The sequence below is a fragment of the Oncorhynchus masou genome, chromosome 6 (assembly GCF_036934945.1).
Source record: "Oncorhynchus masou masou isolate Uvic2021 chromosome 6, UVic_Omas_1.1, whole genome shotgun sequence".
Taxonomy (NCBI): Eukaryota; Metazoa; Chordata; class Actinopteri; order Salmoniformes; family Salmonidae; genus Oncorhynchus; species Oncorhynchus masou.
Window position 1 is genome coordinate 79,912,084 of NC_088217.1, and position 72,089 is coordinate 79,984,172.

General features: G+C 43.1%; 2 protein-coding genes across 3 annotated transcripts; both read right to left on the reverse strand.

The window, feature by feature from the left end:
• Window positions 1-19,843: 19,843 nt before the first annotated feature.
• On the reverse strand, window positions 19,844-33,813 carry LOC135542750 (sodium/potassium-transporting ATPase subunit alpha-1). The gene is made up of 22 exons (XM_064969925.1): window positions 33,649-33,813; window positions 27,901-28,017; window positions 27,635-27,694; window positions 26,506-26,709; window positions 26,253-26,366; window positions 26,021-26,155; window positions 25,807-25,924; window positions 25,241-25,509; window positions 24,808-25,116; window positions 24,239-24,373; window positions 23,885-24,077; window positions 23,559-23,734; window positions 23,331-23,467; window positions 22,961-23,111; window positions 22,629-22,797; window positions 22,384-22,538; window positions 22,166-22,289; window positions 21,320-21,465; window positions 21,073-21,203; window positions 20,871-20,972; window positions 20,580-20,671; window positions 19,844-20,100 (listed from the first exon to the last, which is right to left on the reverse strand). Exons 1-22 carry the CDS (start codon window positions 33,658-33,660, stop codon window positions 20,072-20,074), a joined length of 3,078 nt encoding a protein of 1,025 aa, XP_064825997.1. The 5' UTR covers window positions 33,661-33,813; the 3' UTR covers window positions 19,844-20,071.
• Window positions 33,814-38,521: 4,708 nt separating this feature from the next.
• On the reverse strand, window positions 38,522-52,321 carry LOC135542748 (sodium/potassium-transporting ATPase subunit alpha-1). Of its 2 annotated transcripts, none has more exons than XM_064969924.1 (21): window positions 52,209-52,321; window positions 48,071-48,196; window positions 47,297-47,356; window positions 46,158-46,361; window positions 45,915-46,028; window positions 45,691-45,825; window positions 45,008-45,125; window positions 44,632-44,900; window positions 44,092-44,535; window positions 43,635-43,827; window positions 42,750-42,925; window positions 42,522-42,658; window positions 42,216-42,366; window positions 41,942-42,110; window positions 41,687-41,841; window positions 41,399-41,522; window positions 41,101-41,246; window positions 40,358-40,488; window positions 39,330-39,431; window positions 38,946-39,037; window positions 38,522-38,740 (listed from the first exon to the last, which is right to left on the reverse strand). In XM_064969924.1, exons 2-21 carry the CDS (start codon window positions 48,098-48,100, stop codon window positions 38,712-38,714), a joined length of 2,979 nt encoding a protein of 992 aa, XP_064825996.1. In that variant the 5' UTR covers window positions 48,101-48,196; window positions 52,209-52,321; the 3' UTR covers window positions 38,522-38,711. The 2 variants fall into 2 exon arrangements, with proteins under 2 accessions (XP_064825996.1, XP_064825995.1); XM_064969923.1 differs by lacking the exon at window positions 52,209-52,321 and adding an exon at window positions 48,447-50,470.
• Window positions 52,322-72,089: the final 19,768 nt, after the last annotated feature.

The window sequence follows — 72,089 nt, forward strand, 5'->3', positions numbered from 1 at the left end:
GGTGCCCCAGTGTTGTGGATCAGCGTAGCAGACATGTTGTTGCCTACCATTACCATCTGGGGGCGGCCTGTCTGCAAGCCCAGGATCCAGTTGAAGAGGGAGGTGTTTAGTCCAATGGTCCTTAGCTTAGTGATGAGCTTTAGTCAGAGCCCTTCTACCACCAATAATGTATTATTCATGACTCTGGCACACATAGAAATGAATACACATCTCTATGGAAGTAGAGCATGGAGTCTAGGGTGGATCAGACAGGGATTCAGAGCTGTTGTGGCTCTGTTGTATCCTGCTGCTATGTGGGCGGTGCTTACAGGCGCTCAGCTCCACAGGAGGTCCTTGTGTGTCGGTAGGAAATCAATTTGGTAGCACTTTACTTAAAGTCAGCATGGATTATGCAGTATTACTGTGTATATGGCCCATTATAATGTTTTTAGTATCAATGCAAATGCTGCATTTATATCTGGCAATGGTTCAAAATACTAAAAATGGCCTTGCATACTATATCATTAAACATGTTACAACTTTAATAGCAAAATACGAAATGAATTCTCAATTCGTAAATGGCTGCCAGACTCAACAAAGTAACATAATATGAGAAATGGGAGGCACATTTCTTTGTTTATTTTCTCATTTAATTTTAAAACAGATTCAGTCTGCCAGTTGGGTATAGGCCACACACAGTCCCAGCTTCTGCCGTGCTGGCATGTCGTTAACTAGCGACCCTGTCCAAAACTATACCTCCCATCACCACACTGGGCACACAACAACACACACACATCAGATGGCCTAGTATAAACAAAGGTCTATATAGTAGCTTCAACAGTATGTGGAGGATGGATGTGATGATACTATTGATAAACTCTTCTTATGGTCCCTGAGGAGATTGATCTATGGTATTCTATTTTATTGTCTTGTATTGTCTCATGAGTGTGTGAGCTGAGACATCAATACAGAATATCAGTTATTTTATGTGTCCTTGTATTTCCCTGTTATTCCTCATCTATACACCCAGCCAGATAAGGTGAGACTCTGTGACCTCCCTGGGCAGGTCATACAGAGATAAAAATAACTATATTTCTTTCTCTCCCTACTAGCTCTCTCTCCTACACATTCACAACACCCCAAGCACAAATGCGCGCACGCTCACACACACACACGCACTCACAGACACTCCCCTCTCCCCCTTCCCCCTCACAAATACACACACACTCCCCACTCACTCTCTGTAGAACATAAAACAGTTCCACTGCCACAATCTCTCAGCTATGGCCCAGATTCTCTCTCTCTCTCCACCTTATCATATGCTTGATGGTAACAGATGGTGGACGTGATAATTACCAAACAAAGACCAAAAGGGAAAGTCTCTGCGGGACCCGTTCTCTAAAATAGCACTGCATTCAACACCTTGTCTGCTTCTAGGCTCTAAGAAGCATAAAGCGAGGTCTCTTAAACCAACCTGATTTATGCCTGCAAGATCACTGGCTGGTGACGGGCACTACTGCTCGGGGAGGGTTATTAAGGCAATGGAAACATGCACGTGCACACACACACACAGCTACACACATTCGCAGACACACGCGCGCAAAGAAATAGAGTGTAAAAGCTGGCCCTCCTCCTCGAGATTCAGCTGCCCTCTTCACAAACACAGAAATGTATCCGCATCCCTATACAACCATCCTTTAGCTGGTGGAGGATCGGGATTTTGATTTCAGAACACTCTTAAGAAGCACCTACTAGCACACAGGTCAGAGGCTCCAGAGGGGCTTCTCTAAATCAACTAAAATATGGCCCTTGAGAAAACACTGATTACTTAAAGCCTCTACAACAACACGGTTAAAACCCATTCACCTGGAATACGTAACATGATGTCTTGTGTTGAATCAGCAGAGTGCAACATCGTGACTGATACATGTGGAGTTGCCTCACTGACAGTGTAAGGGCTATATATATCATCACCATAGCATAACTAATAGGAACATGGCTGTATAATACAAACGAGGTGAGAATTCCTCCTCCCATCCCCCGAGCAGTAGCCACTACGCTATCAACGTTTCCTTAATCTATGAGAAATGAGCACCAGTGTGTGTGTGGTGTCTACGTGTGAGTAGAGTGTGTAGTGTGAGTGGACTCCGGGGGCTGGTTTACCTGCCTGCTGCCTGCGCCTCTGGCTCAGTGCCATTTTGAGCCTCCATTTGAATACAGTGATCCAGCCCATCTTGCTACTCCCTCACACAGTCATACATAGAGGGTGTGTGTCACTCCCGTGTTTCTGTGGGTGTGTGTGTGTCGATTTGTATTGTGTGTTTTCCATTTACTGGGGCAAGGAAGGAACACATCCAAATAAATGACCTGTTTGACTCCACGCAATCCTTATTTTGACAACGTAGCATCAATGACATAGCGACTTGCTTTAGCTAGAAGCACATTGCGGTCTTTTCAAACGTCTAAAGTAAAGTTATCCATTATCATTGTGGTGACACTTTGCCTAGGGAACTTTTTGCTTTCTAATGGCCCTTGTAGATTGCAGTTTTCTGGTTCTTGTATCATATTTATCCTCAGGTAGGCCTACTATACAGCCTATAATGAACAATTAGTAGGCGAAGCAATACAATGAGCTAGCAATAAATTGTGATTATTTTTATGATGTGGGATTACTTGTCTTTATGTCAAGCCTACTTGTGAGATGATATGATAGGCAATTTTCCATAGAAAAGGCTATATTCTATTCTATCCATGTGATGTTGTTATTACTTAGGCCTACTTGAATTTCTGTTTTTATTCTCCATTCTCTGTATGTGGTCAGCTGCTTCCATGACTTGCGTTCTGTCCAGCTGTTGATTACATTAGCTATCCATCTCTCTTTCCCTCTCTTCACAGGTTCGGTCCTTAGTAAACCCAGCTGCAGGCCTCAGAGGATTCCTGCCAAAGCGAGTGGGGGAGCTTGGGCGATTCAGGTGACACAGGTGACTCACATCGAGTTGTAAATACAACAAAAACATCCTCACTACAACGGTAGTGCTATTACTACGTAGTGAGGATGTTAGTGCTATTACATCCTCACTGCTATTACTACGAAAATGTAATGGATTTGTGGAAATGGCAGTTGGTTGCGAAAGTAGAGCGTTTTAAGTTAGGGTTAGGGTTAAGGTTAGCGAGTGCGATGATTTACCGCCATTATCCCATCAACAGCGGCTGTGAGTGAGACAATTAAGTGTAGCCTTGAACGGTCAAATCAGCGTACGCACAATTATATAGTAATGAAACAAGCAGGGAGCAGGTCTCGAACCCTCGACCTTCTAGCCCGAAGTTTAGCTAGCTAGATACTTTCCCAGAATAGCTAGGTGGCTAGACAGAGCTAATCTATTTAATTTGACACCCTTGTTTTATAAATGGTCAAAACAATAGTTAAACAACAATTTCTCAACTTTTCCTAATAATACTAGTAAGCCGGCCAGTCTAATTCCATTTGATAATTTATCCAAATTGTTCTGCTTATCAAAACGTTGGAAATGTGTGTTTTGTATTCATTGACTTTAAAAGTCTGCCAAAAATAATGGCAGTATCTCACACAGAATTACACCCCTTTTCTTTGAAACCCATTTCTATCAAATCAGTTGCTACCTTTCAGATGGGTCCCTTGCCAATAGACCTGTTATCCCCTGGCAAAATCCAGAAATCTAATTTCATCTCCCCTCATACAATCTAATGAAGGTTACTACCAGGAAACCACAGTGATAGTTCCAAGAAACCCAGGAAGCAAAAGATGATAATGTGAACAGAAGACCCACTTTCAAAAGTGTCTAATCCTTTGATAGGTTTGTGCTGCTAACAATCACAAGCCTGGTCAAATCAGTTATAATGGCTGTAATAACATATTGCATGTCTATTACCATATCAATTACATGAAATACGTCAGACATATTTGTTAATAGCCACCCAGGGTGAATACATTGTCCGTGATGATCCACAATGGTGCACAATCTTCTGAGCAACTACAGAAGATTTCCTTGTTGTTTGCTCAGCTCATTGCTAGTCACAGAGAGAAGCCCCGCTCGCATGCAAGGCCTCTTGGTGGGAGAACGAGACCAGCACTGCAATAATGAACAGTTCCAGAAAGACAAACACCTCCAGTCCGGGAGAAGTGAACGCTGTTCGCCCTACTGCCGCTGGTCAGAGCTCCACAAGAGCTCCATTGTTTTGGTGCAGCTCCCCTTTGCCATGGTTCCGCTGCCATTGCCAGTCGGCTAAAGCTACGTTTAGCCAGGAAACAACCAAAAGAAGCTCGCCTGCCACCTTTGGAAGCAGAGCTGTGCTGTGGCTCAATTTTTTCAATGAAAGGCCTGCTTGACCAAGAGCTTTGGCGAGCACATTGGAAAATGTTTGGGCCAGCAAGGATGACGTCTGTGTAGTTAAGATGAACAACTCGTACCGATATCCTATTCATTGCTCCCACCAGTGTCTCTCCAGATAGACACTACACGCTATCTGAAATTAGAAATTCAAATGGACTGTGCAGGCCAGGTAATTAGCTGCAGTGGGTGAAAAAACAAGCTATCGTTAATTTAATCATTTCTCCAAACCTCTCAGCTGCAGGAAATGTAAGACCCTCCAGCCTTTTGGGCTGGCATCCTCCTCTCCTTTCCATCTCCCCTTCGTTCTTCTGGGCCTATTTCTTTCCTTCCTGACATTTTTCACATCCTATTTAATACGGTCTGGAGGACCGATCATCTACTTATTAGTTCCTGTGCTACATCATTGACTGGTTCTGTTTCTCTAGGGAGGAACACCTGCTGTATTGCAGTGGGATGGATGTGGATTAATTCTGTCTCTCTGTCTTACAGTCTGATCCAGGCAAAATCCTGCTCTGATAAAGGCTATGCCCGAGGCAGGACAGTCCAGAGCCTGACAGGGATTGTGTTGATTCAGTGAGGCATACCATAGCAAGAAATCTGGTCGCCCCAGTTTACATACTGTAAACATGTCCCATTGGAATAGGCCTACTTTAAAATGCATCCTTCCTTCCCCCTTCTTTGAATGAATGATTGATCTGACATGACTGGATGGATGAAAGCTATGTAGTGGAACCCTTACTTTCACCTGTCCAATTAGTGATAACTTCAAGGAAGGAAGTTGGGAACGAAGGATGAGTTTTTAAAGTATTCAAACAGGGCCCTTGAACACTTTCTATGTTGGAGCTTATTTGGGGCACAACAACATTTACCATCCACCTCCTTTTGTACTGTGTACTTAAAACACCCTTAGAGAGATTGTCAATGGCGCTCGTTTGGCACAGAAACTGTGTCAGTTTCTCTTTAAGGTTTCAACTCCATTTTCATTTACGAGTGTAGAGATGAGAGCAGTAAGCCCAATCTCCTCCCTGAAGGCACACCACAGCCCATTAGCACCACTGTCTCCACAGTAAAGAAAGCTCTGAAGAGTTGAGGGAGAAAGAGAGAGAAACACATCCAAGAGAGAGAAACACATCCACAAACGCACTGCCTGTAAGATTAAGATCTCTTTATTGGTCAGTTGCACACATGGTCTAATCGAAATTTGGCTTCCGCTTTTATCCCAATCCCGTCGAAAGACACACGTACTCATACAGGTTTTGGAGATAGCCCCCTGGGTAACCACAGAACAGGGACCAGTGCTCATCAGAGCTCCCTCATCATTTTCTGCCTCATTTGAGCCTTTTAGAAAAAACAATGGACACTGAGTCTGTAGGTCGACTGCAACAGGAGACAGTGTTGTTAGCTACAGCCACTTCTTGTCTCACTACACTTTCATCTATAGTTACCTTATGGCTCAGAGCTGTGTTACACCTAAAAACACGAGGGCTGGCTTCTTGCACGTCAAATAAAAAGCTTTGTACGTGACAGGAGGCTGCTGAGGGGAGAACGGCTCATAATAATGTCCAGAACAGAGCAAATGGAATGGTGTCAAACACCTGAAAACCATGTGTTTGGGGTATTTGATACCATTCCACTGATTCTGGTCCATTTACTACCACGAGCCGGTACTCCCCAATGATTGTGCCACCGAACTCCTATGTTGTACATTATACAGTGGGGCAAAAAAGTATTTAGTCAGCCACCAATTGTGCAAGTTCTCCCATTTAAAAAGATGAGAGAGGCCTGTAATTTTCATCATAGGTACACTTCAACTATGACAGACAAAATGAGAAAAAAAATCCAGAAAATCACATTGTAGGATTTTTTATGAATTTATTTGCAAATTATGGTGGAAAATAGGAATTTGGTCAATAACAAAAGTTTATCTCAATACTTTGTTATATACCCTTTGTTGGCAATGACAGAGGTCAAACGTTTTCTGTAAGTCTTCACAAGGTTTTCACACACTGTTGCTGGTATTTTGGCCGATTCCTCCATGCAGATCTCCTCTAGAGCAGTGATGTTTTGGGGCTGTTGCTGGGTAACACAGACTTTCAACTCTCTCCAAAGATTTTTTATGGGGTTGAGATCTGGAGACTGGCTAGGCCACTCCAGGACCTTGAAATGCTTCTTACGAAGCCACTCCGTTGCCCGGGCAGTGTGTTTGGGATCATTGTCCTGCTAAAAGACCTAGCCACGTTTCATCTTCAATGCCCTTGCTGATGGAAGGAGGTTTTCACTCAAAATCTCACAATACATGGCCCCATTCATTCTTTCCTTTACACGGATCAGTCGTCCTGGTCCCTTTGCAGAAAAATAGCCCCAAAGCATGATGTTTCCACCCCCATGCTCCACAGTAGGTATGGTGTTCTTTGGATGCAACTCAACATTCTTTGTCCTCCAAACACGACGAGTTGAGTTTTTACCAAAAAGTTCTATTTTGGTTTCATCTGACCATATGACATGCTCCCAATCTTCTTCTGGATCATCCAAATGCTCTCTAGCAAACTTCAGACGGGCCTGGACATGTACTGGCTTAAGCAGGGGGACACGTCTGGTACTGCAGGATTTGGCGGCGTAGTGTGGCGGCGTAGTGTGTTGCTGATGGCGGCGTAGTGTGTGGCTGATGGTAGGCTTTGTTACTTTGGTCCCAGCTCTCTGCAGGTTATTCACTAGGTCCCCCCGTGTGGTGCTGGGATTTTTGCTCACCGTTCTTGTGATCAATTTGACCCCACGGGGTGAGATCTTGCATGGAGCTCCAGATCGAGGGAGATTATCAGTGGTCTTGTATGTCTTCCATTTCCTAATAAATGCTCCCACAGTTGATTTCTTCAAACCACGCACCTTACCTATTGCAGATCCAGTCTTCCCAGCCTGGTGCAGGTCTACTATTGTGTTTCTGGTGTCCTTTCAGAGCTCTTTGGTCTTGGCCATAGTGGAGTTTGGGGTGTGACTGTTTGAGGTTGTGGACAGGTGTCTTTTATACTGATAACAAGTTCAAACAGGTGCCATTAATACAGGTAACGCGTGCAGGACAGAGGAGCCTCTTAAAGAAGAAGTTACAGGTCTGTGAGAGACAGAAATCTTGCTTGTTTGTAGGTGACCAAATACTTATTTTCCACCATAATTTGCAAAATATTCTATAAAAATCCTACAATGTGATTTTCTGGATTTTTTTCTCTCGTTTTGTACGTCACAGTTGACGTGTACCTATGATGAAAATTACAGGCCTCTCTCGTCTTTTTAAGTGGGAGAACTTGCACAATTGGTGGCTGACTAAAACCTTTTTTGCCCCACTGTATGTAGCCACGTAGGATCTGTTAGAAGACCACTTACAGCTGTAACAATAACAAACAATTAACGCAACACTGCAACCGCAAAACCGTAAAGAAAATCTACTAGCGTGTCCCAGGAAACAAATGGGTATTGAACTTCAGATTGTTGACTCAAGACTGCATTAGCCCATTGAGTTAAAGCCTAGGCATTAGCTTTGGGAGCCATGACTAATCTTAATTTTCCAAGCAAGGCGACTAATCACGCAAACTGAACCTGCTCCACTATACATGGAATAAGGGTGGCTGTCTGTGCAGCATGGCAGCGGGCTATATAAGGACATTAGACAGTTATTCTAATCCACAGCGATGGCCAGCACCAGACAGAGCTGTTTAACAGAGCCAGCTGAGGGGTCTGGATGAACATAATCAGATGGGCCAGGCTACAGAGGGACAGCCAGACCATGCAGTTATTGGATTGGGTTCTAACAGATTTCAGTAACACTTTTAGTCTGGATTGACTTCATATCAATCATATCATAGTCCTAATCATCTCATAGTCATATCATAGTCATAATCATATCATAGTCATATCATAGTCAATCATGTCATAATCATATCATAGTCATAATCATATCATAGTCAATCATGTCATAATCATATCATAATCATGCCATAATCATATCATAGTCAATCATGTCATAATCATATCATAGTCATATCATAGTCATAATCATATCATAGTCAATCATGTCATAATCATATCATAGTCATAACCATATCATAGTCATAATCATATCATAGTCATAGTCAATCATGTCTTAATCATATCAAAGACCTAATCATCTCATAGTCATATCAAAGTCATAATCATATCATAATCATGCCATAATCATATCATAGTCATAATCATATCGTAATAATATCATCAAATCCAAATCAGATTGGATTTGATGATAATCATGTCATAGTATTAATCATATCATAGTCAATCATGTCATAATCATATAATAGTATAATCATATCATCATAATAGTCATAATAGTATCATATCATAGTCATAATAGTAGCATAATCATATCATAGTCATAATAGTATCATAATTATATCATAGTCATAATAGTATCATAGTCATAACAGTATCATAATCATAATAGTATCATAATTATATCATAGTCATAATAGTATCATAGTCATAACAGTACCATAATCATAATAGTATCATAATCATATCATAGTCATAATAGTAGCATAATCATATCATAGTCATAATAGTATCATAATTATATCATAGTCATAATAGTATCATAGTCATAACAGTATCATAATCATAATAGTATCATAATCTTGTGATAGTCATGGTGGTATTAGTGGTATTCAATAAGCATTTTTCTACGGCTGGCCAAGCTTTCCACCTGGCTACCCCTACCCCAGTCAACAGCACTGCACACCCCACAGCAACTCGCCCAAGCCTTCCCCATTTCTCCTTCTCCCAAATCCAGTCAGCTGATGTTCTGAAAGAGCTGCAAAATCTGTACCCCTACAAATCAGCCGGGCTAGACAATCTGGACCCTTTCTTTCTAAAATGATCTGCCGAAATTGTTGCCAACCCTATTAGTAGCCTGTTCAACCTCTCTTTCGTATCGTCTGAGATTCCCAAAGATTGGAAAGCAGCTGCGGTCCTCCCCCTCTTCAAAGTTTGACCCAAACTGCTACAGACCTATATCTATCCTACCCTGCCTTTCTAAGGTCTTCGAAAGCCAAGTCAAAAAACAGATTGCTGACCATTTCGAATTCCACCATACCTTTTCCGCTATGCAATCTGGTTTCAGAGCTGATCATGGGTGCACCTCAGCCACGCTCAAGGTCCTAAACGATATCTTAACCGCCATCGATAAGAAACAATACTGTGCAGCTGTATTCATTGACCTGGCCAAGGCTTTCGATTCTGTCAATCACCACATCCTCATCGGCAGACTCGATGGCCTTGGTTTCTCAAATGATTGCCTCGCATGGTTCACCAACTACTTATCTGATAGAGTTCAGTGTGTCAAATTGGAGGGCCTGTTGTCCGGGCCTTTGGCAGTCTCTATGGGGGTGCCACAGGGTTCAATTCATGGACCGACTCTCTTCTCTGTATACATCAATGATGTCGCTCTTGCTGCTGGTGAGTCTCTGATCCACCTCTACTCAGACAACACCATTCTGTATACTTCTGGCCCTTCTTTGGACACTGTGTTACCAATCCTCCAGACGAGCTTCAATGCCATACAACTCTCCTTCTGTGGCCTCCAATTGCTCTTAAACACAAGTAAAACTAAATGAATGCTCTTCAACCGATCGCTGCCTGCACCTGCCCGCCTGTCCAACATCACTACTCTGGACAGTTCTGACTTAGAATATGTGGACAACTACAAATACCTAGGTGTCTGGTTAGACTGTAAACTCTACTTCCACTCACATCAAACATTTCCAATCCAAAGTTAAATCTAGAAATGGCTTCCTATTTCGCAACAAAGCATCCTTCGCTCATGCTGCCAAACATACCCCTGTAAAACTGACCATTCTACCGATCCTCAAGTTTGGCAATGTAATTTACAAAATAGCCTCCAATACCCTACTCAATAAACTGGATGCAGTCTATCACAGTGGCATCTGTTTTGTCACCAAAGCCCCATATACTACCCACCACTGACACCTGTACGCCCTCGTTGGCTGGCCCTCGCTTCATACTCGTCGCCAAACCCACTGGCTCCAGGTCATCTACAAGACCTTGTAAGGTAAAGTCCTCCCTTATCTCAGCTCGCTGGTCACCATAGCAGCACCCACCTGTAGCACGCGCTCCAGCAGGTAGATCTCTCTGGTCACCCCCAAAATCAATTATTCCTTCGGCCGCCTCTCCTTCCAGTTCTCTGCTGCCAATGACTGGAACGAACTACAAAAATCTCTGAAACTGGAAACACTTATCTCCCTCACAAGCTTTAAGCACCAGCTGTCAGAGCAGCTCACAGATAACTGCGCCTGTACATAGTCTATCTATAATTTTGCCCAAACAACTACCTCTCCCCCTACTGTATTTATTTATTTTGCACCTTTGCACCCCATTATTTCTATCTCTACTTTGCACATTCTTCCACTGCAAATCTACCATTCCAGTGTTTTACTTGCTATTGTCATGCCCTGACCTTAGAGAGCCTTTTTATGTCTCTATTTGGTTTGGTCAAGGTGTGATTTGGCGTGGGCATTCTATGTTTTTGTTTTCTATGATTTTGCATTTCTATGTTTTGGCCGGGTATGGTTCTCAATCAGGGACAGCTGTCTATCGTTGTCTCTGATTGGGAACCATACTTAGGTAGCCCTTTTCCCTCCTTTCAGTGTGGAAAGTTAACTTTGTTTGTGGCACTTAGCCCTGTAAGCGTCACAGTTGCTTCTTGTTTTGTTGGCGACATTTTAAAAATAAAATGTACGTTCACCTCGTTGCGCTTTGGTCTAATTCCAGCAACGGCCGTGACAGCTATATTGTATTTACTTCATTACCTCTGCCTTTTTTGCCTTTACCTCCCTTATCTCACCTCATTTGCTCACGTTGTATATAGACTTATTTTTCTACTGTACTATTGACTGTATGATTGTTTTACTCCACGTGTAACTCTGTGTTGTTGTATGTGTCAACTGCTTTGCTTTATCTTGGCCAGTTCGCAATTGTAAATGAGAACTTGTTCTCAACTTGCCTACATGGTTAAATAAAGGTTAAATAAAAATAAATAAATAAAATTAGTCAGGCAGACTAGAGATAGAGGCATGTAAAGGATATTTATATCAGAAGAGGTTTATTTTAACCCTCTTTCTGCTGCCCAGAAGTCTAACAGTGATTAGAGAGGCTAAAGCCGCCTTTCCCCTCCAATAGCCAAGTATTGATTATCACCTGCTGCCTCGACACGCAAACTCCAGGATACGGCTGCATATTTCAAAGGGCATCGATGGAATCTCTTTGGGGGGTTCTGGAGACCCGGAACCCCTGTAGATGATGGTAGAGCAGGCAGGCAGGCAGGGTTGTGATTTAGAATTTGATGCAGAAGGGTCAGAAAGAGATTAGGCCCATTACTCATGGGAAGCCAACTGTTCCAACTGTACCAATGTGCAGTTCCATTGACTGACTGAGTTCCATTTGGCTGTACAGTCTAAGGAGAAATGTAGGCCTAACACAGAGCAGGAAGTAGCAGTCCCTCTCCAGACTGAGTGTCTATTGCTATTTTTAAAAGCCTAAATTGTAACGGTTTTCATGCGGTGAAAGAGAGTCGGACCAAAATGCAGCGTGTAGATTGTGATCCATGTTTAATGAACAAAACGTAACACGAATCTAAATACAAACACTACAAAACAAAGAACGTAACGAAAACCGAAACAGCCTAAACTAGTGTAAACTAACACAGATACAGGAACAAGGACACTAAGGACAATCACCCACGAAACACACAAAGAATATGGCTGCCTAAATATGGGTCCCAATCAGAGACAACGATAATCACCTGACTCTGATTGAGAACCGCCTCAGGCAGCCATAGACTAACGCTAGACATCCCACAAAACCCCAAGACAAAAACACACCACAATAACCCATGTCACACCCTGGCCTGACCGAATAAATTAAGAATAAACATAATATATTTCGACCAGGGCGTGACAGAACCCCCCTAAGGTGCGGACTCCCGGACGCACATCAAAACAATAGGGAGGGTCCGGGTAGGCGTCTGTCAAATGGTGGCGGCTCCGGCACGGGACGTGGAACCCACTCTATAAATGTCTTAGTCCCCCCTCCTCGCGTCCTAGGATAGTCCACCTTCGCCGCCGACCATGGCCTAGTAGTCCTCACCCAGAACCCCACTGGACTGAGGGTCAGCTCGGGACAGAGGGGCAGCTCGGGACAGAGGGGCAGCTCGGGACAGAGGGGCAGCTCAGGACAGGGGCAGCTCAGGACAGGGGCAGCTCAGGACAGGGGCAGCTCAGCACTGAGGGGAAGCTCGGGACTGAGAGGAAGCCCAGCACTGAGAGGAAGCCCAGCACTGAGAGGAAGCTCAGGCAGGTAGTTGGCTCCGGCAGATCCTGGCTGGCTGGCGGATCTGGAAGAGTCTGGTTGACTGGCGGATCTGGAAGAGTCTGGTTGACTGGCAGATCTGGAAGAGTCTGGTTGACTAGCAGATCTGGAAGAGTCTGGCTGACTGGCGGATCTGGAAGAGTCTGGCTGACTGGCGGATCTGGAAGAGTCTGGCTGACTGGCGGATCTGGAAGAGTCTGACTGACTGGCGGATCCTGGCAGACTGATGGATCTGGCTGCTCCATGCTGACTGGCGGCTCTGGCTGCTCCACACTGACTGGCGGCTCTGGCTGCTCCATGTAGGCTGACAGCTCTGGCGGCTTCTTACAAACTGGCAGCCCTGGCAACTCCGTGCAGACTGGCAGCTTCGTGCAGACTGGCAGCTCCTTGCAGACTGGCAGCTCCTTGCAGACTGGCAGCTCTGGCTGCTTCATGCAGACTGGCAGCTCCTTGCAGACTGACAGCTCCTTGTAGACTGGCAGCTCCTTGCAGACTGACAGCTCCATGCAGACTGGCATCTCCGGCTGCTCCATGCAGACTGACAGCTCTGGCTGCTCCTTGTAGACTGACAGCTCTGGCTGCTCCATGTATACTGACAGTCCGGGCTGCTCCATGTAGACGGACAGCTCTGGCTGCGCCATGTAGACTGACAGCTCTGGCTGCTCCATGTAGACTGACAGCTCTGGCTGCTCCATGCAGACTGACAGCTCAGGCTTCGCTAAACAGGCGGGAGACTCCAGCAGCGCAGGAGAGGAGGAAGGCTCTGGCTGCGCTAAACAGGCGGGAGACTCCAGCAGCGAAGGATAGGAGAAAGGCTCTGACAGCGCTGAACAGGCGGGAGGCTCCGGCAGCGCAGGAGAGGAGGAAGGCTCTGGCTGCGCTAAACAGATGGGAGACTCCAGCAGCGCAGGAGAGGAGAAAGGCTCCGGTAGCGCTGGAGAGGTGAGGTACACTGTAGGCCTGATGCGTGGAGCTGGCACTGGTGGTACTGGGCCGAGGACACGCACAGGAAGCCTGGTGCGGGGAGCTGCCACCGGAGGGCTGGTGTGTGGAGGTGGCACAGGATGGGCTAGACCGTGAAGGCGTACTGGAGATTTTGAGAGCAGTGTTGGCACAGGACGTGCAAGGCTAGGGATGTGCACAGGAGGCCTGGTGCGTGAGGCTGGTACCAACTTCATCAGCCGACTAACACTCACCTCAGGACGAGAATGGAGCGCTGACCCAGGTGCCATCATATCCCTGACACGTTCTGTCGGGCGAATTCCATGCAAAAAGCACCAACACAGCAACTCCCTCATTTCTCTCTCCTCCAATTTCCCCATTAACTCCTTCACAGTCTCTGCTTCGCTCACCTCCAACACCGGTTCTGGTTCTGGTCTCCTCCTTGGCTCCTCATGATAAACAGGGAGAGTGGGCTCAGGTCTGACTCCTGACTCTGCCACACTCTGCCTGAGCTCCCCCCAATAAATTTTTGGGGCTGACTCTAGGCTTCCATCCGCATCGCCGCGCTGCCTCCTCATACCAGCGCCTCTCAGCTGTCGCCGCCTCCAGTTCTTCTTCGGGGCGGCGATATTCTCCAGGCTGATCCCAAGGTCCTTCTCCGAATAATTCCACCTCCCATGTCGATACCTCCTTTTGTTGCTCCTTGGGGCGGCTACACTCCCCTGGTTTAGCCCAGGGACCTCTCCCGTCGAGGATTTCCTCCCAAGTCCAAAAGTCCTTTTTACGCTGCTCCTGCTGCTGCCTTTGCTGTTTCTCCTGTGGCTCGTGCCTGTTGACACGCTGCTTGGTCCGTTTGTGGTGGGTGATTCTGTAACGGTTTTCATGTGGTGAAAGAGAGTCGGACCAAAATGCAGCGTGTAGATTGCGATCCATGTTTAATGAACAAAACGTAACACAAATCTAAATACAAACACTACAAAACAAAGAACGTAACGAAAACCGAAACAGCCTATACTAGTGTAAACTAACACAGATACAGGAACAAGGACACTAAGGACAATCACCCACGAAACACACAAAGAATATGGCTGCCTAAATATGGATCCCAATCAGAGACAACGATAATCACCTGACTCTGATTGAGAACCGCCTCAGGCAGCCATAGACTAACGCTAGACATCCCACAAAACCCCAAGACAAAAACACACCACAATAACCCATGTCACACCCTGGCCTGACCGAATAAATGAACATAATATATTTTGACCAGGGCGTGACATAAATGAGGCAGAACATACTGAGGGAGCTCTGATGAGCACTGGTCCCTTTTCTGTGGTTGCCCAGGGTGCTACATCATGTTTGTGAATGTGTTTCACTCGTTCGCCCGCCACTCTCCAGAGGTCTTTACTGTGGAGCCAGCGTCGTTAATGGGCTGTACGGAGGAGATATGGCCCACTGCTCCGATCTGCACTCATTAAAATGAAGCTGAAACGTTAAGAGAGAACCAGACAGACACCATTTTTTAACAGCACACACCTTAGTGCAGTAAACTAAGCACACCGCATAGTGAGGTGTTGGTGCTTGGATCAAAGCGATACCAAAAGATATACCATACGATTGCTTATGACCTTATGACCTGACCTGACCTGTCTAGTCGATATGTAAGTTGGTGCTTGAATGTAATAGGTGCTCCTATCTGGCCTTTCCTGACCTTAAAAGTTTTCAAACACAAGATGTCATCAAGCAGCATACGCTCTGTTCCCGATAGAGGTGAAGTTATAGACTCTGAATCCCTTGAGTGTTATGGAACGCTGAGTGCCTTAAAATGTACACATGAAGTTCCAATTTGTATTTTTCTTCTCTTTTTTCACCTTTATTTAACCTGGTAGGCTAGTTAAGAACTAGTTTTCATTTACAACTGCGACCTGGCCAAGATAAAGCAAAGCAGTGTGACACAGACAACAACACAGAGTTGCACATGGAGTAAACAATAAACAAGCCAATAACACAATAAAAAAGTCAATGACACAGTAGAAAAAAATAAAGTCTATATACAGTGTGTGCAAAAGGAATGAGGAGGTAGGCAATAGATAGGCCATAGGTGTGAAAAATTACAATTTTGCAGATTAACACTGGAGTGATAAATGATCAGATGATGATGTGCAAGTAGAGATACTGGTGTGGAAAAGAGCAGAAAAGCAAAGTAAATAAAAACAGTATGGGGATGAGGTACATAGATTGGGTGGACTATTTACAGATGGACAATATACAGCTGCAGCGATCGGTTAGCTGCTCAGATAGTTGATGTTTAAAGTTGGTGAGGGAAATCAAAGTGTCCAACTTCAGCGATTTTTTGCAATTCGTTCCAGTCACTGGCAGCAGAGAACTGGAAGGAAAGGCGGCCAAATGAGGTGTTGGCTTTGGGGATGATCAGTGAGATACACCTGCTGGAACGTGTGCTACGGGTGCGTGTTGTTATCGTGACCAGTGAACTGAGATAAGGCGGAGCCTTACCTAGCATAGACTTATAGATGATCTGGAGCCAGTGGGTCTGACGAATATGTAGCAAGGGCCAGCCGACTAGAGCATACAGGTCTCAGTGGTGGGTGGTATAAGGTGATTTGGTAACAAAACGGTTGGCACTGTGATAGACTGCATCCAGTTTGCTGAGTAGAGTATTGGAAGCTATTTTGTAGATGACATCGCCGAAGTCGAGGATCGGTAGGATAGTCAGTTTTACTAGGGTAAGTTTGGCGGCGTGAGTGAAGGAGGCTTTGTTGCAAAATAGAAAGCAGATTCTAGATTTGATTTTGGATTGGAGATGTTTAATATGAGTCTGGAAGGAGAGTTTATGGTGTCGTCTGCGTAGAGGTGGATTAGGGAATCGCCCGCAGCAAGAGCAACATCATTGATATATACAGAGAAAAGAGTCGGCCCAAGAATTGGACCCTGTGGTACCCCCATAGAGACTGCCAGAGGTCCGGATTTGACACATGCCCTCCGATTTGACAGACTGAACTCTGTCTGCAAAGTAGTTGGTGAACCAGGCGAGGCAGTCATTTGAAAAACCAAGGCTTTTGAGTCTGCCGATAAGAATACGGTGATTGACAGAGTCGAAAGCCTTGGCCAGGTCGATGAAGACGGCTGCACAGTACGGTCTTTTATTGATGGCGGTTATGATATCGTTTAGTACCTTGAGCGTGGCTGAGGTGCACCCGTGACCGGCTCCGAAACCGGATTGCACAGCGGAGAAGGTACGGTGGGATTCGAAATGGTCAGTGATCTGTTTATTAACTTGGCTTTCAAAGATTTTAGATAGGCAGGGCAGGATGGACATAGGTCTGTAACAGTTTGGGTCTAGGGTGTCACCCCCTTTGAAGAGGGAGATGACCGCAGCAGCTTTCCAATCTTTAGGGATCTCGGACAATACGAAATAGGGGTAATAATAGGGGTTGTAACAATGGCGGCAGATCATTTTAGAAAGAGAGGGTCCAGATTGTCTAGCCCAGCTGATTTGTACGGGTCCAGGTTTTGCAGCTCTTTCAGAACATCTGCTGTCTGGATTTGGGTGAAGGAGAAGCTGGGGAGGCTTGGGTAGCCAGGAGGAAGGCATGGCCAGCCATTGAGAAATGCTTATTGAAATTTAGGATTATCATGGATTTATCAGTGGTGACCGTGTTACCTAGCCTCAGTGCAGTGGGCAGTTGGGAGGAGGTGCTCTTGTTCTCCATGGACTTTACAGTGTCCCAAAACTTTTTAGAGTTAGAGCTACACGATGCAAATTTCTGCTTGAAAAAGCTAGCCTTTGCTTTCCTGACTGACTGCGTGTATTGGTTCCTGACAATGAAAATCAGCAAACGATAGGAACTACCAACGACATGCTATTGATAACAGAAAAGTTTCAGAAAATTCCAACTATGACCTTCAGTGACTATGTAACCACTAGACTACACTATTTAACAATATATATATTTTTAACTATTGTACTCATTCTAATATTTTTCATGATGATATTTGCAGATGAAGATATGAATGAAACCACATTCCTTCTCTCACAGTTGTTGTTTAAACATTCTACCCTTCGATAGGCCTACACCATGAATGGAAATAATCTTGAATAGGGCTGTATTCGGCCAAATCACTATAGAAACCTCAAATTCCACACGGTGCAGGAAGTCGGTTTGTTTCCATGCCTACTGTACATACGAGCCTTAACTACCATAGAACTGAAATGGGGCTGATCTAGAATGGTCATTCTCATTCATTGAATGCAGAGTTCCGTGTGGAAGTTTAGAATTCAGTATGTTTTTCAGTGCAAGAATGTAGTTGGCTGACATTTTGGTAGGTCTGTGTTAAATCAAGTGGAATTTCTAGCCATGTCTGTTTTACCTATTTCTAGCCTCACTCTTCTCACCCCTCTCATTTTTGGCCTCTTTCCAGACCTGCTAAAGACCTGCCAGAAGCACCCCTGGGAGATAGAACTTCTTTCCGTAAGAATAACGTTTTTTTTCACTTTACATTAAAGGATAGTTCACCTCAGTGGTGCCAATCTTTCCTATTCATTTGAATCCTGAGACATTTACACAACAGATGCCGTGGGATATGGAGCTCGACTATAGGCCACATTTGAGGCATGACAAACTTTGGCTTTGGAGCATGAACTATCCCTTTAACTGGAAGCCACATAGGCCGTCCTATGGGAGTAAGGGAGGTATGGGGATGACACAGCACTGTCAACCCACAGGTTGTCACGCAGCCTGACCAGAGACGGAAGAGACATCCCACTCCCTAATTGTTTCGAGTTCATAAACAGTCAATGAACTAAGCAGACCCAGATGCTATCATATTGGTGTCTATGGGAGAGTCACCCCTTAAGACTGGACTGTGACCAACAAAAATCTATGGTAAAGCCTGAGTAAGACATCTTCATTTATCCACCATCTTTTCCCAGACATGAAGTCCGGTTGGGACTGACAAAACTGGACTGTGCACGGACACCCCAAGCTTGGGGATTGTGAGCTTGTGACAGATTTCTTTCCTTGTGGATGGGATGTTGTGTGCACTGTCGTCTCAAGCGTCTTCCACTCCACAGACAGACAGGATGTGAAGTGCCTACTTTAGCAAGCTAGGTTCAATTGTTGTGTGCTCAGTCTGAGTGGGGAGTTATCAATGAGAAGTTTTCTGAACAGTAGGTAGCTTAGCTTCTTATTTCGATAAGTCTGGTTGCAGCTGTCGACAATGTAGCCTGCAGTAAGTAGATCTACATGTTCTTAGTTGACAATGCTGCAGAAGTGGTTGTTCCTTTCACAATTTCTATGGCAGGAACTTGAACTAGCGGTTAATTCTTATTTAAACTAGGCAAGTCAGCAAAGAACAGATTCTTATTTTCAATGACGGCCTTGTTCAGGGGCAGAATGACAGATTCTTAACTTGTCAGCTCGGGGATTCGATCTTGCAACCTTCTGATTACTAGTCCAACGCTCTAACCATTAGGCTACCTGCAGTGTGTTTACATAGGAGGGATGTTCAAAGAAATCAGGAGTTCTCCTTCTTTTGGACATGCCGTCAGTGTTACTAGGGGTTCACCACTATTTTTTTTATTTTCATGTTTAGCTTCATTCCCAAACTTCAAGGGTAGGATATTGATTAGGCATTCCATAGCTACTTTATTTTAGAACACCCACCCACAGGAGAGCATTGCTACTGTAAGCATTATACAGTGGGTTTGAATTAAATATACATATTAAGCCACAATGTTGTCAGGTTTTTATACTCAAGTGCTTCCTGTTGATAAGTCTTGCCTTGTGCTTCTGATAGAAGGTTGCTCTGACACAGGCTTGCTAGGGTGTGGAGAATGTGTTTAATGTTGGGCAGTAGATGGATAGTGTGATGTGAATGGGTCAAAAGGTGAGATGAAATACAGTCTACATTCTGTACTACAATGACAGTGAACAACTAGCTGGTGTTCATTGACTGCACACTGAAAGCAGTGCTCATGGTTAAAACAGAGAGAGAGTAGAGACTCTCCAGGAAGGATAGGAAAAGAAGGACCTGAAGATCTGTTGATGCTGTGTTTATTCTGGAAAGTCTCCAAGTTGCAATGAGGAAACGTGCAAGCACACATGCACAAACCATACACACCAAAGTGGGAGCTGACTGAAAGTTTATTTATATTACTGTTAAAAACATGTATAAAATTGGTCCTGTTCCAGAAACAAGGCACACAATGTCAATGTCTTGGTTCATCATCTTGATCTCAGTGTTTTAGTATCAAGCATTCCCTATATAAAAACACATCCACATTTTACAGAACTTAAAATTCCGAGCAGCAAGACAACCATGCAAGAACTTGAGCGATGCAAACGGGATGCTTTCTAGTAGTACGTCTCCCTCTCCACCCAACCTAAAACAGAGAAGATGGAAAACAGGATTTAGAGAACAATTACCTCTGGTAGAACAGGTGGACTGAGGAAGGCTGTAGCACATAAACAATGATCATGTTAACTATCCGTGTGTAGTTCAGACGATCACTGGGGAAGACAGTCAAGTGACCGACGTCTTTAACATGGTCTCTGACAGCATACCGGTTTACTCACATCAAATGCATTTTATAAAGCCCTTTTTACATTAGCAGTTGTCAATGGAGTGGACTAGACTCCCAAACATGTCTGTCCACTGTCTTGCACATCTGAAAAATTTGCTGCTGCTTAAAGATTTACAGACTTTGCTTGTTTGCTAGATAGTAAGGCTGCATATTTAGGTAGCCTTTACTATCCTCCTGAGAACGAGGGAAAATCGTGTGGTTTTGAGAGCCAAACTGAGAACTTGTATGAACAAGTACAGCAGATAGTCACAGTAATAACTAAAGGGATTTAGCCTCACCTCCTGGGCTGCGTCGGATGATCAGTTTTCGGATTTCATCATAAATAAAGATGAGGAGAGAGTATGGGAAGGCGCAGAACCACCAGCTGGGTCTAAGGAGAAAACAAAAACAAAACATAAAACAACAGATCTGAAATGACTCCAGACCAGAATACACCAAGAACAGATCTTAACATTTTAAGCAACACATAGCTAAGCTTAATAGAAGTCCTCCAAGTGCTAAGTATTTTTGGTACTACAAATTATTTTATTAAGAGATGAAGTGTACCTAACTGAAGGGTCTTTACTTACTTGAGTGGGTACATTCTGAGGGCGATGCCCATCCCAGGACAGTAGGACAAGAAGGCGGCCAGGGCAGTCTCCTCAAACAGGCCGAAGATGAGAATCTTGTTCCTGAGGAGGATAGAAGCAGCATTTAAAATAAAGTAATTTCTTTGACAACAAAAACAAACTAACAACAGCCGATGCTCGTCAAAATGGCCACTGAACTCACCTCATTCCTTGTTGGAAGACTGAGTTCCTCCTGGTCTTACAGATGATCAAATCAGCCCACTGTACAACCACGATACTGGCGAAGAATGCTGTGTGGCAGGTGAACTCCACAATCTTTCTCTGTTCATAAGTCTGAGGGAAACAGTCAGCAACAGAGGGAGAAACCATCAAAACACAGTCAGCTAATCATCTAGAATCAGACCAATCAACAAGGCTTGTGAAAAGCACATTGGTGTCTGCATACTAACCCACTGCTGGCCATAGCTATCCTCCAGGTCGTTGCAAAATTTGTTGTCCCAGTCCACACGAATACCTAGCAGTCTGGAGGGTAAGAACCCGTTCTCAGCAAGGATCACAAAGTATGTGAAGAACCCAGCCAAAGCCTGGATCATACCTATGGAGAGATGGGGAGACAGGATCAGATGGGTGCATTTGTATCAGATTCTATCCATGTCATTCTGTCTGCTGGTTTTTCTATGTTGCATCAATCTCCATTAAAAACTTTTTCAAGTTTGATTGTCACATCACCGGACAGGTGCAGGAGAATGTGTTGTTTTACAGGGTCAGCCATAGTAGTAGGGTGCATCTGGAGCTTATTAAGGTTAACTGCCTTGCTCAAGGCACGGAGCAAAGATTTTCACCCTGTCGGCTCGGGTATTCGAACCAGCGAACTTTCAGTTACTGGGCCAACACTAACCGCTAGGCTACCTGCCGCCCTACAGTGATTCCCAAGGAGTATCACGTTGGTGGGAGAGGTTCTCGACCCAATATATGATGCAACCGCAGTATGTGACTCCTGTCCATATCAGTGTTTCCTCTTAAGGAAAGTCCCGCTCACGTGGAAACCTCTGGTTTAAACCTATTTTTGGCTCCATCACCAAAGTGTGAAACATCCCATAATCACTCAGAGACCCCTTCTTTTATCACCAGGGAGGCTATTTCTGGCGCATACCCCACTTCCAGCTGATCCCAAATCCACCCAGTCAACTTAAGAGTCTAGAATCCAGTTTGAGGTGTATGAGATGTTAATCTTTCATCTAAGAATGAAAATACTTTGTTTTGCACAAGTCAGGCTTTGTGAAAAGCAGTCTTACCGATTTGACCGTAGGCTATGCTGATAAGTCTTTCATTCACCAGTTTGTCTGTTTTGGAGTTTCTGGGCTGTCTCTTCATGATGTCACTCTCAGCAGCTTCGTAGGCCAGGGAGATGGCGGGGACCTGCAAAGTTGAGGACAATTTCAACAATTAGAATAATACTGAACAGTTACCAGAGATTTAGAAAAGAAAAATCTTAAATATACAAATTCCTCACCATGTCAGTTCCCAAGTCGATACAGAGGATGGTGACGGTACCTAGGGGCAGTGGAATGTTGGCGATGATGAAGAAGAGGAAGGGTGTGATTTCTGGAATGTTACTTGTCAGGGTGTAGGCGATGGACTTCTTCAAGTTGTCAAAGATCAGACGGCCTAGGAAAGGTACATGCATAACGTTAGTGAAAATAATGCAGAATGGAAGGAACCCCAAACATTCTAAATCCACTGAAATGTTGCTTCTACCTTCTTCAACACCAGTCACGATGGAGGCAAAGTTGTCATCCAGGAGGATCATGTCTGCAGCCTGCTTGGAGACGTCAGATCCAGAGATCCCCATAGCAACACCGATGTCAGCCTTCTTCAGAGCAGGAGAATCGTTCACACCATCACCTGTCACAGCTACAATAGCACCCTGTGGATAAGGAGGAGAGGTGTTTGAGTCTATGGAGAGAGAAGTCTAGAGAGAGAACTGGTAAACACATTTTTAATTTTAAAAGGAATTTATCTATGCTACAGTCACTCTGTTTACCTCTCGTGAGATAGGCCGAGTGTCTTTAAGTTGAGCTGAATATTACCTGGCGCTGGCAGCCCTCCACGATAATCAGCTTCTGCTGAGGAGAGGTTCTGGCAAACACAATCTCAGTGTGATATTTCAGGATGTCGTCCAACTGTTCAGCGCTCAGGTCCTTGAGGTCACCGCCATGGACCACACAGGCCTTGGCATCCCTGGGAAAAATGTACCCTTTATTTATGGGAAATCCCATTGATATGAAGACATTACTATAATGTCTATAAGCGCTCATGAGAAGGACCTGACATTCAAGCTTGAATAAAATCTTTGAAAAAGGACTTCAAAAATGAAAAATGTAGAATCTGCAAGGGTTTTACTGTTGTTTCCAATAACATCACTTTTTTATTTATTTTTTATTTTAAATTGCAACATACCTAGGGTCAACTTCATTAACTGGAATGTTCAGACGAGCAGCGATGTCCTCAACAGTCTCGTTTCCTTCAGATATGATTCCCACACCCTTGGCAATGGCCTTAGCAGTGATGGGATGATCACCAGTGACCATGATAACCTAAGGCAAGGAAGGGAAGAGGAGTGGTCTGATCACAGTGGCTGCTATGTGGATCGACTGAAGAGTCGTGTCAAGTATGACATTGCCATACCTTGATTCCAGCACTCCTGCACTTGCCCACAGCGTCAGGCACAGCAGCACGGGGAGGGTCAATCATGGACATTAGGCCAACGAAGCACAGATTCTCAGTTGGGAAGTTCACCTCTTCACAATCAAACTGGAAGCCCTCAGCGAACTGGTCATCAGGGAGCTGGAAATGACAGAACCCTAGACGGATACAAAATTGTGAAAATGTGAATTGAAAAAAGGAGCAAAAGCACAATTTTACACCTCACATTGGATCATTTGACAACACCGAGTGGAATAACAAAAAAACAGTAGTATTGGCTAGTGATGACTGAAATAAATGACTATTACCCAGCACTCGCTCTCCCAGACCACCCAGTTCCATGTAGGCGTTCTGGAAAGAGTCCTTCATCTCGTCATCCAGAGGCTGTTCTTTGCCCTGGATCAAAATGGTGGAGCAGCGGTCCAGGATCCTCTCAGGGGCTCCCTTCATCACCAGCAGATGCTTGGACTCACCCTCATTCTTGTTTAGGTGAACGGAGAGCTAAGGGATAAAATTATAGGAGCAGCCATTTTGAAAACAGATTACCAGAATAGGCATAACCATATTGATCTCTGTGCCAAAGGGAAGGGTTTTCAAAGACTTATTGAAAACTTATTTGCCCTTATTTCATGTGGCAGGGTGCTACCGTGCCATTGCCCTACCTGGTATTTGTTGGTGGAGTTGAATGGGATTTCAGCAACCTTGGTGTACTGGTCTCTCATGCCTTGAACAGACCCACAGCACAGCTCAATACACTTCAGCAGGGCAGACTCTGAGGCGTCACCAGCCACATCTCTCTGAGAGGGAAATGAGTACCGTAGGCAGATGAAGTGGACGTGGTATTGCCACTGGTGCACATTCTCTTTCACACACTAGCACTTCCAAGTGGCCCAAGACATTCATTTAAACAGACTGAATGAAAAGGAAATCTTTGTAGATTGAGCTTGGTAGAAGACAAAGACCGTGACAAAGAGAAACTGAAAATAAGGGGTGAAATTAAGTGTGGTAATCACAGCTAGTCCAAGGTGAGATGATTAACGGAGGGAGAGGTTAAATTCCAGGGGATTGCGAGGGTTGAGGCAATAGGAGGCATTCGGGTGACAGGGGAGGAATTACATAAGGTGAAAGACAACCCTGTTGAGCCTTTTCAGAGGCATTACATGCTGAACTCCTGTCGATAGCTCCATGTGTATACGGTTGTCAATTCACTCTGGGGAAATGAGACACTTACTTTAAGGATAGGAATACCGCTCTGTTCTGCCAGGAAGACGGCGCGGTTACACAGGCCAGCGACTCTAGCCAGGGCAGCCCAGGTGGCAGAGCTCCTGTCGAAGGAGGTACCACTCTGGTTCTCTGTGGTGTCAGCCTCATGGATCTGGTTGTCGAACCACATGTGAGCAACGGTCATTCTGTTCTGAGTCAGGGTTCCGGTCTTGTCAGAGCAAATGGTGGAAGTGGAGCCCAAGGTCTCAACAGCTTCGAGATTCTTCACCAGGCAGTTCTTCTTGGCCATACGCTTGGCAGTCAGAGTTAAACACACCTACGGAGAAAGACAAAAGTCACTCAACATGTCTGTTGAACAAAATTGGCAATGTACTGGTTTTTGGAGCCATATCTGAAGTGTTTTTTTTTGGGGGGGGGCACTCCCAAAAGACCGTACTCACAGTTACAGTGGCCAGGAGGCCCTCAGGCACGTTAGCGACAATGATTCCGATGAGGAAGATGACAGCTTCCAGCCATGAGTATCCGAGGATGAGGGACAGGACAAAGAAAGACATGCCCAGGAAGACGGCCACACCGGTGATGATGTGGATGAAGTGCTCAATTTCAATAGAGATTGGGGTACGGCCGACTTCCAGGCCAGAGGCGAGGGTAGCAATACGACCCATAACAGTGCGGTCACCAGTGTTGATGACAATACCTCTGGCAGTTCCTGCAGGAAATAACATGCAGATTTAATTTAAAAATCATGCCATCATATTGACTACTGTTTAACAGCACAGTTGACAGTGATTCAACCTCAGAAATGGTGGACATATGTTATACAGCAACAGGACTTCATCGAAGCTATCCCAGTCATGGTTTGTTTTCTTTTATTTATTTGCCAGGGACCATGTACAACACACCCTTGTACCAGATTTAGCTAGATTCCAAATTTTTAATCTGTGGTCCCTGGGCAGAATTTATTTGGTTTGTTTCTCATCTGAGCAACTCTGCTCTGGTAAAGTACCTTCAACACAGTTGGTAGAGAAGAAGGCAATGTTCCTCGTCTCCAGGGGGTTGTCATTGGAGTAGTCCGGAGTACGGGTCTGGGGCTCAGATTCACCAGTGAGGGAGGAGTTGTCCACCTGAGTGGGGAGGGAATTAGATTAATACAATAATGAATGGCACGGACATGGGTGGAACGTGACGTATTTGGAGCCAGGGGATTTTAAAGTACCCACTTTGCAACCGCTGGCGGAGATGATTCTCAAATCGGCAGGAATCCTATCCCCACCTTTCACCTCCACCAGATCTCCAACCACCACTTGTTGAGCGTTGATGTTCATCTTCTCACCATCACGGACAACCAGGGCTTGCTACAAGGTAGAGGACACAACCAGATTCATCTTTAAATGTAACAATAAAAGGGGGAAAAAACACCTTCACAAGAAGTGTTTCTAAAACAGCCAGTACCTGTGGGACCAGGTTCTTGAAGGAGTCCATGATCTTTGAGCTCTTGGCCTCTTGGTAGTAGGAGAAACAGCCAGTAACAATGACAACAGCAGAGAGTACAACACCCAGGTACAACTGTGTGGGACAAAGATGCAGAACGTGTTAGAATTAAGTTAACTCCCCCGCACAAACAAACTACAAAACCCAAGCATCATCTGCTTTCAATTCCATCATAATGTCAATAAAACCAACATTCTTCATCTTGGAATCTTACGTTATCATTGGCCGGCTCATCCTCCATGGCTGCCTGGATTCCGTAGGCCAGGAAGCAGAGGAGAGCGCCAGTCCACAGCAGCATGGAGAACCCGCCAAACATCTGCTTGCAGAACTTCACCCACTCAGGGGTAGTGGGAGGAGGGGTCAGGGAATTTGGGCCATCACGGGCAAGGTTCTCAGCAGCCTTAGCACTGGATAACCCCTAAGGAAATACAAAATTGGTTGTGTTACTTTACATGTCGAGACCTCAAATTAAGATGCTGTAGGAGGATACTTAATTTTAAAAGAATTGGTGCTTCCCTCCCACCCAATCTTTTAAGGGTATACCATTATCGACCCTTGCTTTTTAAAATCAAGTATATTGCTATAGTCGGGCATATCTAGGTCCCCCCCATTCTTGAGATTCTCTTTCACGGCACGTGATAAGGAGAGAGGAAGCAAATTGTCAACACAATAATATCTCTCTGCGAGGTCTGTCAGTGGCAGAGACACTGCAGGGCCAAGTCATAACTCTAATTTCACATAAGACAGAGAACAGAGAAACAAGTCAATGGGGCTCTGGAGAGAGTCGAGGTGCTGACAGTTGCCAGGCAACTCGCTGCAAACAATGAAAACAGTGCCATCTCCTCTGCGGGGATTGAGTGCATCCTAAATCTGGGCTGAGGTGCTGATGAGCCTGCTGCTTGTGAATTATTCAAAAGGACCACTCGGCTGCGCTGCTAGGTTTGGAGGTGGTAATCTACTATTCCCCTTGATCTCCAAATCATGATCATGATCAAGAGTCCATTTGCATGGATGTAAAAGAGGGATAAAGCATCTCTCGTATTGCTTCCTCCAATTGCCTTGGATATTTGTCACATCCAAGTCAATGATAACCCCCTTCTTCCACAGTTCAATAATTGGAAGAGATCCCAAGAGTCCGAAACCCATAACTTGAGCAGAACTTTGAAGTCCATCACTTGACTTAATTTTTCTATTCAATAACTGAAACTATTCGAATTGAGGAGAACCGAACTGAATTGCCTTCCAGCTGTGGTTGATAAGTAACTAGTTTGTTAACAGAAAACAGTGCAGAGGAGATGAACGAATTGCCAACTGTAATGAAAATCAGTGAAGCTCAGACTTACCCTACTAAGGTCGGTGCCGTATTTGCGGTTGAGCTCATCCAGGGTCAGTTTATGGTCATCCTATGGGACAGAGATTAGGAACATGTCACTGACAATCGTATTGAACTGCACTTCCGCACCATCGAGATAAACCTACAGTACAGTACATGCAGCGCCAAGCTTGACACCAAGTCAATGACATCAACACACGAGTGAGCAAGACTTGTGATTTAAAGATGAACGTCCCAGGTCCTGAAAGAGAATGAAAGTGAGAGAAGCCAACTCACCAGATCAACTTCCTTTTTCAACTCATCCATGTCCCTCTCCTTCTTCATGGCCTTGGCATTCTTCTTCTTGCCTCCCTGCTCAGAGGTCGCCGCCAGCTCATACTGTTCCCGTCCTTCCTACAGAGAGGGCAAGAAAAGATAGTTAGTAGCAATAAGAAAAATTTATATACAAACACATAATAGAATAGGTAGAAAGAGGCCCTTTAGAGCTCTGCCCGAAAAAATAAAATCGTCACCCAACTCAAGCCCCTGATACAGAATCTGCTTATAGTATAGTTTCCCATAGTGTTTCTGAGGCATTAATAAAACCCAAGTCTGGGGGCCCAACTCTTGAAAAGGTCATTCATTGAGTCAATTAGAGAAGCACTCATTTGAACAAAGGATAAAAATGCTCATTTTTCAGTTACAAATGACTTACCAGAAGTCACCCAACAACTTGTGGGTTATTGATGTAGCATTGTTCTACTGAACATAAGCCCAGTTATCATTTACAAAACAAACGTGACCTGGACAGGTATGGTGCAACAAGTACAAAGATAGTTGTGGCTGTCCCTTTTGGACTATCACCCAGTAGGCTTTCACCTTTTAGAGTCTACGACCTGTGCTAGATAGCATAATTACTTTCACTACTCAGCAGAAGAAACTCAGATGTTTGAAAATGGCATCTGTCTGAAGTTCATGAGGAATGCTTAACGAACAATCATGTCACAGACCGTCACTTTGTACAACTGCGTCAATAAGGAGAGCAGTGGGAGGGGTGGCGCTGAGGGTCATTTAAACATACTCCACTGCAATCCAGGAATGTCAGACTATTAGGCCCTATGTCACAATACTTTGTCCAGAATAGGGGCAAAATTAACTCTCCAGAGGGGAAAGATGCACCCCGTTGGCTCGGTTGTCTTGAATACACACAGAACGTTCCTCTGGAGTCCTCTCATTGTGAAAGTCCAAAATAACCCTGGCACCTCACCTTCTGCAAACACATTGTTCATTCACTCTTCCCTTTCTCAAAACGGTCACTTTTGGGAAGAGGACAAAGACCTGTTGAAGAATGCGGCAGCTAGACGGCTGAAAAGGGGAGGGTGTTGGGACACTGTGGTAACAGGATAACGCACAGTACCAGATAAACATCGGTAAGGCAGTCAGCGATCAGAAATGATTCAGGTTCTACTGGTGTTCAGAAGTGTTTTGGCTGTGGGGGAGAGAGCGCTACATGCTTCTCTTGATTTGACCCTATGGGGTTACACAAAAGCTGCTTGACTCTAAGCAAGACAGTTCCTGGTTCAGAATGTGATCCCCAAGTCACAGGGGCTTGACTGATAATTAAACTTTGTTGTTTGGTTACAACTGAATCCAACATAAGGGGTCCAACCAGTTTTTGTTGTTGCTGTTGGAACAGTAAAAGGGTAGAGGTAGAACGACAAGTCCTGCTGGAGTCTTCCGGGCCCTCAAGGAATCTGTTGTCGCAGGCCCCTGTGGTCTTTTTATTAGTTGACAGGCACACAAATTTGCCCTTGTTGGAAATCACCCCCCCCCTCCAAATACTATTTAGAAATCTCCCTTTTACTTTCCCAATAGTCTACACATCCGTTATTACCACAATGAAGGGAGGATGCTGTTTTGGAAGTATTACTCAGCTGTCTCTCAAACGTAACAGGAAGCTACTGCACTGAAAACAGGAAAAAAAGTGTGGATGTCAGCAATTGTGTGGAATCTCTCACAAGACCAATCATGCAAAAACAACAGTTGTCCCACTACAAGCCTGAGAACAATGAGGCTTTGTACCTCCATAGAGAACCATGTAAAAACAAGAATATAAAAAAATGGGACAGAGAAAGATCTTTTGAGTGACTTTATTTTGGACAAACTGTACAGTCATGGAATTTATTCAGACCCTCTTAGCAAAACACTTAAGATACCAGGCTTACCGCATTCTTATATGGGATTTACTGTAATGGTTTGATCTGGGAGTGGGAGCAACACCACTGTGGTAAACATGGCTTGGGTCTGCATACCATTTCTCCCATAGTTCAGAGTACTATATTCAACTGCGTAATCCTTGTTCTCATCAACGTTGCATATGGGAGTGAGTGTAATTAGTCAGGGACAGAAAGAGAAACAACTATGTGTGAAATAGAGTGCAAGAACATAGGGTGGGTGGAGAAGGGGGTGAAGCTGGCAAGACATCCCTTTCCAAGAGGACAGAAAGTTTGAAAGAACAACTGTCCTCATAAAAACAACAGCGATAGACAGAACAGAGCCTCAGTGAGATGAGGGGCCTCTCACTTTTACGCTAAAACACCACCACCACCAGATCAACAAAAGTTCATAAGAGACGGTTGAGCGGGTGCATATTTTACAGCCAGGATCGAATTCCTGTGAACACCATTCCTGGTTCTGTACATGTGCCAAATACAAAAGCTGCTCACTCAAGCATATTGGCTCCTCCTCGCCCTGGGACTTTGCCCCGTTGCTACAGGCGACCTAACCACACCTCTCAGATATCTGAATGGACCGAGTCACGTATTACTCTCCTCCCCCTTTTCTCTCCAGTTCAGAAAAAAGTTAATTTATTCACAAAAACGCATTTAAAACTCCCACCACGTCCACTGGAAGAGTCGGTTTTCCCACAGAACAAAAGATGGTGAATGCCTGTGTTTCTCCTTAAGACCCCAGGAACCACAGTTAAAAGCAGAATACGAATCAATGGGATGCAACTTCCTTTATTGCGCTAGTCTGAAATGTAGGTTAGAACAGAATGCACGTGGCTTTTGCGAAATGCCGATTGTGAATAGGCCTATGGGACAAACGTTTTTTTTTACAATTCCCTCCGCAGTTGGAACAAATCGAAATTACAGTGGAGGAAACAGAAGGTGTAATAATGTGTGGAACTCTCCATAAATGTTTAGGCAGCTAAGCCAAACGAGCAGAGAGGGAGATCGAGCAGGAGAGAGAAAGAGGCAGTGGGTGTGAGATGTGTCCTCTGTCACAGAGATGGGGTGGCGTGTGACAAAAGGGATGCCTAATACATAGTGACTCTCGATCGGAAAGAATGTGAAATCCTCAGGAGAGCAAAACATTTTTTTAAAGAGCGCTAGAGAGCAGGTCTCTTGGTTCCACAGTGGACCCCTGGGGGGAAAGAATGGTCAGCTGAGGCCACAACCTGATAGTAGCTCAGAGATGGAACACTGGAGAGAAATAAAATAATTCCCAAATTACTTCGCCATATAAAAAGGCCTTGTTTTGGACATATTCTAGGCCTCATTTGTTTACAGTGGAGACTTTCCACAAGCCACTTTCCATCACACTCAGTGGTGTAATCTTTCAAACAATGACCCCCCTTGATGAAAGATGGCGAGAAAAGAAGTGGAAAAAGGAAGAAAGAATGCACCCTAATAACATTACAGGAAGACAGCCTTGTTTTCAGATCATTACGGTTTATTTTGAGAGATGGAAACAATAGCCATAGTATTCCATTTCGGGAAGGAACTTTTGGGCGTTTCAATTGGTTGACAGTGAGCAGTTGTATACGATCATACCTCTTGATTTTCCATTTCATTACAGAAAAACTGATTTTTTTCCTCCATCGGCCATTCAACCAGTTCAGAAAAATTCTGCCAGCTCCCTCTGTACAGGAGCCTATGAACAATAATGACAATGCAGCAACTGGTGCCTCACCTTCAGAGCGGTCTCATATACCTCACCACTCTAACCAACCCTTTGCTCCCGCCAGCCCTATGTCACCCTCATTCTCTCCCTGTACCTCTCACTCCCCCCTCTCATCCCTCTCTGCAGGTCTCCTGGAAATCATTAGTCCGGCTGTCCAAGCATCTGTGCCTATTGCGCGTGTACTGGACCGGAGCGCGGAGAAGAGGACAGAAGGGGTGGGGGCAGAGCAGAGTGTTCACCACAATACAGGGAAAGAATCCAAAACATGGAGGTTTACTGCTCTGCATTCACATCATACAACCAATCTGTCTCTCTAATAACCCCTCTCTTACTGTAGCTGTGAATGCATCATTTATCACTGTGCCCGTGTGATCTGTTGCCCAGCAGGGAGTGGCGAGCCTTTTATATGATGCTATTAACCTCCCTGATATCCCACCAGTCTGCCATACAGTACCCAAATACAGGAGTCACAGGTAGGTAGCTGTAAAATATATATAAAACATCAAATAAAAATCGCCCCAATAATTGATACATTTTCCATCACCATAAAATTGCAGGTAGTTATTTAGACAGGCGTGATGACAAAAACCCTATTGACTAAGGATTGCCCATAAAACAAAACACTCAATTCTACAAGTCTAGAACAATATGCCTCGATATGAGACGAATATACAACAAATCTAGTGTATTGAACAGCATTGGAGCAACTAGGAGATTTCATTTGCCTTGGATCAACTTGTAACAAATTTAATAAAAACGATAGTTTTTTGGAAAAGCGATTACTTTCATCAATACATGAGGGGGCTGTAGTTGATGTAGGTCTTCTCAAAGACACACTGTAGGCCTATCTGAACATTCGCAGAATGTGGGGTACACAAGAAATGTCATACACAACCATATGCCAAATCCATATACAACAATTAAGCCTTATGTGGAATACATTTATTTTTAAAGAGATTTTGCAGTAAATCAAATGCTATCAAGGAACAGTTCTGTATTTTCCCCAGAGTCAGATGACCTCGTGGACACCATTGTTGGGTCTCTGCGTCCAGTATTACGAAAGTTAAAGGTATTTTCGTGAGCCAATGCTAACTAGTGTTAGCGTGTTCCCATATACTTCAAGTCATTGCGCTAACGCTAGTTAGCAATTTCCTTCAAACTGAACGCAGATATAAAAATGGTATCCACGAGTTCGTCTAACTCTGGGGAAGTAGATAAGGGCATCCTGCTCAAATCCAGAACTATCATCTTAAGCAACCAAAGTGCATTATTCCAAATTAGGCCATCTACATAAAAACTACATTCAACGAGCATGAATGTATGGTTGATATTGTGAATGGGGTGGACTAGGGTTATTAGTCAATTTATGAAGAACAGCCTACAGTCGCAACTACATTTAAACAATTGATTACGAATCTGAATATTACCTATATTTCTCATTGGGGAACTAAATTCAGTCAAGCGGGTTACAAGTCACCATGAAAGACTCATTGAAACAAAGACCATCACTTATATTCAGAAGTGGGCTACAGGCTCTGTATGGCCGTGTATCTCAAAGTAACACAAGTCACAATATCGCATGTCTGCCTCCACTTCCCGCAACTCGAATTTAAACAGACCACGCTTTGTTTGTAGCCACCTTCCCGGCAGTTTACTTGGATGAAAATAAACATTGTATCAATCTTCAAACTTGTCTTACACCGCCAATTATATCATCGTAGCGCTTATACGCTTTTCTCATTGGCGACTAGATCCAAGCTAACCAACCTGTGGATCTTCAGTATCAATGTAAAAACACATTTTTAACCCTAATTGACACTCGATCAAGACACGTTATGAAAGCAACTTTTGTTCAGCCTACAAAATGCGGAAGTCACTTTCCCATCGCAGGCATTTTGAAAGAAAAATGCGGCCATCTACGTACATGTGATCATTTGAAAACAACTTCGACCGTATTATCTTTTTTTTAATTGATATCACTTGACAAGTAGCCTACCATTAAGAATTGCGTAAATTAGGCTACAGTAGCATTTCATGGAGGAGCTGGAATGTGAAGATGGAAAGAAAAAGCGCACTTACTCCACGTCCCATGTTTGCAGTTTTGTGGAGGAAAAATAAACTTATTGAACAATCAAATCCCAATTTACTTAAAAACTAATTGAAAAATGTATTGCCCCTGGATGTGCCCTTATCCACACGTGTCACTCCTACCGGACACGCATCCGAGCTCCCCGTTTCATTAAAAGGTCCAATATTTATATACAGTGTTTCTTTCGATCGTGACGTCTGCACTTTTTGCCATGGTAACATAGAATGGAGGGGCGGAGTCCCCATTATTGAATGTTTTACGATTATCGGCCTTCATAAAGTAGATTGAATCCAATGGACTTTAGTCTCTGTAACTTCAAATATTTATGAAGGAAAGTCACTTGGTCTCTTCTGTGCAGGCTTATTCATATTAGAATGATATCTCTCACCACTCATGTTCATAATGGCTACTAACCCATCCTCAATTCTCTTTAAACCTATCCTCAATCGTCTTTAAGAATACTCTGCGTGTTTTGTTTGTCCCTTTTCTCTTAATTTCCACATAGATTTAAGAATGAACATAATTTAAACACACACAAACACATACTCTATTTCTGTCTCTCTCTCAATCACTCTCTCTCTTCATTCCTTATTTTAACCTCATTTATGGAAAGGGATAATTTTCATGTAAACTCCATCACTGGTCTTTAGGAAGTTGAAACTTGAACGAACCAGGCCGTTAAACCCTGTAGGATGTAAACTTCCCCTCCTGACCCTGTCATGAACACTTTGTGGACAATGTGACCTTCTCAGAATTAACGGAAGCCTGGCAGCTTGTTGCATCTACAAATGATTAACTCTTTAACTTAGGGATCCTAACCATTAACCCCGTCTCAAGGTTCTGTTTTATGTCTTAACTTCACCCTTCAGTTTGGACTCCAGTAGGAGTGCTGATCTAGGATCAGTTTGTCTTTTAGATCATAGTGAATAATATTATATGGACAGATCCTAGATCAGCACTCCTACTCTGAGGTGCTTTGTGGATATGGGACCAGGTATTTCACTGCAGAACCAGACAGAGGCAGATTCAACCACATGTCTAGGATTCAACCACATGTCTATAGGTCACTGTAATTAGTGTAGCATTCTACCTGTGTGAGGTAGAATAGAATAGTATAGAACAACACATCTTTATTGTCCACCCACATATCAACTTTTCCCTTTGGCTTCACCCTACAATAAGACAATCGAAAATTGTGTTAATACTGAGCATTACATACAAACTCTAATGAAAACACATTCACTCAGACACGGACTTTTCCCCCACCACCGACAGGTCAACTAAAGTCAAAGAAAACTATTTGAAATGCTAGTTATATTGAATTTAATATTTTTATACACAAGACTTTGCTTAATGATTCATGCCGATATACAGTATCATCTAGGACTTGCTGTACCCAAGAAGCTGCTTGAATGCGTTTGCATTAATTTTACTTGGAGAGACTTGGTGGACAGATGGACAGACAGCGGAACACTTAGGCACAGTGTGTGTGTGTGTGTGTGTGTGTGTGTGTGTGTGTGTGTGTGTGTGTGTGTGTGTGTGTGTGTGTGCATGTTCAAAGACGGAACTAAAAATATCTCAAATTGTATATACAAGCTGTGAGCCCGATCCTATAAATGAGTTACCATGGAAACTATCACGTTCCTGTCCCCACAGAGCGAGCGGGAGGAAGCGCCTCTCTCTTTATCTGCATAATGCCCCCTAGTGGGGAAGAAAAAACATTCAACAAGTTGGTCTCAGAGTAGGATGAAGCTGTCCCTAGTAGGCCTATAGACTGATCTAAGGTCAGCTTTGCATTTGACCCATACGCAAACACAGGCCAAAAAATACAGGCTCTCTTTCATATAACAGCACCATTGTTTTGGTTGAAGTTGCTCCCTTTTAACTGTATACATCAAACAGCAGGTGATAATAAGTTCTTTTTCAGTCGGTACCTTCGGTAAAACAACTATGGGGAGTAAAACAACTATGGGGAGTAGCACTTTCACGACTTCGATTGAAGAATTAAAATCATGGCTAACAAGGCCAATGAAATCCGCGCCTCGCTGGAAGCCTCGGCTTCCACAGATGATAAGCCCGAAGCTCGGATTCATTCCTTCAATTCTTCCGCACTTTACCTCGATGTGAGCAGGAACGATTCAAGCTACTAAAAACAAAATGTTTTGGAACACAAGACTATCTGACTTTGCGCCAACTAAACTGGCAGCTCACTGTGTGCGCAATAGATGTGGTAGAGAGGTCAATGGAACTCGACCAAAACAATGGAAAGTCATGGAAACGCATGGGGGAAAGATGCCATGAGGAAAAGATCCTGAATCTCCTCATTGCCACCTGGAAAATGTGGCCTACATTTGGGCTATTGTTTATATTTTTATTTCACACTATGTTGAGGTATAAATCGGAGGCCAATGCTGTACTGTACTGTATATTTTGAGTCCTACAAAAAATGTAACAAAGCGCCTCTGCAAAGCCCTCACTCTGTCACTCAAACTTATTCCAGTGTCTGTGTGTGTGTGTGTGTGTGTGTGTGTGTGTGTGTGTGTGTGTGTGTGTGTGTGTGTGTGTGTGTGTGTGTGTGTGTGTGTGTGTGTGTGTGTGTGTGTGTGTGTGTGTGTGTGTGTGTGTGTGTGTGTGTAGGATACCTTCCCCTCCCCCTCCGAAGCATAGGCCATTGTAGCCTACTGACATTACATAATTAGAGAAGAATGGATTCACTTTTTCAATGCTAGTTAAGGATACTATAGTTATCAGCTTTCACGTGTTTTTATTTGAATTCTGGTTCCACTCTGCACACACAAGCTTGTTGGCTAGCTAGCTAGCTCTGGTCCAACGTTAAGCTAACTCTCGGAAGTTCAACGACATTCAACGTTCCTTCACAGAAGCTGCTCCTCCGTAGGTATAAACGATTCAAGCTAAGCTTCCTCCTCCACCCTCTCTCGCTCTCTCCCAAACCGCAAAATTTCAGTCACATCTTGCACCCTACACTTGTCTGTCCAATGCATGTAAATAACTATAGCTTGCCCCCTCCATAGCAAGCTCCTCTATCCGCACTGATTGGTGAAGTAATTTAATGTTTTTTTTTTAAATCAATTGTAAACCGTTACTTTTTTGGGGTTTGAACCGGTTCAGAACTTTATTTTGCTGGTCAGAACAGTGGAAGGGATTCTTTTTTTTTTTTCAGAATCAAACGATTGCAAAATAATTTTCGGTTCCAACCACTATTTTTAATCCTACACTGTGATGTCACAGAGTATTTTCCATGACCTTTCTTCTTATCTTTTTAACCGCAGATCATATAAATGTACCGTTTTCACATACAGTATGTAGACTCTGGTATGGTGCTTGAGATAATGAATATGAAGTTGAAAAGGGGCGGAATTGCCCTTTAAGAAAGCACTAAACGTTCCATGAACCCATGTCTCAGTCATAACTGGATAATAAAGCCTGTATCCAGCTTGGAGTTTTTAGTGAATACCATTCAGTCAGACAGGCCCTTAAGATAATTGAGGATAGGGGTTCAAACAGAGGAGAGAGGGTAATCAAATACGGCCAGATGGAATCCTTGACAAATAGCTTTGGCATACCAATACCTTTTCACCATTGTGTGCATGTGTTCCGTATGACTCATTGTTTTGAAGCCATATTTGGCTTGACTTCAATAGATTTCACACGTTTGTTTGCAAGTGTTTTCATAATTCCATTCTCTCATTGTTTGTCTGGCCTAGTAATCATATATAATCATAAACCTACCTCACATACCCTCCCTCAACCTTGCTGTTGTCAGCATCAAAACAAAACAACTGATCCATCTGTGTCACAAGCCTTGTGTTTTCTATCTATAACCATAGGGAGGGAGTTTTAGAATGTTATTTTAGGTGTTCTATTTTGGAATCCTACAGTTCAATAAGGATAACAGTGTTCAGAATTTCAACAGAGTATAAAATGCAATCCTAAATTATCAAGTGCTTAAAGGTCCAGTGCAGTCAAAAACTAGATATTCCTTAGTTTTACTCCTTTGTTTTAGGTTGGAATAATACTGTGAATTTATGAAAATTATGATAATGCCATTTAAGTCTAAGAGCTGTTTGAAAAGACTACCTGAAATGTCAGCCTGTTTTGGTGGTATGGAGTTTTGGCCTGCTTGGTGACACCATGTGGTAAATAATAATAATAATAATAATATTTCACCTTTATTTAACCAGGTAGCCAAGTTGAGTTCTCATTTGCAACTGCGACCTGGCCAAGATAAAGCATAGCAATTCGACACATACAACAACACAGAGTTAATAATAAACAAAACATAGTCAATAATACAGTAGAACTAAAGAAAACAAAAAGTCTATATACAGTGAGTGCAAATGAGGTAAGATAAGGGAGTTAAGGCAATAAATAGGCCATGGTGGTGAAGTAATTACAATATAGCAATTAAACACTGGAATGGTAGATGTGCAGAAGATGAATGTGCAAGTAGAGATACTGGGGTGCAAAGGAGCAATATAAATAAATAAATACTGTATGGGGATGAGGTAGGTAGATAGATGGCCTGTTTACAGATGGGCTATGTACAGGTGCAGTGATCTGTGAGCTGCTCTGACAGCTAGTGCTTAAAGCTAGTGAGGGAGATATGAGTCTCCAGCTTCAGAGATTTTTGCAGTTCGTTCCAGTCATTGGCAGCAGAGAACTGGAAGGAAAGACAACCAAAGGAGGAATTGGCTTTGGGGGTGACCAGTGAGATATACCTGCTGGAGTACTAGGTTACTTCTCCCATAGATGCAACACAGTTTAAGCCTACATGTCTTACATTAAATCCAAACCAATAAATCAAAATAATTCAGACAACAAAAAATGTATACAGTCTAAGCATTAGTGTTGAAGTGATGTTTATTTCAATTTGCATTATCACAATCAAGAACTCCTCAATGCAGCTGATTGCACCATCACAGTGTTCATTGGATGTAATGGTAATGTAGCAGATTGAAATGTAGTGTAATGTTGTTGGTTGAGATGTAGCAGCAGAGTGATGTTGAGTGATCCTGGGGATAGCCTCTTTTTGTCAGTAGTAGGTCTCCTGTTCCACCCAACCTTAAAGAAGAGAAAATTCAGAGAAAAGAACACAATTAGTTAGATTTCATCTCGTCACTGAAAATCTCCATGAGTCAAATTAAATAATTTGTCCTTCCCAATACTGCATGCCATTGTCATGTTATAACACAATAATTAACTTTGATGTACAATTATCAACTCTATCTTAACAGCTTGTTTTCGTCCATAGTCCCTGAGAACTTACCTCCTGGGTTTCGTCGCAGGATGTATCTCCTACCCTCATCATAGAGGAAGATGAGCAGAGAGTAGGGTAAGGCACAGAACCACCAGCAAGGCCTGAGGAAAGAGAGAAGGAAAGAGAGAAGAAAAGAATAAAGAGATTAAGTTGAGCGTAAAACAGCGAGGTAATGCGCTTACAGGGCCCCGAAATGTCAAATGTCATTTTCTCTCTTGGTTGGGCAGTAAATGCCATTACACTTCAGCTAACTAGTCAACCCCAACTGTTCCTGAGGCTACAGTAGTCTCCTCTACCCATTGTAATATCCATCCATTTTACCACTCATCTTTTAAAACGGCTGAGCTTTGTTCCAAGCTGATATACAGAAGAGAATCAGAAGGGTCTACTCACTTGAGGGGGTACATTCTGAGGGCGACATCCATTCCAGGACAGTAGGACAGGAAGACAGCCAGGGCAGTTTCCTCAAACAGTCCGAAGATCAGAATACGGTTCCTGAGATGGGAGAAGAAAAAGGGGAAAAAATCATGGATTTGATACCAACAGGGTGGATATTGATTTAGAAGTCAGTTGCAAGGCTGTATGCACATTAACTCCCCTCTGGCGAACAGTTCAGCTTCATCATGACCAAAACCACCCACCACCTGAACAGTTTCTTTTCCCGTGCTGTGGCCCTCACCAACTGGCCAGTAGTGATCTAGGCACTATGCAATCTGTTATGCACACTGCATCAAGTATCCAACACTTAGTGACCTTGTCTAGAGGTTCTGGCCTCTTGGTGTAATGGTATAGGTGTTGGCTTGACAGTCACTGGACCTGGTTTCGAGTCCCAGTTGGGGCTACCCACTGAGTTTGCTACATTGGTGTCAGAAATGGGATGGTGGCCATGAGGTCACCGGAGAGGTGTGTACATGTCAGGGACATGGTATAGAGAAACGTGGGGACACACTCTCCCAAAGGAAGGGGGTAATGTAGCGACCTTAACCCAACACCTAGCAACCTCATCGAGGGGTTTGGTGTAATTATTAAGGTGTTGGCTTGACAGTTACTGGACCTGGGTTCAAGTCCTGGTTGGGGCTACCCCTGAATTCTCTACAATATATTTATATTGTAAATGTGTATATCCTCTCTTCCCTCTTACTCTTCAGTTCTATGCACATTTGATCAATTTTGTATATAATGTATTTACACTTTGTGTAAATTGCTCGGTCTGTATTCTGGCCTTTAATGTTGTTTATTGCTAGCAGCACCATATGACTAAGTACAATTGTGAGTATGTGTAAATGTACTTGGTGAATAAAGGTGATTCTGATTCTGGTGATGTGTCAGTCAAGACCAGAGCAGTGAAGATCAAGTTTCAGAAAAAAACTCTTAGGACCCAGACCTAGACCAAGACCACACAGATCAATGTGTGTACTCACTTCATTCCCTGCTGAAGGATGGAGTTCCTCCTGGTCTTACAGATGATCAAATCAGCCCACTGTACAACCACGATACTGGCGAAGAATGCTGTGTGGCAGGTGAACTCCACAATCTTTCTGCGCTCATATGTCTGAAGGATGCATCATAGATCATAGAAAGAGAGAGAGTTTGTAGAGAGACATATGGAAAAAAGAAGAGTGAGAGGACATATGTTTATTACATTGGTACATTACAGTAGTGAAGATTACTGACTACTCTGTTACCAAATGTGTGGTGAACCTGTGTGCCTGGCGGCAGCAGTGGTATTCGCAAATGGTAGTTCTGGAGGAATAGAAGCAAGCTATTGACGAAGCCCAAAATAACGGAGAGGACTGTTGAGGCTACGGACCTATATGTCTGAATCCCTGGCTATGACTGAGATGCTCCTTCTTTCTCAAGACCATCGATATTTCCTCTGCTGACTACCCAAAATGCAAGCTGTGTAACAACCCTGATCCGTGATCCTATCCATGACTCCTCAACTTTCTTGATACTGTATCAGATTTATTGATTTATTTTGTTATCTTGAATTTCCAGATATATACGCAATTCAGCTTTCAGCTGCCACGTATGCTGGAATAAACTAAACAGAAAAATTGGGAAAGAGATTGAAAAAGCTCTTCTCGAGAATTTATCAGATCAAAACAAGGCCAATGCTAATCCGTTAGTACAACAAAAAGCAGAGCGGTGTTTGTGTACTTACCCACTGCTGGCCGTAGCTGTCCTCCATGTCGTTCATTATCTTGTTGTCCCAGTCCACACGCATACCCAGCAAATCCATGGGCAAGAACCCGTTCTCAGCCAGGATAACGAAGTATGTGAAGAAACCGGCTGTGGCCTGCATCATACCTGTGAAGAGTAACAATGAGGAGAGTATTTTTGTCAGTGAAGAGACATTGATCAGATTGTTAATTTGCTATGAAACTGACTGGCCAACATACAACGCAACAAGACCCGGTAAAGGCAGGCAAAACAGAAGAAGGGACAAATTAACTCCTTACCAATTTGACCGTAGGCTATGCTAATGAGCCTCTCGTTCACCAGTTTGTCAGTTTTGGGGTTTCTGGGCTGTCGCTTCATGATGTCATTCTCAGCTTCTTCATAGGCCAGGGAGATAGCTGGGACCTTGAAGGTAATGATGGGAAAGATCATCATTGGTAACTTTGAAGTTAGTTCAAAGACCTTCCACACAAACTCTAAAATGAGCATGTACATTGTTCTTCATAACGCAGCAGAACACATGATCAGATTGATCACAAAGGAGGAGTATCCACATCTGACAGACCCACCATATCAGTTCCCAGGTCGATACAGAGGATGGTGACGGTTCCTAGGGGCAGTGGAATGTTGGCGATGATGAAGAGGAGGAAGGGTGAGATTTCTGGAATATTACTGGTCAGGGTGTAGGCAATGGACTTCTTCAAGTTGTCAAAGATCAGACGGCCTGAGGGGAAATAGAGGATGGGGGGAAGGAATAGTCAGGGTGATGAGAGAAGGATGGAAAAACCCAGCAGATTGATGGTCGTTGCCAGAGCTTCTCTTACCCTCTTCAACACCAGTCACGATGGAGGCAAAGTTGTCATCCAGGAGGATCATGTCTGCAGCCTGCTTGGAGACATCAGATCCAGAGATCCCCATAGCAACACCGATGTCAGCCTTCTTCAGAGCAGGAGAATCATTCACACCATCACCTGTCACAGCTACAATAGCACCCTGTGGATAAGGAGGAGAGGTGTTTACAGATGTTAGAATCTCCAAAAGTGAGATGCAATCATCCTGACTGACTCATGAGCATGAATTAATTCAATAAAATAGTACCTGACGCTGGCAACCCTCCACAATGATCAGCTTCTGCTGAGGAGATGTTCTGGCAAACACAATCTCAGTGTGATGGGCCAAAATGTCATCCAACTGTTCAGCTGACAGGTCCTTCAGCTCTCCACCGTGGACAACACAGGCCTTGGCATCTCTGGAGGGTACAAATAGAAGCTAAATATAGGGGCTTGTATTGGTCTGTTCTGATGATGCCCTAAAAAGGCTAAATAAATGTTTCTGTCACTCCTCTTTAAGTGTAGAAGGTGTGATGACGTACACTTAAATGATCCCAAGCAAATTGCAACATACCTTGGATTGACCTCAGAAACGGGGATTTTCAGACGAGCAGCGATGTCCTCAACAGTCTCGTTTCCTTCAGATATGATTCCCACACCCTTGGCAATGGCCTTAGCAGTGATGGGATGATCACCAGTGACCATGATAACCTAAGGCAAGGAAGGGAAGAGGAGTGGTCTGATCACAGTGGCTGCTATGTGGATTGACTGAAGAGTCGTGTCAAGTATTACATTGCCATACCTTGATTCCAGCACTCCTGCACTTGCCCACAGCGTCAGGCACAGCAGCACGGGGAGGGTCAATCATGGACATTAGGCCAACGAAGCACAGATTCTCAGTTGGGAAGTTCACCTCTTCACAATCAAACTGGAAGCCCTCAGCGAACTGGTCATCAGGGAGCTGGAAATGACAGAAACCTGAAAAAGACACAGAGTCAGACACGCCACAACAAATTCTTCATGTTCTAGACCAGTCAGGGTCAAACTGGATTGCGGTCACAAAGAAATAAATTAAGAGTACAGATTTTGATGGGACAATATACAAAATATTTTAAGAAAGATAATAATTTTATTGGTTTCTTTTCATTTTGAAAATGTAATGAATTGAAGGTTATTTGTTGATGTTAAAATTTAAAGCGGCAATCAGCAGTTGAAACAATAACAAAGCGGGCTCCCCACAGCTGGTTTGGTAAAAAGCTGAGGGATGGGGCTGGAGAAATGATACCCCTCATAGACAGAGCTATGGATGCAAGGATTGACCATCCATGATATCAAAATTATAGTTTAACCATGTTTTGAGGCTATTCAGTGTTGTTTTACGTTTACTTTGTTAACAAACATTGGAGTAAAAAAAAGCATATATTTTGGGTTATGATGGTTTACGACAGTTGAACTAATTAGGCATTTATTCAGTTATATTCTTCAAGAATCAATATGTACTTATCAATAAGTCCAAAAATTGAGGATAAAAGATGTAGCAAATCCAGATTGCCTCATTAAGGTTATGTCATTAGATTTGGGGTGGGGTCGCAAGAAATTCTGGTTGAAGAAATGGGGTCCCCACTGAAAAAGTCTGAATACCACTTTTCTAGACTTTTCATTCAGTCCAATATTGGTGTCCTCTTACCCAGCACTCTCTCCCCCAGCCCTCCCAGCTCTTCATAAGCGTTCTGGAAGGCTTCCTTCAACTCGTCATTGAGAGTCTGTTCTTTGCCCTGGATCAAAATGGTGGAACAGCGGTCCAGAATCCTCTCAGGGGCTCCCTTCATCACCAGCAGGTGATTGGACTCTCCGGCCACGATGTTCTTATGAATGGAGAGCTAGGGGCAAAATGAATTGGGTTTTGATCAGACGACACCATCAAGAGAGTTTAAATTTAAATTAGCAGGCAATGACCAGTCAGTAGCCTACAGTGGCTGGAAAACGAAAGTTCTGGCAACTTATTGGATGTCGATACAAAGTGGCATTTCCAAGCTGATTGAGAAAAGCCATCCATCCTGATTTTGAGTCTATCACACCACCTTCTACAACTCAGTTTAACCCATTGTTAACCCACAGATACCACAGAGAGTGCATGTGGTTACCTGATATTTGTTGGTGGAGTTGAAGGGAATCTCAGCGATCTTGCTGTACTTTTCTCTCATGTCTTTGACAGACCCGCAGCACAACTCGATACACTTCAGCAGGGCAGACTCTGAAGCATCACCAGCCACATCTCTCTTGAGGATAGGTACGTTGTTCTGTTCTGCCAGGAAGACGGCGCGGTTGCACAGGCCAGCGACTCTAGCCAGGGAAGCCCAGGTGGCAGAGCTTTTGTCGAAGCAGGTACCACTCTGATTCTCTGTGGTGTCAGCCTCATGGATCTGGTTGTCGAACCACATGTGAGCAACGGTCATTCTGTTCTGAGTCAGGGTTCCGGTCTTGTCAGAGCAAATGGTGGAGGTGGAGCCAAGGGTCTCAACAGCTTCAAGATTCTTCACCAGGCAGTTCTTCTTGGCCATACGCTTGGCAGTCAGAGTTAAACACACCTGTGATAGAAAGACATATTATACAGTTACATAATCAACAAGTTTTGTTGTTAGGACTGAAGTTTTTGTTAAACATGACTTTTCATCAGTACTCACAGTTACAGTAGCCAGGAGACCCTCTGGCACATTAGCAACGATGATTCCAATGAGGAAGATGACAGCTTCCAGCCAACCATATCCCAGAATGAGGGAGAGGACGAAGAAAGACACGCCCAGGAAGACGGCCACACCGGTGATGATATGGATAAAGTGCTCAATCTCTTTGGCTATAGGCGTCTTCCCACCCTCCAGACTCGTGGCCAAGGTGGCGATACGACCCATGACAGTGTGGTCACCAGTGTTGATGACGATACCTCTGGCAGTTCCTGACAAAACATGGGGAATATGGTTTAGAATCACAAAATGGCTAAGTGATACATTTCAAGTTATTTGAACTATTCAGTCACTACGGCTAGTTACAGAAGTTATTTACCTTCAACACAGTTGGTAGAGAAGAAGGCAATGTTCCTTGTCTCCAGGGGGTTGTCATTGGAGAAATCCGGGGTACGTGTCTGGGGCTCAGATTCACCAGTGAGGGAGGAGTTGTCCACCTGAGTGGGAAAAGAGAATTGCATTAATACAACATTGAATGACACTAAAGGCGTCCGCATGCATCCTATCCGAAACAGTTCAGAACAGTTTGTCATAAAATATGACAGTTTGTGCCGTTTGTATTCGTTTTGGTCTCCGGCAAGTTTTTGGGGGCTGTTGGCGCACACACAAAAAACTTCTCGAGGCCAGCCGAAGTTCAGGAGCCAAAGTCTTTGCCCCTTCGTCTATCATTGGTCAACAGTAGTGATCAATTAAGTGTTTGTTGTCATTCAACGATAGCCGATTTGTTTTCATTCACATTTTTCACTCGAGAAATACTGCACCAAACATCTTACTTAGATTGCGCAACTAAGATCTCCTTAGCAAAAACATCAACATTTATGACATATTTCTTGAATTATCTTAGATTCATTCTGACTATTTTGAGAAAGTGTATACTGGCTGTGGCATCTCAAAATGGACAAACAGTACTCTTGTCACTTTTTCAAGCAAAGGTTACATATCTGACCATATCTGACAAAGGCTCCATATCTGACCCATGATCTTGGATTGTAAAGTACTCACCTTGCAGCCGCTGGCAGAAACAATACGCAAATCAGCTGGGATCCTATCTCCTCCTTTCACCTCCACCAGATCTCCAACCACCACTTCTTCAGCGTTGATGTTCTTCTTCTCACCGTCACGGACAACCAGGGCTTGCTACAAGGCAGGTGACAGGATTACAATCCGTAGACATGACAATACAATCAAGTTCTTCTCAGAGGTGTTTGAACAGGCAGAAGTCTAACCTGTGGGACCAGGTTCTTGAAGGAGTCCATGATCTTTGAGCTCTTGGCCTCTTGGTAGTAGGAGAAACAGCCAGTGACAATGACGACAACAGAGAGCACAACACCCAGGTACAACTGTGAGGGACAGAAACGAAGAGGGAGAAAGACTATGAGACTATTACGTTACAGAAAACCCTTTCATGCACTAGAGGCATTGTAGTTTTTGTTAAGTCTCAAATTATCTCAGAATTCTATCATTCTCACATTATCATTGGCCGGCTCATCCTCGGAGGCGGCCTGGATTCCGTAGGCCAGGAAGCAGAGCATAGCACCAATCCATAGGAGCATAGAGAACCCACCAAAGAGCTGCCTGCAGAACTTCACCCACTCAGGGGTAGTGGGAGGAGGGGTCAGGGTGTTGGGGCCATCACGAAGGAGGATCTCCTTAGCCCGAGCTGAGGTTAGACCCTGGGGGGGGGGGTGAGAGAAAAGGAGAGAGGGAAAGGGAGAGTGAAGAGAAAGGAGGAGGGAGGAAAGCAGGAAGAGGGAAGAGCAAGAGGCAGAGTAAAAGGCATTGGAGTGGTTACCTATGAAACTCAAAACCTTCCCCTCCCCTTTTGTCAGCGAGAAAATCTGTCAAACCACCCCCCCCCCACCACCATATCTCGCCCCGCCCCTCATTACTACATAGTCCTTTCAATGTTCCCGTGTGAATGTGGCCCTTGTTGTGGAAATTCTGCTTAATCCCTGGATCAAATATCAACAGATCATTATCTGTGCGCCTTCACCAAAATAGTGTTTAACTGTTATCCTTTCCACACAAGACAATGTTTAGGCCTGTCCTAATTGTACTCCACACAAAGCTGAAGATATTGCAGCTCTTGTGTTCCCTGCATTAGACCTACCCTATGGTTTGTTAAAAATTGTTCATGTGTATCTGACTTACTGTCACACAAATGGAGAAAGTCTCATCCATGTGTTCTATGCAGAGTTTTAACTTCCACTCACTGTCTTGTATAATGTTGTGTTTTTATGCTGTGTCTACTATGTATGCTACTTTTCTGGCCACAGCTCACTTGTAAAAGAGATCTCAATGTGCAACTCAATGTGACCACTCTGGTTAAATAAAGGATTCAAAAAATAAAATGAAAAGAATGTAATGGGAGTCACACAATAGGAAAATATATATTTGACTCCAAACTCTGTGTAAACTTGAGGAAGATATAGATGTGTTTCATGTTCAAAGATTCAGTGGTAGATAGTGATCTGCCTTGGAAGGCAGATGAAGTTCTACCTACGATATGACCTGGTGCCGTAACCTCCACGACCTCAATGCGCTTCAAATTACAGTCAGAAATAATCTGTTGGATTAAAAAAACCGAGGCACACACATATTCACTCACCCTGGCTAGGTCTGTGCCATATTTCCTATGAAGTTCATCCAAGGTCAACTTGTGGTCATCCTAAATCAGAGAGAGGGAGAGAGAGATTGAGGCAGAGAGATTGAGAAAGAAAGAAACAGTTGCTAGTTGAACTAGGGAGTTCTCTCAACATTTCCCCATGGCAAAAGTATATGCAGCACATGCATAGTTATGAAACACATTCCTCTCACTATTTGAAATGATCCTAGGTATGATGAGGTTATGCTGCATCGATTTCAATATCAACCAAAGATAAGTCATGTGTTTCTTTATGATGGATGGAATTGTCTGGTTCACATTTCTGCCCTGAAAAAGTTCTGCACAGAGCACACACGTTTTTATTCTGCTCCATGCAAAAAAAAGCAGTTTCCAAAGATATGCTACTGTTCCTCTGAAGTTTAAACGCAGGATATTGGGGTTTTGAAACTGCTCCCAAGGCTCACTGCAGAGTAATAGTAAGTCAATTAAAATGCTAATGAGCTTGATGCACATTTGAAACGTTGTGTGTTGTACCTTTTCTGATCCACAGAGATTAATAGGCTTACTGTTTACCTTAGTCTTTTCTTGCTGAAAATACTGACAGTTTTGATGCTATATCACACTATTTAAATCATCTCTGGGGCTACGGATGAACATTTTTGCAGCCAATTCCAGTGCTTTGATGTGTAAATTGCATATTGATAAATGTGCATTGTTCATGTCAACTACATTAGATGAATATATTTAGTAAATGAATAAATAATCAGTTTTCCTCACCAGGTCAACTTCCTTTTTCAGATCGTCCATGTCCTTCTTCTCCTTTGCTTTCTTCACCTCCTTTTTGCTCTTTTTATTTCCATTGTCCTCGGAGGTTGCCGCCAGCTTATAATCATCTTTCCCCTTCTGTATATCAGAAGGTACGTTAATGGTGAGAAAGTGTGAACTATCGATGTGCCTCTTTCCTAATGAGGGCTTAGATAAGGAGTGCATTCAGAACCTTATCAAATATAGAACTTTATTTTAACAACTAAGAAGCAGCCATGAACCGAAGGCTAAACTTTTAATATGAACTGCAAAAAAAAGACAGATTTTTTAAGTTGAAAGAACACAATATAAGTAAATCCTGAAACTTAAAAGTGAAATCCAGACTTACTCCAAGCCCCATCCTTGCACTGCTGTTCTAGGACTCTCAATCCCAGTGGTTTGTAAAGAGAATATACTTGCTCCTTATCCTGAGAAACTCCACCTGTTACACGTTTACACTTCTCTCTCTCACTTCTCGACGTCTGGAGTCACCCCAGAGCTCCCTGGATAGCTAACTAAGGTTTGAATATATTTATATACCCGACTGGGTTACCTGCCCAAGGGGAGGTACACAGGAGGAATGAGGCAGGTGAGTGGAGAGGGGGCTGAGGATGGGAGGGGTCGGGGAGAAGGAGGGGGATCTGTGAAATGTCATTTATTTATTTATTTATTCAACCTTCACCTATACAGCTTGGTGATTTTGACGACAAGGCCCCTGAAAGAAAGAATCCGTCTGACGTTGACGGTAATAACAGTGTGTAGTGGAATGGAAAAGAAGTTGACAGTAATAACAGTGTGGAGTGGAATGGAAAAGAACGAGGACAATGAATGAATAAAGATCATTTTCTTTCTCTCTGCTGCACTTACTTTCTCACTTGTTGGTTGATTTGAAGGAAATCCTGCACCTTTGAAGCTAAATAATATCACGAAAAGCTGTTGAAGCGAGCATAAACAACTGTGTTTGTACAAATATTCTCACATTTGAAACATAAGTTGCCAGTATAGAAACCAAGGGCATGAGCCTTTGTTCGGTGGCATGTTGGTTGTTGCAATTATAACAAATAATACTGACTTTGACCCAGAGGCCATCTTATTCTGCCTTCCAACTGGGCAACGTCACAGCGCATTCATTCCTTGACTTTTGCTGTCACATGTAAATCCACAGGTTAAGATGGAGTTCGTGGGGAAGAGTGCGTAACCTTGACACACTGAAGGAGAGGTTGTACTTCAGGAGGTAGGGTGGAGTGCCGTGGGTGTCTGTTTAGTAAATGTCTGGCTGTTTGTGGTTGTCAGTCTGTGGGGAGGCGGGCGGTAAGAGAGATAAGGGGGAGGGGGGGGGTGTGGATGTGTAACACCAGTTTATTTAAATAATAGCAACATCAAAACTTTCATACTTTATTAAAAACCCAACATAATCAAATAAACTTGATTCATTTTACAAAAAAGTGTAAACCTTTAAAGTTGGTAAGCCATACTCTCTCCTAGCTATACATTAAATCGGCGATATGTGAATTCTTCCATAGTAGCTGTTATACCCTGTGGAGTGTAGATGGAGATTTAGAGAGGGAAATAATGACATGATAGATGGATAGATAGAAAAGAGAGATGGGTAGACAGAAAAGAGAGATGGGTAGACAGAAAAGAGAGATGGGTAGACAGAAAAGAGAGATGGGTAGACAGAAAAGAGAGATGGGTAGACAGAAAATAGAGATGGGTAGACAGAAAAGAGAGATGGGTAGACAGAAAAGAGAGATGTGTAGACAGAAAAGAGAGATGTGTAGACAGAAAAGAGAGATGTGTAGACAGAAAAGAGAGATGTGTAGACAGAAAAGAGAGATGGGTAGACAGAAAAGAGAGATGTGTAGACAGAAAAGAGAGATGGGTAGACAGAAAAGGTGAGAGAGTTTCTGAAAGATAAGTGTGTTTTTAGAGATATGTAAACGGTACTGCGCCACCTTTATGTATACACGATGGGAGGTCCTCGGGACAAGTTAAGCACAGGTCTGTCAAATGATTGAGATGAACAATAGTTAACCAAAGTGCCAAGGTTTATTAACATAGAGGGCACAAACAATGGATTGACAGCAGGGCAAGAAATACTACCAAATCTCCAAGACTCAAACCTTGCATGTAAAACACTTCAAGGAGAATATCATGCAAACTTAGATAGGGAATATTCACAATCATTGTAAGATAATATACTTGTGATTAAAAAATATTTGTAAGATGGCATACCTGAACATTCTATGTTAGATATCATACTCAATATGAAACATTCTTTGTTAGATATCATACTCAATATGAAACATTCTTTGGTAGATATCATACTCAATATGAAACATTCTTTGTTAGATATCATACTCAATATGAAACATTATTTGTTAGATATCATACTCAATATGAAACATTCTTTGTTAGATATCATACTCAATATGAAACATTATTTGTTAGATATCATACTCAATATGAAACATTATTTGTTAGATATCATACTCAATATGAAACATTCTTTGTTAGATATCATACTCAATATGAAACATTCTTTGTTAGATATCATACTCAATATGAAACATTCTTTGTTAGATATCATACTCAATATGAAACATTCTTTGTTAGATATCATACTCAATATGAAACATTCTTTGAAAGATATCATACTCAATATGAAACATTCTTTGTTAGATATCATACTCAATATGAAACATTCTTTGAAAGATATCATACTCAATATGAAACATTCTTTGAAAGATAACACACTTGTGATAATTAGCATGCTAAAGCACACACATTAATTCTTAAGACTTGCCACTGCTCTCTAACCAAAATAACCCCCAAAAAGACAACAAGCCCTGGAAGGCTCTGGGGAAGTGGTAACAAAAGACAAATGTACAAACAAAACAAATAACAAAGAAAATTCAACTAGTTCGACACCAAATCTTTTGCCTGAATACCAGCTCATTCGCTTAGGGCAGACTCAACTGTATATTTTTTGTCCTACCTACCTAATATAAGGGACACAAACTAACAATAAGTAACGTTTTGCTAATACTTTCTTCATTCTTGATTCTGAAGTAAAGTTTCTCTTATAAATATCTGTGTTCAGTTGCACGTGGTTCTCCCAAAACCAGAGAATATTTTAAAAGGTTTGTAGAATCCACATTTTGCACCAAGTGAGGAGTTCCCTCGTCATATTTGCTGCCAGACATCTAACATTTCCCAACATCTTTACAGGAACTAGTCATTTCTATGCGACGCGTCCATGGCCACGTGTACAAATAGATGACAGCGCATCACACAGTGCGACCAAAACAAAGATCCAAACACATGCATGAGGCATTTCTCTCTCGATACGAAACTTAGATTTTTACCATCTTTCTGAATCTTCTCTGGTTCTTGGAGAACCACCTGCAACTGAACATGGACATTGATAAGATACACCTTTCTTCCGAACGAAGAAAGTATGGTGCAAGAACAGGTCCTCGTTTCCCAGTTGCGATGTAACCAGATGCATCTTTATTTACGTTATTTATGAGCCAACTTTTGAAGTGTTTCCCCAAACAAGCACGTAGCGAACGTTCACTAAGTGCGTCGTTAGACCATGTGTCATTACTGATAGGATCAAAAGAAAGGCAGCGCTGCTCTAGGGTCAGCTTTGTCCATTCAAATCTTACCTTAACATTAGAATTATTCCACAATAGTGACGACGGATCAGCTCCTAGAGAGAAATTACCACCTATGGCTGCAAAAAGGTTCTTGAGGTGGTTTATTATGTTTCCCTCATAATAATGCACAGTAGCCTAGTCGCAAAATAGAACTCCATTGATTGAACATGAAATAGATTTCAGTAAAACTGAACTAGCCTATAGAGGCCCGTGCAGCCTATATATCTTTCAATGCAGTCATCTCGGTTTCCATTTGAAGCATTCATTTATCCTTCACTTGTTTGTAACAATTGCAAATACTTTGGATACTTTGTATTTGTAGTCAACTTCGTTCTAAAGTTATCGGCAGTCGCAGTCAGACAGATAGAATCAACATGTTGATTCTATGTTTAGCGGAGATCCTCTATGAATACAGTGACGCGGAATGGCAAAAAAAGCATCGAACTTACCCAAAGTTCGACTAACTTGGACAAACACAGCCAGCATGGATGAACAGTGAAGTGCACCGTCCCTTGTCCTCCGGGGTGGAAACAAAGATCCCAAACAAAGGTATTTATGGCATCGCTCACCTCATCTCATACCAGCCCATAGGTGCAACTGGCTACAGAGACAAGGGAGGAGATAAATAAGGAGATAAACTGTGTGTGTCTATGTGTATGGTCCTTATTTAGAGCAAACATGACCAGTGTTTACACTTTTTAGAGGTGACCACTCCCTGCATTAAAAAAACGATTGTGGACAAACAAACACAAAATGGAACTGGCACCTGTATTTGAAATGCTTGAGCCCCATCCGTTCTCACCGTCTCATTTGTTGCTACCCAGATAACTGCAAAAGAGGTAAGTTCTTGGAAAACTGACAATCAAAGCGGAAGTGTAGGATTCTGGGGCATTAGCACAGGGGCCTGTTTTCATATGTTTAATATCCCAATGGTGAATAGGTTTTGTTTTGAGAGGGAACTTATTGCTGTTGCCCTAAATTGGCCACTGTGCCAATTGAATCTCAACAAGGAAACTGTAATAATCCCTCAACACCTGTGGAATTCCAGGACTCACTGAGAGAGAGGGGGAGAGAGAAAGGGAACACACACAACTGCACGTAAACAGCCTCTTTGATTATGTGGAATTATTGTGGATTACACAAGGTTTAACCACCATGCATTCGTACCAGTATCAAAGACCTAAACCAGGGTCATTCATATCCCGGCCTAGAGGTCTGAGCAATCATCCCATTGGCCATTCACAATCTTTCCATTCCTAATCGTACAGGGATACACATCTGATCAATCCAGATACAGTTTACTGTCTTGATCAGAAGTGAGTGAGGGAGAGGAGGGGGAATTAAACGATGTGGGTAGAGTAGAGAGACATTCGTTAGGGAAGAGAGGTGAGAGAGAGACTCAGGTGTGAGAGAAAGATAGTGAGACTGAAGAAAGAGATGGTGGAGAAAACGAGAGAAAGAAAAAAGAGAGAATGCAAGGAAGAGAGAAAGAATGACAGAAAGAAATTGAGATACTACAGGTTTCATTGAATCATGTCTACTGGTCTCTGTTGGATGTCCCTGTCTCCTGGTGAAGCTGTCATGTGACCAAGCTCAGCGACTCTCATGTTTCTCTACCGCAGGATCACATCCATCATCACAAAGGGGCAGGAAAGAGAGGGAAATAAAGTTTAAAAGAGAACGGAAGAAGCAATAAGTGGAAAAACATAAAGAAGGGAAGTAAACAGGAAAGAGAGTGAAAGAGAAAGACCGAAAGTTTAGTCCAGAAACTAAAAAACAAAGAATTAAATAAAGGAGAGAGTGTAACAGGGCTCTGCCAGTGCCAGCCTCCTCGCCTGAGCTGAGACTTGGCACCACAAACAAAGAGCCTCTGTCCAAATCCAGAGAGGGCACACAAACAAACACACACACACACAGTCACATACACAGTCACACACACACACGCACACACACTTGGTGGCCTGCTGAGTGTATGGAACAGCAGGGGAACACTCTGGGGATGTCATGGGGAGTCAGACAGCAGAAGTCTTTCTCTTTAATCATCACTGAGTCCTGGGTAACACTGAGACCTCTCTCACACACACACACACACACACACACACACACACACACACACACACACACACACACACACACACACACACACACACACACACACCTGCTTTTGAAAAACTAGATGATTACTTCTTGGATTACTTTTGAATTCAGAAATAACTGTAGCAAAAATTTCACACACGATTTAGAACACATTTGTTATTGTGCATGGTTAGTAAAATAGAGATATTCAAAGTGTGACGTTTGTCCGATTGTGAAGAAATATATCACTGTTTTATTAAAACAACAATACAAAAACAATATGAATAGCCGCTACCATCAGAGGTCTGGTCAAAAGGTGCTCTCGCCCCCACTCTCCCCGAAACGCCGTCAGGCCGAAGCCCCCGCCCCCGGCCCAAAAGGGATTTTCCAAGGGCGGGATGGACCAAGCCACGCCCGATGACCGGGTGAGCGCACGCATAACCAACAGGACCAGCACACACACTGTTCACACACACATCGCTCACAGTGTGAAACCAAAACACCAAACATACATAACTAAACACAAAACATCCCCACCCTCACTCCTGATTGGAGGACCTCCAACCTAAACGTGATGCTGTGCATCTGTGTATGTATTTACAACCCTCATTAATTCCAACCTTCAGATCAACCCATCTTTCCCAGTAAATCATCATTCTACCATTTCCTCTTGCAATACATCCCTCCATTCTACCATGGTGTCTCACTAGTAACTTGAACCTCCCCATCTCCAAAACAATTTTTTTTACCCAAGAGCACAATGATATTTCCTATTGACCCCCAACAACACAGTTCGCAGGTTCAACCGCGCATTGATATTATGACATAACAACCATTCCTGGACCGGACTCCAAAAACAAGCCAGCGATGGACAGTACCAGAAGAGATGCTCTATTGATTCTGTTTCCACGCGGCAGTCTGCACTGGTCTGACTGTTCAATGCCCCATAGACTGAGCATTGTTTTTGTATAATAGCTTAAATTGAAAATAATGGATTGATGCATCAATTGTTGTTTTGTATATCAGTTCATAAACCCGATGCCATGGTATTGAGACGAGAAAAATCTTTAATTTTATGCTGCATAGTTGTCAAACCTCTTGACTCTTGACATTTTACGATTTATGTTGGTCATTTTAAGACATTTTTAATTGGAGGCAAACAAACTAATTCATTACTTTCTCTTTTAAGTAATTGCATCTTCCATTTTTGTGGCAGAGCTCAGCTGAGTTGGTTATCATTTTGTATTGAGCATACATCTCCATACACCTTGATTAATTGCTTGTATGACATCATTTTACCATCGTCGTAAACAATGTCATTCATAAACATGATACTCATATACATTCTCTCTGGTTTATCCTCCATCAGTAGATCAGGAGTTCAGACATATTATTATATTACTATTAGGGGTGGCAGGTAGCCTAGTGGGCCAGTAACCGAAAGGTTGCTAGATCAAATCCCCGAGTTGACAAGGTAAAAATCTGTCGTTCTGCCCCTGAACAAGGCAGTTAACCCACTGTTCCTAGGCCATCATTGTAAATAAGAATTAAGTCAGTTAAGAACTGGCTTGCCTATTTAAATAAAGGTTAAATAAATACAGATATTTGCAGTAATATATATTCTGCCTCTTCTGGAGGATAAAATTGGAATTATAGCCAACATGGCTTCCTCCTTCAAGAAGGAGGATTATTTAAAGAGGGTTCCATTGTCAATCCAGCGGAAATTGATCGTTTTAATCTTTATAAGAGCAAAGAGCCTCTGTTTAAACATTGGATGTGCCTCTCTTAGTAGACTACTGGAAAACCAGCTTGCATTTAGTTACAGTTTCAGAATAATAGAAGCTTTAGGAGACAGGTGTAATGCGTTGATATTTAATAGTTTTAGCCCTCCAAACTCATATTCATTATATAAATATACTCGTTTAACTTTTACAAAAGTGTCCTTTGCAGGGGTGTGCCTTTCTTAATTTTCTGAAATCCGTACTTTTCCAATAAACGTTAATCAAATACAACCACTCACTGTTTCCTTTTTGAGATTAAATTGGCACAGTTGCCTTCTTAGAGCAACAGCAATGAGCAAACAGTCTGGGGTTGTATTTGATTAATGTTTTTGAAAAAGTTTGGCTTTCATCAATCAAAGAAAGGCAAGCTCCTGACGAACAATTCTTGTGCTGACATTGCTTACAGAGGCAGTTTGGAACTCCAAAATCAGTGTTGCAAACGAGGACAGACAAATTTTACGGGCTGCGCGCTTCAGCACTCGGTGGTCCCATTCTGTGAGCTTGTGTGGCCTACCACTTTGTGGTTGAGCTGTTGTTGCTTCTAGACATTTCCACTTCACAATAACACCACTTACAGATGAACGGGGTAGCTCTAGCGGGGCAGAAATCTGACTAACTGACTTGTTAGAAAGGTGGCATCCTCTATGACGGTGACACGTTGAAGGTCACTGAGCTCTTCATTAAGGCCATTTTACTGCCAGTGTTTGTTTATGGAGATTGCATGGCTGTGTGATTGTCAACAACGGGTGTGGCTGAACTAGCCTAATCCACTAATCTGAAGGGGTGTCCACATACTTTGGTGTATGTGTATATCACAGTATATCACAAAAGTGAGTATACGCCTCACATTTTTGTAAATATTTGAGTATATCTTTTCATGTGACAACACTGAAGAAATGACACTTTGCTACAATGTAAAGTACTGAGTGTACAGCTTGTATAACAGTGTAAATTTGCTGTCCCCTCAAAATAACTCAACACACAGCCATTAATGTCTAAACCGCTGGCAACAAAAGTGAGTACACCCCTAAGTGAAAATGTCCAAATTGGGCCCAATTAGCCATTTTTCCTCCCGGGTGTCATGTGACTCGTTAGTGTTACAAGGTCTCAGGTGTGAATGGGGAGCAGGTGTGTTAAATTTGGTGTCATCGCTCTCACACTCACTCATACTGACTGGTCACTGGAAGTTCAACATGGCACCTCATGGCAAAGAACTCTCTGAGGATCTGAAAAAAATAATTGTTGCTCTCCATAAAGATGGCCTGGGCTATAAGAAGATTGCCAAGACCCTGAAACTGAGCTGCAGCACGGTGGCCAAGACCATACAGCGGTTTAACTGGACAGGTTCCACTCAGAAAAGGCCTCGCCATGGTCGACCGAAGAAGTTGAATGCACGTGCTCAGCGTCATATCCAGAGGTTGTCTTTGAGAAATAGACGTGTGAGTGCTGCCAGCATTGCTGCAGAGGTTGTAGGGGGGTCAGCTTGTCGGTGCTCAGACCATATGCCGTACACAGCATCAAATTGGTCTGCATGGCTGTCGTCCCCGAAGGAAGCCTCTTCTAAAGATGATGCACAAGAAAGCTTGCACACAGTTTGCTGAAGACAAGCAGACTAAGGACATGGATTACTGGAACCATGTCCTGTGGTCTGATGAGACCAAGAAACGTATTTGGTTCAGATGGTGTCAAGCTTGTGTGGCGGCAACCAGGTGAGGAGTACAAAGACAAGTGTGTCTTGACTACAGTCAAGCATGGTGGTGGGAGTGTCATGGTCTGGAGCTGCATGAGTGCTGCCGGCACTGGGGAGCTACAGTTCATTGAGGGAACCATGAATGCCAACATGTACTGTGACATACTGAAGCAGAGCATGATCCCCTCCCTTCGGAGACTGGGCCGCAGGGCAGTATTCCAACATGATAACGACCCCAAACACACCTCCAAGACGACCACTGCCTTGCTAAAGAAGCTGAGGGTAAAGGTGATGGACTGGCCAAGCATGTCTCCAGACCTAAACTCTATTGAGCATCTGTGGGGCATCCTCAAACGGAAGGTGGAGGAGTGCAAGGTCTCTAACATCCACCAGGTCTGTGATGTCGCCATGGAGGAGTGGAAGAGGACTCCAGTAGCAACCTATGAAGCTCTGATGAACTCCATGCCCAAGAGGGTTAAGGCAGTGCTGGAAAATGATGGTGGCCGCACAAAATATTGACACTTTGGGCCCAATTTGGACATTTTCACTTAGGGGTGTACTCACTTTTGTTGCCAGCGGTTTAGACATTAATGGCTGTGTGTTTGAGTTATTTTGAGGGGACAGCAAATTTACACTGTTATACAAGCTGCACACTCACTACTTTACATTGTAGCAAAGTATAATTTCTTCAGTGTGGTCACATGAAAAGATATACTCGAATATTTACAAAAATGTGAGGGGTGTACTCACTTTTGTGGTGTGTGTGTGTGTGTGTGTGTGTGTGTGTGTGTGTGTGTGTGTGTGTGTGTGTGTGTGTGAACACAACTTGCTAATTAGACAGTAAGCTCCATTAATTTAGTCATTCTTTGTTTTGTTGAGCATTTCCCTTATCCATAGCTACCTAGCTACCCTACTCTGACCTCAGTTTAGCTGACATAGCTTGTGAGCACAAAATGAATTTTTGCATTGTAATTTCAGAATGTCCATAATATATCTGCAGTAATACTGGAATAATAGTGTTTCACAGTGTCACTTCAGTGTTGTGATTGGCTGTGATATAGGCCTGTTGACTTCTCCCACCGGCAAAATAAGCTGTTTTATCTAGTGGAAACCGGGGCAAGTGGCCAACGTAGGGCAAACGGTCAATGTAGAAATAAATCACTGTCATTTCCTGGTTGGTAAAATTCGACACTGTTCGCTCAATTTCTGTTTATGTAAGAAAACAAGCGCGGAATAGTGCAGGGAATCATTGTACCATCTGTGAAATATATTTTCAATAACAATATAGTTTTTATAGCTGTTTGAAGCTGGAGGACCAAAACCGGAAGTTTCTGCCATGTTACGGGGGAGGTGGAGATTTGTTTAGATTGCAACCTAGTGCTGTTGCAATTCAACTAGCTTCCACAAACTGTAGGGGAGAAATTCTGAGAAATTATATGTATAGCACCTTTAATGTAATCAGTCATGCACATGCTGCCTATGCCATTTATCTCGGGATACATTGCTGCTCCTGTGTTTCCGTGTGTCCACTTTACTCACTCCTGTCTTTCAGTCTGTCTTCCTGTTCGTCTTTCAGGAACATGAATCGGAGGGAATGCAGCCAGAGTGCTGTACAGTTTCTAATCAGCAAAGGTGTGCCTCTGCTCCCTCCCTGCATAACACAGAACCACACAGGAGACATCTGACACATTGCATTAGTGATCTAATGTTGTCACTTCTGTTGATATACTGTGAATGTTAAACAGGAAATGTCATTGTAGGGAAGAAGCACCCAGAGCATTGTGTATCATTGTTCCTCTTGTCCACACACACAGGGCACTTGGACATGGTGCACTTCCTGTTTGTTAGAAGCTGGGGCTGATTAGATGCACACAGCACTCATGGAGGCTTGTATGGTGAGTACACACACAGATACACCGGCTGCTGTTGGACAGCGGGGCACAGGTCAACACACCTGCTGACTCTTCTGTGTCTCTGCTGACGCTGGCGACCTGTAGGGGACATGCAGAGCTGGCTGCCCTGCTGATGGAGAGGGGATACGATGAGGGATGCACTCCACACATAGAGGTTACACAAGAGGGCCAAGAGGAGATGGTGGCACTGCTTTTGGCAAGAGGTATGGGCTTCTTCTCTCTGGGTATGAATTAAACCAGTGCCAGAGCTTTTGTTTAGAGACTATGCCTACCATCTTGACCATCTACGCTCAGTGCTGATGCAAAATATGAAACCCTGCATATTCATTTATAAAGATTTTGTTTCATTTCAGCCAGTAGTTCTGAAGATAGTGCTCACGAGCCAAAAGGGGTCCTGAAAATGTTGCACAACTGTGTACAACGTCATCCATTTTCTGTGATATGTTACTTCCTGTATAAAACGTGTTTGTGCTTAATATCCCGTTCAATCTATCATTTGATGTCTCATTGTAGAGCCGTTAGAAGCAAAACTCGAGGAGAAAGGGCTTTTTGAACTGTTCTTGTTTGTCACGTCAATACATCTAGCGACTGCATTCTCACATTTTATACAACTTGGTTTTATGTACAGAGTGGCGGTCACTCTCTCCCCAAGTCGTGTCATTACAGACTGTATACGTTCCAAGATTTTAACGTCGGCAATTGGAAAGAAAATAAAAGTTGAACACAAGGGTAACTGAACTTTCAAACAGCCAATGTGGTCTGCAGCATGTCAAGGCCAAATTTGGGCATTTTACAGTCCATTTCCTGAATAACGTATAATTCTGAGGGTCTGGTTTGAGCATGCCAATCCTTTCTAGATTGGCTCATGACATTAAAAGCTCAAAGAAGAACAGAAGGTGCCATAACATTTTAGGCCTCAGGTTGCTCATGTGGAATGGAATACAGTTGACTACTACAAGTAGTTTACAACGAATGTATGTGTTTCTATGCGTGTGTTCATTTCGTCAACAATAACTATGACTAAAAATATGTGTCAATGACCTATTTTTCCTGACGAAAACGAATGATGAAAATAAAAAAACAACATGAAAATGATGTGATGACAAGAAATCCATAGAAGAGACTAATGGACATTCAATTTGCCCAGAAGCTCCTTTTTCATCTATTTAGTCCAATCATAAGCAAGCATGCTGAATATGTCATGCAATCCTCTCATTGGCAGAATTAACTTATTTCAGTTGGTTGTCTGATTAGGCTGACACAGCTCCCGAGCGGTCACTTCAGTCGCTCGTCAATCTTTTGAACTGAACCGCTAAATTGAAAAAATAGCTGGTGTGTTTGTTTGTGTGTGTGTCTGTGTGTGTGTGTGTAGTCATACTGTACCATCAGATTGTATTGTGTATGTGGGTGAATGTGGGCATCCTGTATGTTTGGAATAGGTTTGCATGAAAACGTCACAGCTCCCTATACACACAAGCCTTGCTGAAGCGCTTGTGAATTATTTAATAAAAGTATACAGAGCTGAAAGAACACACACACACACACACACTGAATTAACTGAATGGGCAAACAGTGTGAATAGACTAGGCTGTCTGACATATACAGCCATCAATACCCAGGTCCAGTGAGTAATGTCAGTGTTGGGAGGCATGTTAGTATTGCTGCAGCTGTTAATGATACCTGTGGTTTCATCATTTACAAATTAACTTCAAATGCTCAGAGTTTACTGCAATTACAATTCATCAAACAAAATGTTCAGAATCAAAGATTTAACTCTGAAGAGAGAACCTAATCGATATATACCCCTGTGGAAAACAAAGCTAAGCATAAGAGATGTGAAGTTTGTCTGCTGTCCTGGATGTCAGGATACTTGAGAAATTGTTGGGCATTGTTTTGTTTGAGGTAAAATAAGCACCAAATCAGTGAAAATTGACGTTAAATGTGTTTATAGACCGATTATACAGTAGACTATCTATAGACCAGTGAATTATAGACCAGTGACAAGGCTGGTCACATGAAGGACAGAGAGAGAGAGAGAGATGAAAAGAGAGAGAAAGAGAGTGAAAGGAGAGAGAATTGAAAGGAGAGGCTGAAAGAGTGAGGAGACGAGCAGAATAAAGGAGAGGAAAATGAATGGGGAGAAGGAGAGAGAAAAAAGGAGTAGTGGAAAAGTTTGAGCTCATGAGCAGAAGGGGAGGAGGGAGGGGGCTGGCCTTCTCTGGTCACATGACCTGTCTGTCCTTCAGGAGGTCATTGCTGTCCCTTACAATCACTCTTTTTGTCTTTCTTCCCCCCTTCCCCCCACCCCTGTCTATCTCTGTTCCTCACCAGAACAAACTGAAAGGGACCTCTGTTCTCCTACCTCTCTCTCTTTCTCTCTCTCTTTCTCTCTCTCTTTCTCTCTCTCTTGCTCCTCTCTCTTCTCTCACGCTTTCTCTGGTTGTTGGCAGAACTGAATGGAAGGACTCCGGTGTTACGCAATACTGCTTCCTGTAGTGCCCCCACTCTCCTCTGTCAATGACACTAACTCAATTTCCCAATAGGCAGGTGTATTATAAGCCCCCCCCCCTCCGTCCTCATCCCAAATTCCATTCTTTGCCTCTTCTTTCCTTCCCTCCTCTCTGTGACTGGAGGGATTGTCCTTCCCTTGGGGCCCTGGTGTTCCCTCATGGAAAAATACTAGAAAACAGAACACTCTGAACAAAGACACACACACACACACTGTGACACACACACAGAAGAGAGAGAGATAGATACAGAGAGAAAAGAGTTTTTTAAAACTTTTAACCTGATGTCCCCCTGAGTCAAACATCTGTAATCACACTGTGACATCTGCTCATGTGTTAACTTCATCACTCTCTGTCACGTGTGTGTGTGTGTGTGTTTACAGTATATCCTTTATCCTGAGATGATATGCCATTGAGGGGGGGTGGACACATACACGAACACAGACAGACACACACACATATACACACACAATATACACTTGGGTTCAGTAACACTCAAGTATGCTACAGCATCCTGCAAAACATAATCCTTAAGAGGTGTTGTTGATAGACATACACAGGGCTAAATCCTGCTGTACAGTAGAGTCATTAAGAGGTGTTGTTGATAGGCATACACAGGGCTAAATCCTGCTGTACAGTAGAGTCATTAAGAGGTGTTGTTGATAGACATACACAGGGCTAAATCCTGCTGTACAGTAGAGTCATTAAGAGGTGTTGTTGATAGGCATACACAGGGCTAAATCCTGCTGTACAGTACATTCATTAAGAGGTGTTGTTGATAGGCATACACAGGGCTAAATCCTGCTGTACAGTAGAGTCATTAAGAGGTGTTGTTGATAGGCATACACAGGGCTAAATCCTGCTGTACAGTAGAGTCATTAAGAGGTGTTGTTGATAGACATACACAGGGCTAAATCCTGCTGTACAGTAGAGTCATTAAGAGGTGTTGTTGATAGGCATACACAGGGCTAAATCCTGCTGTACAGTACATTCATTAAGAGGTGTTGTTGATAGGCATACACAGGGCTAAATCCTGCTGTACAGTAGAGTCATTAAGAGGAGTTGTTGATAGGCATACACAGGGGTAAATCCTGCTGTACAGTAGAGTCATTAAGAGGTGTTGTTGATAGGCATACACAGGGCTAAATCCTGCTGTACAGTAGAGTCATTAAGAGGTGTTGTTGATAGACATACACAGGGCTAAATCCTGCTGTACAGTAGAGTCATTAAGAGGTGTTGTTGATAGACATACACAGGGCTAAATCCTGCTGTACAGTAGAGTCATTAAGAGGTGTTGTTGATAGGCATACACAGGGCTAAATCCTGCTGTACAGTAGAGTCATTAAGAGGTGTTGTTGATAGACATACACAGGGCTAAATCCTGCTGTACAGTACATTCATTAAGAGGTGTTGTTGATAAGACATACACAGGGCTAAATCCTGCTGTACAGTAGAGTCATTAAGAGGTGTTGTTGATAGACATACACAGGGCTAAATCCTGCTGTACAGTAGAGTCATTAAGAGGTGTTGTTGATAGACATACACAGGGCTAAATCCTGCTGTACAGTAGAGTCATTAAGAGGTGTTGTTGATAGACATACACAGGGCTAAAACCTGCTGTACAGTAGAGTCATTAAGAGGTGTTGTTGATAGACATACACGGGGCTAAATCCTGCTGTACAGTAGAGTCATTAAGAGGTGTTGTTGATAAGACATACAAAGGGCTAAATCCTGCTGTACAGTAGAGTCATTAAGAGGTGTTGTTGATAGACATACACGGGGCTAAATCCTGCTGTACAGTACATTCATTAAGAGGTGTTGTTGATAAGACATACACAGGGCTAAATCCTGCTGTACAGTAGAGTCATTAAGAGGTGTTGTTGATAGACATACACAGGGCTAAATCCTGCTGTACAGTAGAGTCATTAAGAAGTGTTGTTGATAGGCATACACAGGGCTAAATCCTGCTGTACAGTAGAGTCATTAAGAGGTGTTGTTGATAGACATACTCAGGGCTAAATCCTGCTGTACAGTAGAGTCATTAAGAGGTGTTGTTGATAGACATACACAGGGCTAAATCCTGCTGTACAGTAGAGTCATTAAGAGGTGTTGTTGATAGACATACACAGGGCTAAATCCTGCTGTACAGTAGAGTCATTAAGAGGTGTTGTTGATAGACATACACAGGGCTAAATCCTGCTGTACAGTAGAGTCATTAAGAGGTGTTGTTGATAGACATACACAGGGCTAAACATGCTGTACAGTAGAGTCATTAAGAGGTGTTGTTGATAGACATACACAGGGCTAAAACCTGCTGTACAGTAGAGTCATTAAGAGGTGTTGTTGATAGACATACACAGGGCTAAATCCTGCTGTACAGTAGAGTCATTAAGAGGTGTTGTTGATACGGGACTAAATACATTCATTAAGAGTGTTGTTGATAACATACCAGGGCTGTACAGTAGAGTCATTAAGAGGTGTTGTTGATAGACATACACAGGGCTAAATCCTGCTGTACAGTAGAGTCATTAAGAGGTGTTGTTGATAGACATACACAGGGCTAAATCCTGCTGTACAGTAGAGTCATTAAGAGGTGTTGTTGATAGACATACACAGGGCTAAATCCTGCTGTACAGTAGAGTCATTAAGAGGTGTTGTTGATAGAGTCATTAAGAGTCATTAAGAGGTGTTGTTGATAGACATACACAGGGCTAAATCCTGCTGTACAGTAGAGTCATTAAGAGGTGTTGTTGATAGACATACACAGGGCTAAATCCTGCTGTACAGTACATTCATTAAGAGGTGTTGTTGATAGGCATACACAGGGCTAAATCCTGCTGTACAGTAGAGTCATTAAGAGGTGTTGTTGATAGGCATACACAGGGCTAAATCCTGCTGTACAGTAGAGTCATTAAGAGGTGTTGTTGATAGGCATACACAGGGCTAAATCCTGCTGTACAGTACATTCATTAAGAGGTGTTTTTGATAGGCATACACAGGGCTAAATCCTGCTGTACAGTAGAGTCATTAAGAGGTGTTGTTGATAGGCATACACAGGGCTAAATCCTGCTGTACAGTAGAGTCATTAAGAGGTGTTGTTGATAGACATACACAGGGCTAAATCCTGCTGTACAGTACAGTCATTAAGAGGTGTTGTTGATAGGCATACACAGGGCTAAATCCTGCTGTACAGTAGAGTCATTAAGAGGTGTTGTTGATAGGCATACACAGGGCTAAATCCTGCTGTACAGTAGAGTCATTAAGAGGTGTTGTTGATAGGCATACACAGGGCTAAATCCTGCTGTACAGTAGAGTCATTAAGAGGTGTTGTTGATAGGCATACACAGGGCTAAATCCTGCTGTACAGTAGAGTCATTAAGAGGTGTTGTTGATAGGCATACACAGGGCTAAATCCTGCTGTTACATTCATTAAGAGGTGTTGTTGATAGGCATACACAGGGCTAAATCCTGCTGTACAGTAGAGTCATTAAGAGGTGTTGTTGATAGGCATACACAGGGCTAAATCCTGCTGTACAGTACATTCATTAAGAGGTGTTGTTGATAGGCATACACAGGGCTAAATCCTGCTGTTCAGTACATTCATTAAGAGGTGTTGTTGATAGGCATACTGTTACGGATACAGTTATCCTGTGTGTGTGTGTATCCTGTGTGTGTGTTTCTTTTCTCTCCTTCTCCCCTCACAGGTGAAAATCATCACTCCCCAATCATTCAACAATCAATCATCAATCAGAAGACACACCTCCTCCTATTTCCTGACCTATCACAGTTCCTTCCCCATGGTTTAAAAACCCCATCATTTGTTTGTTCTGAGCTCAGCTCAGCTCAGCTCAATCTCTCTCTCTGTAAATGCCATGTCTGTAGGTCTCTGTGTTTCACTCTCGCTTTGTGTCTTAACCTCTCTTTTGTTTAAGAACCTCATAGCACTTTGTCATTACCTGTGAGTATTGTTTTTGGTTATGGTGTTTGTGTTTGATTGCTGGTGGAAAAGGGGGAAACCAAGACAAGTCGCCCATGGGCATACACTACCCGTAGGTGAACTTTGTTAAATACACTAGTTAGAACTGGGCGGACCACCCACTGTATTTTTGGTTAGTTAGTTAGCTGTTGTTAAAGTAGGCTAGTCTAGCTTAGGGGTGTTTTTGAATACTTATTGTTTCTATCCTTGGGTCCAGCTCAGCCCCTTTTCCTGCTCCCCCCATTACCGTGTGTTTATAAATAAACCTAGAGTTTGACGGTAGATTTCAGTTGTCGTGCTTATTTCGTTCACACTTTTCCTTTGTCACAATAATAATTTGCATAAGTTATGTTACGAGTCTCATTACCATCCCCCCTAGACTGTCGGGCCAAAAGGGATTCGTAACACATACACAGGGCTAAATCCTGCTGTACAGTAGAGTCATTAAGAGGTGTTGTTGATAGACATACACAGGGCTAAATCCTGCTGTACAGTAGAGTCATTAAGAGGTGTTGTTGATAGACATACACAGGGCTAAATCCTGCTGTACAGTAGAGTCATTAAGAGGTGTTGTTGATAGACATACACAGGGCTAAATCCTGCTGTACAGTAGAGTCATTAAGAGGTGTTGTTGATAGACATACACAGGGCTAAAACCTGCTGTACAGTAGAGTCATTAAGAGGTGTTGTTGATAAGACATACACGGGGCTAAATCCTGCTGTACAGTAGAGTCATTAAGAGGTGTTGTTGATAGACATACACGGGGCTAAATCCTGCTCTACAGTACATTCATTAAGAGGTGTTGTTGATAAGACATACACAGGGCTAAATCCTGCTGTACAGTAGAGTCATTAAGAGGTGTTGTTGATAGACATACACAGGGCTAAATCCTGCTGTACAGTAGAGTCATTAAGAGGTGTTGTTGATAGACATACACAGGGCTAAATCCTGCTGTACAGTAGAGTCATTAAGAGGTGTTGTTGATAGACATACACAGGGCTAAATCCTGCTGTACAGTAGAGTCATTAAGAGGTGTTGTTGATAGACATACACAGGGCTAAATCCTGCTGTACAGTAGAGTCATTAAGAGGTGTTGTTGATAGACATACACAGGGCTAAATCCTGCTGTACAGTACATTCATTAAGAGGTGTTGTTGATAGGCATACACAGGACTAAATCCTGCTGTACAGTACATTCATTAAGAGGTGTTGTTGATAGGCATACACAGGGCTAAATCCTGCTGTACAGTAGAGTCATTAAGAGGTGTTGTTGATAGGCATACACAGGGCTAAATCCTGCTGTACAGTACATTCATTAAGAGGTGTTTTTGATAGGCATACACAGGGCTAAATCCTGCTGTACAGTAGAGTCATTAAGAGGTGTTGTTGATAGGCATACACAGGGCTAAATCCTGCTGTACAGTAGAGTCATTAAGAGGTGTTGTTGATAGGCATACACAGGGCTAAATCCTGCTGTACAGTACATTCATTAAGAGGTGTTGTTGATAGGCATACACAGGGCTAAATCCTGCTGTACAGTAGAGTCATTAAGAGGTGTTGTTGATAGGCATACACAGGGCTAAATCCTGCTGTACAGTAGAGTCATTAAGAGGTGTTGTTGATAGGCATACACAGGGCTAAATCCTGCTGTACAGTACATTCATTAAGAGGTGTTGTTGATAGGCATACACAGGGCTAAATCCTGCTGTACAGTAGAGTCATTAAGAGGTGTTGTTGATAGGCATACACAGGGCTAAATCCTGCTGTACAGTACATTCATTAAGAGGTGTTGTTGATAGGCATACACAGGGCTAAATCCTGCTGTACAGTAGAGTCATTAAGAGGTGTTGTTGATAGGCATACACAGGGCTAAATCCTGCTGTACAGTACATTCATTAAGAGGTGTTGTTGATAGGCATACACAGGGCTAAATCCTGCTGTTCAGTACATTCATTAAGAGGTGTTGTTGATAGGCATACTGTTACGGATACAGTTATCCTGTGTGTGTGTGTATCCTGTGTGTGTGTTTCTTTTCTCTCCTTCTCCCCTCACAGGTGAAAATCATCACTCCCCAATCATTCAACAATCAATCATCAATCAGAAGACACACCTCCTCCTATTTCCTGACCTATCACAGTTCCTTCCCCATGGTTTAAAAACCCCATCATTTGTTTGTTCTGAGCTCAGCTCAGCTCAGCTCAATCTCTCTCTGTAAATGCCATGTCTGTAGGTCTCTGTGTTTCACTCTCGCTTTGTGTCTTAACCTCTCTTTTGTTTAAGAACCTCATAGCACTTTGTCATTACCTGTGAGTATTGTTTTTGGTTATGGTGTTTGTGTTTGATTGCTGGTGGAAAAGGGGAAACCAAGACAAGTCGCCCATGGGCATACACTACCCGTAGGTGAACTTTGTTAAATACACTAGTTAGAACTGGGCGGACCACCCACTGTATTTTTGGTTAGTTAGTTAGCTGTTGTTAAAGTAGGCTAGTCTAGCTTAGGGGTGTTTTTGAATACTTATTGTTTCTATCCTTGGGTCCAGCTCAGCCCCTTTTCCTGCTCCCCCATTACCGTGTGTTTATAAATAAACCTAGAGTTTGACGGTAGATTTCAGTTGTCGTGCTTATTTCGTTCACACTTTTCCTTTGTCACAATAATAATTTGCATGAGTTATGTTACGAGTCTCATTACCATCCCCCCTAGACTGTCGGGCCAAAAGGGATTCGTAACACATACACAGGGCTAAATCCTGCTGTACAGTAGAGTCATTAAGAGGTGTTGTTGATAGACATACACAGGGCTAAATCCTGCTGTACAGTAGAGTCATTAAGAGGTGTTGTTGATAGACATACACAGGGCTAAATCCTGCTGTACAGTAGTCATTAAGAGGTGTTGTTGATAGACATACACAGGGCTAAATCCTGCTGTACAGTAGAGTCATTAAGAGGTGTTGTTGATAGACATACACAGGGCTAAATCCTGCTGTACAGTAGAGTCATTAAGAGGTGTTGTTGATAGACATACACAGGGCTAAATCCTGCTGTACAGTACATTCATTAAGAGGTGTTGTTGATAAGACATACACAGGGCTAAATCCTGCTGTACAGTAGAGTCATTAAGAGGTGTTGTTGATAGACATACACAGGGCTAAATCCTGCTGTACAGTAGTCATTAAGAGGTGTTGTTGATAGACATACACAGGGCTAAATCCTGCTGTACAGTAGAGTCATTAAGAGGTGTTGTTGATAGACATACACAGGGCTAAATCCTGCTGTACAGTAGAGTCATTAAGAGGTGTTGTTGATAGACATACACAGGGCTAAATCCTGCAGTACAGTAGAGTAATTAAGAGGTGTTGTTGATAGACAAACACAGGGCTAAATCCTGCTGTACAGTACATTCATTAAGAGGTGTTGTTGATAAGACATACACAGGGCTAAATCCTGCTGTACAGTAGAGTCATTAAGAGGTGTTGTTGATAGACATACACAGGGCTAAATCCTGCTGTACAGTAGAGTCATTAAGAGGTGTTGTTGATAGGCATACACAGGGCTAAATCCTGCTGTACAGTAGAGTAATTAAGAGGTGTTGTTGATAGGCATACACAGGGCTAAATCCTGCCACCCAGTAGAGTCATTAAGAGCTGTGTTGTTAGGCATACACAGGGCTAAATCCTGCTGTACAGTAGAGCTCCTTCATTAAGAGGTGTTGTTGATAGGCATACACAGGGCTAAATCCTGCTGTACAGTAGAGTCATTAAGAGGTGTTGTTGATAGGCATACACAGGGCTTTAAATCCTGCTGTACAGTACATTCATTAAGAGGTGTTGTTGATAGACATACACAGGACTAAATCCTGCTGTACAGTAGAGTCATTAAGAGGTGATGTTGATAGGCATACACAGGGCTAAATCCTGCTGTACAGTACATTCATTAAGAGGTGTTGTTGATAGGCATACACAGGGCTAAATCCTGCTGTACAGTACATTCATTAAGAGGTGTTGTTGATAGGCATACACAGGGCTAAATCCTGCTGTACAGTACATTCATTAAGAGGTGTTGTTGATAGGCATACACAGGGCTAAATCCTGCTGTACAGTAGAGTCATTAAGAGGTGTTGTTGATAGACATACACAGGGCTAAATCCTGCTGTACAGTAGAGTCATTAAGAGGTGTTGTTGATAGGCATACACAGGGCTAAATCCTGCTGTACAGTAGAGTCATTAAGAGGTGTTGTTGATAGACATACACAGGGCTAAATCCTGCTGTACAGTAGAGTCATTAAGAGGTGTTGTTGATAGGCATACACAGGGCTAAATCCTGCTGTACAGTAGAGTAATTAAGAGGTGTTGTTGATAGGCATACACAGGGCTAAATCCTGCTGTACAGTAGAGTCATTAAGAGGTGTTGTTAGGCATACACAGGGCTAAATCCTGCTGTACAGTAGAGTCATTAAGAGGTGTTGTTGATAGGCATACACAGGGCTAAATCCTGCTGTACAGTAGAGTCATTAAGAGGTGTTGTTGATAGGCATACACAGGGCTAAATCCTGCTGTACAGTACATTCATTAAGAGGTGTTGTTGATAGACATACACAGGACTAAATCCTGCTGTACAGTAGAGTCATTAAGAGGTGTTGTTGATAGGCATACACAGGGCTAAATCCTGCTGTACAGTACATTCATTAAGAGGTGTTGTTGATAGACATACACAGGGCTAAATCCTGCTGTACAGTACATTCATTAAGAGGTGTTGTTGATAGGCATACACAGGGCTAAATCCTGCTGTACAGTACATTCATTAAGAGGTGTTGTTGATAGGCATACACAGGGCTAAATCCTGCTGTACAGTACATTCATTAAGAGGTGTTGTTGATAGGCATACACAGGGCTAAATCCTGCTGTACAGTAGAGTCATTAAGAGGTGTTGTTGATAGACATACACAGGGCTAAATCCTGCTGTACAGTAGAGTCATTAAGAGGTGTTGTTGATAGGCATACACAGGGCTAAATCCTGCTGTACAGTAGAGTCATTAAGAGGTGTTGTTGATAGGCATACACAGGGCTAAATCCTGCTGTACAGTAGAGTCATTAAGAGGTGTTGTTGATAGGCATACACAGGGCTAAATCCTGCTGTACAGTACATTCATTAAGAGGTGTTGTTGATAGGCATACACAGGGCTAAATCCTGCTGTACAGTAGAGTCATTAAGAGGTTGTTGATAGGCATACACAGGGCTAAATCCTGCTGTACAGTAGAGTCATTAAGAGGTGTTGTTGATAGGCATACACAGGGCTAAATCCTGCTGTACAGTACATTCATTAAGAGGTGTTGTTGATAGGCATACACAGGGCTAAATCCTGCTGTACAGTAGAGTCATTAAGAGGTGTTGTTGATAGGCATACACAGGGCTAAATCCTGCTGTACAGTAGAGTCATTAAGAGGTGTTGTTGATAGGCATACTGTTACGGATACAGTTATCCTGTGTGTGTGTGTATCCTGTGTGTGTGTTTCTTTTCTCTCCTTCTCCCCTCACAGGTGAAAATCATCACTCCCCAATCAGTCAACAATCAATCATCAATCAGAAGACACACCTCCTCCTATTTCCTGACCTATCACAGTTCCTTCCCCATGGTTTAAAAACCCCATCATTTGTTTGTTCTGAGCTCAGCTCAGCCCAGCCTCTCTGTAGGTCTCTGTGATTCACTCTCGCTTTGTGTCTTAACCTCTCTTTTGTTTAAGCACCTCATAGCACTTTGTCATCACCTGTGAGTATTGTTTTTGGTTATGGTGTTTGTGTTTGATTGCTGGTGGAAAAGGGGGAAACCAAGACAAGTCGCCCATGGGCATACACTACCCGTAGGTGAACTTTGTTAAATACACTAGTTAGAACTGGGCGGACCACCCACTGTATTTTTGGTTAGTTAGTTAGCTGTTGTTAAAGTAGGCTAGTCTAGCTTAGGGGTGTTTTTGAATACTTATTGTTTCTATCCTTGGGTCCAGCTCAGCCCCTTTTCCTGCTCCCCCCATTACCGTGTGTTTATAAATAAACCTAGAGTTTGACGGTAGATTTCAGTTGTCGTGCTTATTTCGTTCACACTTTTCCTTTGTCACAATAATAATTTGCATAAGTTATGTTACGAGTCTCATTACCATCCCCCCTAGACTGTCGGGCCAAAAGGGATTCGTAACACATACACAGGGCTAAATCCTGCTGTACAGTAGAGTCATTAAGAGGTGTTGTTGATAGACATACACAGGGCTAAATCCTGCTGTACAGTAGAGTCATTAAGAGGTGTTGTTGATAGGCATACACAGGGCTAAATCCTGCTGTACAGTAGAGTCATTAAGAGGTGTTGTTGATAGACATACACAGGGCTAAATCCTGCT

Coding starts and splice junctions, on each gene's coding strand:
- LOC135542748 (XM_064969923.1), bottom strand. Junction 42,659..42,749: donor GCAGGAGTGCTGGAATCAAG/GTATGGCAATGT, acceptor TCCTTGCCTTAG/GTTATCATGGTCACTGGTGA. Junction 40,489..41,100: donor ACAGCTACGGCCAGCAGTGG/GTAAGTACACAA, acceptor TGCATCCTTCAG/ACATATGAGCGCAGAAAGAT.
- LOC135542750 (XM_064969925.1), bottom strand. Junction 24,374..24,807: donor GCGGTATTCCTATCCTTAAA/GTAAGTGTCTCA, acceptor TTTCCCTCTCAG/AGAGATGTGGCTGGTGACGC. Junction 23,735..23,884: donor TCTGGGAGAGCGAGTGCTGG/GTAATAGTCATT, acceptor GTATCCGTCTAG/GGTTCTGTCATTTCCAGCTC.